This window comes from Lichenostomus cassidix, chromosome 2 (genome assembly GCF_008360975.1).
Source record: "Lichenostomus cassidix isolate B80296 chromosome 2, HeHo_3.0, whole genome shotgun sequence".
Classification (NCBI taxonomy): domain Eukaryota; kingdom Metazoa; phylum Chordata; class Aves; order Passeriformes; family Meliphagidae; genus Lichenostomus; species Lichenostomus cassidix.
The window spans coordinates 92,268,260-92,332,939 of record NC_139482.1 but is presented as its reverse complement, the minus strand read 5'-3'; the positions used below and the strand labels follow the sequence as shown (position 1 = coordinate 92,332,939).

Here is a 64,680-nt window from a genome sequence, read left to right as displayed (position 1 = left end):
AACCTTGAGTACTTTATCTGGCGTCTGCATGGGGTGGGATGGGGCAGGAGTGTAAATTTGAAACAGGTTTTCTAGTACTGAGTGCACTCAGCAGTTCTGTAAGGATGCCTTCTAAGGAGAGGTTTTAAAAATGGTGCTGTTGTGGTATCTTGGGAGGAGCTGAAAACTGAGTGGCTTTTGGGAGGCAGAAGTGATCAGAAGGATCCTGGTTCATGGATCTATCTGTCCTTGCCAAAGATGGTTGCTTCAGGGTATGTGTGACTGACTGTGGAGCTATCAGATTGGCACTTTGTCTTACTCCCTGTGGCTGTTGATAGGTTAACAGATGTTTAACAACTGATTTCAGTTGTGACATCCAGGAAATGTCAGGACTATTGTAGGAGGTAATACTTCTGGCTTCCATTTTACCTCAGGCATGGTAACTAGAAAATTAGGCATCACATTTTCTTGTGAACTTTGTAAACTAAAGATTACACCTTCCAGTTTGTGCTCCACAGGGTGCTTAGACATACTCCTTTCCATCACAGTGCTGAAAAGGTGATAAAGGTGTGTCCTTTATTCTGCACTGATGCTGTCTTGGAAAAACAAAGCTGGGATGATGGGCAGATGCTTTGTAGGGCAGCCTTGGTTTTCTGTTAAGGAGAAATGGATAATGCTTGTCAAGTGGCTTAGACCTCTCCTATTTCAGATTCTAAGCAACTTTCTTGGCAAAGTAGTTCAACAATAATAAGGAAACAGATTTCATTTTGATATAAGTAATTTTTGCAGTTTAGTTTGTTATTTGTTATTAACTGTATTTTTTTAAGAGATGGCTTTATTTTTAGACAGGCATATTGCATTTGCAGAGGGTTCAGAAGGGAAGAAAGCACTGTGGGATAACTAGCAGACTGAAATGAGACAGCAAGTGCAATTTTGCCACTATTTCACCTCCTGCCCTGTGAACTGCTGTAGTACAGGTGCTGTTGCTGGAACTCAGAACTCCCAGATACTGCACATGCATTCTGGATTTGCCTCTATCTGCATCTGTTGTTCTTCAGGTTGGTCGAGAAGAATCCTTACTATGTTTAAATCTTACGCTTTTTCTGGATTATTTTTTTACTTAAATAAAAGATGTGACAGTCCCTTGAGAAGCTGGATCCTTCTGTTGAAGCAGTCTGTGTCTAAATAATTTGTGTACAAATAAATCATGCAAGTTCTGCAAGTAGGCTGATGTATTGCAGCATTTGCCCCCCTGTAATAGAATAAATTTTTACATCAAAAAGGCACGTGCCACTCATCCTAATGCTTTAAACCAAAACTACTATGGTTTTATTGACTGCAAATTGTTACAGAGAGAATAGTTTGCTGTATAAACTGAAAAAAGCCTTGCTGTAGGAGAAGGCCAGGTGTGAGAGCCAAACTGTGCCATACTAATAAACCCTATATATAGGCTTTCTCTTTGTCACAGATGCATTGACCCTTGATCAAACACTCTGTGCCTATTGTATCAGACATATTAATGTATGAAAATGTTCCCAGCAGCTTTATGATGCTGCATTAATTGCTGTTTAAAAAATGTTCTAAAAGGGTTGAGTTTATTGCTTTGAAAATTCCCAAGTGCTTTTTTTGGAACATGTATGCAGTAGCACTGTGCAACATAGCAAGTCTAGGAACTTTGTGTTCATGTGCTAAAGGCTTGTAAAATTGTGTAGAAATTATAGAGAGATTTGTTTGTGATTAGTCCTCTTAAAACCATCTGACATCTTAAGTCTATACAGAAACTTATTTACCACTGAAACATAGCTATATAACAGCTGAAAATCAACATCACTAAAGTCAAACTTCACATCCAGCTAAATTCTGTCTAGCACAATAAAATTACCAGTTCTTGAACCTAATTACAGGATGTGATTCTTTTGTCAAATGCTTTTGTGCTACCCATGTGTTGACTCCTTTTCCCTGCAGAGGGTACAGATACACTCTTGTCTTTCATTGGAGCATGCTAAGACTGTGTGGAAGTGGGATGCATCTGCTGTCTCCTAGCACTTCTCCCATGAAATGTGCATGTCTGAACAGGGCTGAATTTCAGGGCGGTGGGTCATTTGCAGGTGTCAGATGTTCCAAAATGGAGCAGCTGTGCAGGGCCTAGCAAGGGCAAGCAAACCATGGGGCAGGGGGCTTGTTTGTGAGGAAGAATTCAACTGGTTTAGCAAAAATAACAATTTTTTGTTTATACACCCATTGTATTGAAGACAGTGTGGAGGGATTAATTAGAACATAATAGCTACTTGGTTGGGCAGCTGAAATTCACTTGGTGTTGGCATTGGATTGCTTACGTGAGGGCCTGCAGCACTGTCCTGTGTTGAAGCTCATGGTGCAGCCTCTGCATAAGTAATTAAATTAGTCATAGATTTTTTTTTTTTTTAAGAAAGTGTGTTGCATATTCACTTACTTTTCCTCAAGGGCCATTTCAGGTTGTTTTCAGAACTGTGGTTGAGAATTTGAGCAGAAGATGTGCAAAATTTGCCGAGGCTGTGCTTTTCCAGCACTCTGATGTTCTTAAGACTGTATTGCATTGTCATCAGTGTTTTTTCTTCAGCAGAAAATGTTTATGGTGTGTCAATGTCTCTTTCCATTCTTGTAATAACACAAAGCGGTTCAGCAAATGATAATGGAGTTCTGAGGAGCCTTCATTTGCTGCTGTTTGTTGATGTGCTGGCAGTGGCGTGTAATGAAATGTTTTGGAGATGTGTTCAAGGTCAAACCCTTGGATGTGAGGACACCTCTAGCAGTCATTTGAAGCTGTGGATCCTATCCTCAGGGTAATCCCACTGCAAAGCAGGGAGCCATACTTAAGATAGGCAGTGTGGCAGTTGTATTGACTCCTGATTTTGAAGTCAGCAATAATCTGTAGCTAAGGGAGTGCAGGATAGGGTGAAGCTATAGAGGATAAATTTCCTGAAGGTGTAATGGATACAAGACGCTTTGCCAGGAGCAGTGTGAAACTGGACAGCCTGACATGCTGCTGCTGTAGCTAGAGTTCTGTAGGGATACTACAGGTTTCTATTCACAGGGCCAAGTGCAGAGACAGTGACAGCAGGGCAGGGATGGTAAAAACCACCCTAGCATAAGGTAGGGTAAGTCACCACTGGATAATCACCTTTCCCAAGGTCACTTCTGGTGAGCTCCCCATCTCTTCCATCTGCACTGCTGCTGAGCTGCTTTGGTGTGGGAACTTCTTCCTAACATACTTTCCTGGGGTGGCCCTGACCTTTAATTTGTTCAAGTCAGCCTGCTGCAGCCCTAAGAGCTTTTGTAATTACTGCCTGCTGCTTCCTTCTTTTCTAGTCACTAAGCATGTGTCTTGTGATGCTCACCTCTGTGCATCTGGTTTTTCCCATTCCACAAAGGAGGAGTGCATGAACATGACAGGAAAAGGCAGTGTTGTCAGCTCTGCAAGCATAAAAATGTGTAAGCTATGAGACAAATACATGGTTTGTTCATTTTTATTTGCCTTCAGGATTTGGAAGCTTTAAGGTCTGTTCACTTTGTCACAGCTGTCGTGAATCCTGTTAGAAGATGGTTATTTGTGTATTTAGTTTTCTAAAACAGTATTAATGCTCAAAGTGGAACTTAGCCTCTATCCTTCTGTGTCCCAGGTTCAAGCTTGTCAGTCTCAGGCACCACACCAGGAACTAAGTTTGGTCTAACTTCATACTCAAATTCTTGCAAATTTCCTCAATGACTATTGAGAGCACAGTTTGCTCCTTCCTATCTGGATCTTTTGAGCTGTATGCATGATTCTTAATGGTTGTAATGGTGTTGCAGATCAGCTTTAGGCTAATAAACTTCTCAAGGGTGGCTTTAAACTCCAATGAAATGAGTTACACACTCCATTTGGTGCAGTACCTCTATATGTGAGCTGCCCCCTGCTCTCCGCAGCTTTGGCTCCCTGCTCCATAGGCAGTTCTACATTCCCCAAGGTGTGTGCTATAAGCCTGAATGTTTGAAAAGGGAAAATGAATGGAAAGAATGTCTTCTGTCTGGGGAGAGTCTGTCTTCCCAGCAGGGAGGAGTAATCACTGCAAGTTTGGTAACAATCCTGGAGCCTCTTCAGCATATTTTCCGGTAGTCCCTGTGGAGCCTTTCTTGGTAAGTATCTTGAATGATACACAAAACTGGCTTGCTCTGAACTTGAACTATGAGTCTCAGAGTGAAGAGGCTGCTGATGGAAAGAGTGACTATACATATGGACTGATGTGCTTAGTAATTAAAAAATAATCTTTATTATAACTTAAATGTGATAGGAAATATGGTGAGTACAAATGCCACAAAACTAAAAGAAAAAAATTAAAAAAAAAAAAAGTAGATACAAAAGGACACCTTGAAAGAATTCAACGGATGGGACAGGTGTGGTATAAAAACCATAACATGGCTGTTTCACCTTCTGCAAAAAGGGTTTATATTCCTCAGTAAACAAGAAAGCATTTTGCACTGTACAAAATGTACTTCTTTAATTAAAGGAAGAATATATATATTTATAAATATACAGATATGTACATTCTTGTAACATTCACAGTAAAAAAACCAAAACAAAATGACCCCTGCCTGCCAAAGTCTTTGGCTTACAAGGTTTCCTTTTGATGTGAACTGTTTGCAATATTTTCTATGTTGTCTATGCAAATTTGGATACTTCAATTGACATCTAAATAGCATTTCATGCATAATGAACACAGTACAGGAACACTCTTCTGTTAAATTCTATTCACCTCCTCTGTTAACTTAAGGCTCGTAATCAACAGTTTGAAGCACTCACTGTCTTTCATCCTTGCAGTGCAGGGAGGGGAGGTGCACTTCACTTCCCCCTCTGTTTATTACTGCCTCCGAGGTTCACTTTAGTTTGTTCTGTTCTTTATATTAAAATCATTCTATAGAAACTATGCTCCACTAATTAGAATGTATGAAATATAATCCTGCCTGCAGCTTGCAGGACAAAATGGTTTTGGGGACTCGTGCAATTAGCTGTATTCACTTCTCAGAATAAATAAATGCACTTTACCTTTTCATTTAGTTTTCAGAAAACTACGTGATTGTTTGATCCCCCTCACAAATCGTTGGATTAATGATGGTTTGTTGCTGGAGGGCAAGAGAAAGGGAATAAAAGACCAGTGGAGGCATTTCCAATGAGTCACCAAAGTGACGCCTCCCAGGGTTTATATCACGCTGTTTCTCGCTGCTTCTCGAGGCAAAACTTGCAGAACTTTCCCTGTATTTCATTACCAAGACTCAACTGAGAAAGCTGAGCAGCATTTCCTGCCACTGGAGTGTTGCTGGGGCACTGCATGGCAGCAGACTCTTCGCTCAGGGTACAAGGAAAAGCTTCTTTGCAGTCCTGCTCAGGTGGCCTCCTGATTGTCCTTGTTAGATATGGTATCGCACGTCTCAAGCATTCACAACAACTTCAAGGAAGTAAATATAATAGGAAAATATATGGAGATGCCAAATTCTAAAAACCTCACAGGAGTTCGTTGAGGCTGAATAACTGCAATTACATAATTTGTTTAGAACCAGTCAAGAAAGTATTGTTCCTCAGCATCCAACTGTTCCATCATGAGCTGCAATGAGGAGCCAATAGGAACCCTTAAGCTGGATTTTAAATTTTTGCTTTTCTTTTAAGAAGTCTGTAAATTGCTACATTTGGGAACATTCTCATAAAATTCTTCAAAGTCTTCCGCCTGCTCCCCACACTGAAGTGCAGCTCCATCCTACTTTAATGCCTGTTAAATATTAGCAGGTTCTTTTCCATCTAAAAAGCTGTGGCAGCTTCAGTTCCACGACGGCCTCCAACTTTAACAAATTCCCGAGGAAATTTGTCCAGCTGTTCATATGCCAGCCTCCCATCTTCACCTGAATGCAAAGTGATAAAGCATAGTAATTATGTCTATGCCCTACAATATTTAAAATACTGGATCCTCTGCTGTTAGAAAGTAATGATTGGCCAGTAATTTCTACCCTTTCTTAAAATTTACCTTGTTGGAAGCAATTTCAGAAATTACTTGGAAAAGTTAAACATGTTCTGAATGTTCAAACTATTATTTTTTTCTCATGTAATTTGCTTGGTTATCTAAAGCAAAACAGAAGCAGATGGGCTTGTATGACTAGATCACAGTCTCTGTGCACTTGTCTTACTGAATGACCTATGGTGCTTGTCAAGGTCTCAACTGCTGCTGTGATGTACTTGAGGCAGATGATGTTTAGCCACTTCAGCCTTGGACAATATAAAGTTTATCCACTTCTCACTTCCTGGCACTTTAAAGAAGTGCCTCTATCCACATCTTTATGTCTATACTGCTGAAAAAGAGGAAGCAGGGTATTTCCTAAATATAATTATTTGTGTCTCTCAAGTCCTTTTCCCTGAAGTGCTCCTATCTCTATGTATCTTCATGGAGATAGCATTGAGTTTAGTGTGTTGAATTGGCCATTAGGAACCAAACCAGTCCCTGTATGTTGTCTAGAAGAATGGCAGAACAATCTCTCAGATTTTTCAAAAGAAGTGTCCTTGTGCTAGCTGTTTTATAACCTAAGCAATAACATGTCCAACAGCAGACTGAATTCCTGGTGAAGTGGAGAACGAAATTCTGTTCAAATACGGAGAGCATATTTGAAGGGTTTGCATAACTAAAATCACACCAGGACACCCCCCATGGAGTAGAAATTAATGCCTAGCCAAAAGGCCAGAAAACCACACTTCTGTGACACTGAAATACTGATGCCCTGAAACTGTGCAGATTAATTATCTATTTTTTTTGTTTCTCAACTTCTCCTTTGCTATTCTTCCTTTTCTACTTCCCCCTCCAGACTCACATAATGCAATTTCTCTCTTTTTGGCTCATTTTCAAAATGAATGATTTTTAAGAATTTGTATTTTCTGGCCTGTTTGAGTCTCTATGTAAAGTTTTGTTTCAATCTGCAGTCTCACATTTGCGTAACTGAGGCATCTTACCTGCTGCTCTGTTAAAAACTGAAATTAAATACTGCTCTAAACCAGGCAACTCACCAAGGGAGAGCAGAGTTTCGGACGCCACTTTTCTGATCTCTTCATTGTCAGACTGGCAGAGCGTGACCAGCATTTTAATGCTCTCAGTAGCCTGAGAAGTGAAAAAAAGAACTGCATTAGCACCACACAGTACATTCTGGGGTTTTTCCACAAGCTTGTATGGAAATAGTAACCATCCTCTGCATTGCCCTTCCCACTCCAAGCGAAGGGCTTTGGTGGAGACAGGAGAAATGGGGTTCCCTTGAGGGGAAGCATTCGGAGGAGCTGTGTTTTCTGCTGCTGGTGTGGACCCTTTCTAATTTGCCTACCCTATGTCTGCTACTTCAGACTGTAGGATGGGTGACAGGCTGTGGGCCAAGGCCACAAAAGTGCCAGGGTAAGGGTACAGCAGGGAAATGAACAGGAGACACGGTCTAGGGAATGGGTTTTCTATAAAGCATGTCAAGCTTGTGCTCACCAATATTTTCATACTTCTGCCTTGCTGCTATTTTGGGAAGAAAGCAAGGAATAATCCTGTTCTCTGATACAAAAATGTCAGATCTTTGGGGAGAGCAGCTGTCACAGTGTCTACCTGGCTTTTTAATATTACAAGTGAGATGAGTGAAAGGCAAGGCAGGTACTGCCCCAGTGTGACACATGGAAGAGGCACTGAGCCACAGAGTCAGTATTTGTAAGAGCCTTGTCGATCCAAGGGGCACAGGTCTGGCCTACATGCTCTGAAGGAGGGCTTTGATACCAGAGCAATTAAATTTCACCACTTTGTCTTCAGTGTGGTAACTTGTGTGTGGCTGCAGGTGAGTCTGCACTGGGTGCACACTGGTGACTACAGCTGGAATACTTGTGAGTGATGGGGCCACAGCAACACAGAGCTTGCTGCAGGCTGGAAAACCCCTCAGACATTCAGTGGGAAGCTGTGCAACTGATTTGGATTAAACTGTCACTGGCTTACCCCATCCACAGCCACCTATCCATTGGAGCATTTCCATCTCTGAAGTAATAACTTCCAGCTTCAGCTTTTTCTTTGAAGATGTCAAATGATGATACTTTCCCTCAGTAGCTTTCCACTGCCATTCTCACATTCAAAACTCGTCAGAGCCACACTGCTCAAATTGAACTTGTCTAGCTCCAGCTCCCACTGCTGGTTCCTAGTCTGAATTTTCCTGAGCAATCAGAAACTCCACTGCACGCTGCATGCAGCAGAGATGTAATGTCCCTCACCATTGCCTCTCAGGGATGCCTGCTAGCTTCTTATTTAAGGGAAATTTTTTTTCATATTTAAACAATACTGGATTATGTATTGGATGGCATCAGTTGTGACTGGGATGAAGTTACATTTTAGAGCTGTCATCCAGGGGACAGATTAGAGGGAGAAACAGTCCGAAGTGAGTTTGTCTCATGAACACATTTTTTGCCCCAGTGTCCTGTGCCAGTCAGGCTTGGGTGGCTGCTGCCTCCCATGGCTCTATACAACCAAAGCAAAAGTGCATTTTCCCATCCTATCATAGGCTGGAGTGCAGAAATGGTACCAGATGCTAACTGTAGCTGTAATGCCCAGATGTAGCAGTCACTGGTCACAAAACAAGCTGTGATATCTCTTTTCTGCTACTGCAGCCCACATGCATTACTGCTAATTTTATCCTGGGAAAGCATTTTTTTATCCTTCTCAGTCAGTACTTTATGGATGAATATTTTTTCTTCTGTGATGTTGAACTAAGTCTCCTGAAGTCAGTAGGAGAGGGAGGAAAAGATGATATGCAAAAGATAAAACTTTGCCAAGGTCACAGAGCCCAGGTGTTTGTGGTTTAGAAGCTTCTAAACCATCTTTATCTGAAAAACAATGGAGCACAGTAACACAAAACAAAAACTCTACTGCTGCTATTACTGCAGTTTCTATTTTGTTGTTTGTACCTATCAGATGTCCTTTCTATAAAGTAAAGTGAAGCACCACAGTATATTCCTTGTCTCTTACCTTGAGGTATCTTAGAGCCAAGCAAGCTGCTTTCTGCAGCTGGAGGTTGGGCTGGGTTAATGCTTCACAGTAATAAATCAAGGCCTGAAAACAGATAAAGAAGAATAGCAATGAAAATTCCTGTGCTTCCATGGAGCAGAAGGGTGGAGCATGGAGGAATTGCTACCCTATTAAAGGGAAAGCAATTGCAGCCTGATTCCCAGACACTGAGCTTGTGGGATGGTGCAGTTAACAAGGAGGGATAATTCCCTACAGCAGAACCAGGCCAGACTACTAGTCATAGATTAGTAGTTTCAGGCCAGCTTTTGGTGAGGAAAAGTTCACATTAAAGGGAGATACACAATCTGGCATCTTTGAAGGCCTTTCACCATACATCACCAAAGAGCTTTGAATGGGCCTTGGAGTCTAAATATCCCAGGAGCTGACCCTTGGGATGGTCTCTTTAATGCAGGGATAATAATGAACTGGTTGGTATAGACCCCACAGGGACTTAAAATAATGATTACAAGGTTAACATGAGCTGCTAGACCAGTTTACTGCTTGGCCCTAGAAATTAGCAGCTACTGCTGAGCAGCAAGTCTCAGCATCACTCAGCTGTCCAGTGATCTCATCTGCAGCACAAGGCTGTGTAATACCCTCACAGAAGGCACACTGTCGTCCTTCCTGCAGGCAGCAGACCAGGTACCAGATACACAGGCCTGTTCCAGGAGAAAGTTGTGTTTTCCCTGAGATGCTGCCTCCAGGAAGATGGGGATGCAGAGGGATGGTATGAAATACCAAGAGGCTGCAAAAATGGAAGATGAAATGGGAGGGCAAGCAAAGAGGGGACTGGATTGATAGAGAAGCAGAGTGTGAGCTCCTTTTTCTCCTCCCTTTGCCTTCCTTCTACCACTCTTCTTCTTCCACCTGCCTTTTCTTTTCCTCTTTCCTGACAGAGAAGAAGGATAGTAGGGAAAGGTCTGCCATGAAAGGGTAGAAGGCAAACCCTAATTTCTTCTTACTCCTCCTTCTCCCCTCTATTTAACTTCTGTGTTTAACCTAGCCCTGCTTGTTGCTTTTGGTATCAGTGATAGACTCAAATCTTAGATCTCATATCTGAGCTGTGTTTGCCCAAGGCAGTCCATCCCTCTGAAAATGGTGGGAAGTTCCATAGATGGCAGACTCCTTTGGAAAAAAAAAAATCTGAGACCTACATCTTTTTGTGTTGGTGATGCTGGGGACTGTTACCTTGAAGCCTTGGACTGAAGCCAAGTCTGAGACAGGGCAACAGAAATGCTGAAGTGTGGAAGTTAGCTGGAGAGCACAGCACTCAGTAAGTATTTGCAGTTTTGGTTAGTACCTGTTTAGTGTAATGACAGGTAGAAGCAGACTGGCATAAAGACAAAAACAGACCTGCACATGTGCAGAAAAATTAGACAGGATATCCCTCTGGATCAGTTTAAATCAAGCTTGGAGCAGTTATTTTATATGCACAGATATTTGAGACATACAGGTAGAAAAAAGTCATGATGACACAGGTCAGTCATGCAACAGGTGATTTTCTGCCACTTACCTTCTCCCTGAAGTGCCTGTTTTCTGCAGTTGCTGTCAGAAGTGATGCCACAGTCTCACTGACTTCATTTTTATTTTCATTGAGAAGTAAAGCCAAAGCTCTCAAAACTTCTTGCTGTGGTGGAAGGTTATTGGAGTTTATTTTGGACACATTTTGCTGCAGTTTTCCATCTTTCACTGACTGCAGCACCTGAACCACAGATGCTAGAAGTGCAAGAAAAGGGTCTGTGTTACTTGCTTTGTCATCTCAGTATTTTGGATTGATCCTTTCCTTGCTAACAATCCTTGATTTATATTACACACACAAAGCATATGAAAAAATCTCCATCTGGGCAACTGCAGCATGGCAGTGTCTGCATGGGAATTGTCTTGGCTCTAAGCTGGGGCAGTTTCTCAGATGTTCTTCAAGGGAGGAGATAAGCAGATGGGCTGTGTGGGATACTGCAGCACTTAGGCCTACCCAGAGCTAAAGGCCTACCTGTCAAATCTCTAATTTCTGCTGGAAGATGTAAATTCTCGCTCTAACAATTGAAATGACATATCCTCATCAGTGTATTGACTTTCAGAGCATTTTTGTGAGAGTTTTTCCTGCACATATTGATGTCTGCCAACAAGAGCCAGGGCTAAGTTTCAGAGGTGAGTTGAAATGCCATTTTGCTTCCAGGCTTTTGAGCAAAAGCTTCCTAGTGTGCTCAAATAAAAAGGAAAACTAGGTAAGGTTCCTCAGACTTCCTCTCAAACAGAGAAGAGAACTTGGCTTGCCAGGAACTGCAGTCCAGCACACTTAGTGCAGCATCTGCTTCTCTCTTTAGCTCTTGGTGGCAGAGCCTTCAAAACTCTGAGGTGCTGTGATCCCTTGGTTCCTGAGAACTGATCAGCACTTCAGAGCATGTCTCTATAGCAGATGGTAAAAGACCAAGACATCCTCCAAGCTGTGGGCACAGAAAACTTCCCAGACCTTGGGCTCAGCCCACCACCATCAGCCATCTCCTAAAAAACAATGCTTTCAACGCAGTTTTTTACCATTTGAATACAGGAATAGAAATGACTGAGGGTCCATCTGCATCAGCTCCTTTCCCTTGACACATACAACAGTTCAGGTGCATTCACTTAGCAGCCAGGGCACTTCTAGGTCTCTTTTCTCTCCTCCTTTTGTAAAATCAGCCTCAGGGCTGAACTGCTCTGTGTTGAGCTCACAAGGACAGGGATGTACTCTCTAATTAGCCAGCAGAATTTATATACCCTACCTTCTTTTGCAAGCTGCAGCAAATAGCTTCCAAGGTCATTGACACTGTGGCTGGCAAAGTAGTTGTAATACTGAAAGACAGTAATGGTCTCGGAGGACATGCTGGAGTAGAGGACAGGCTCCGTCCGGTCCAGGATCTGAGACACCAGGATCCTGAACACTGCAGCAGCCATGGACAAAGGGACAGGTTAGTGAGAGCAAAAGCTGCTGGCAAAATTACACAGTCCACTTCAAAACCAGAAAGAAAGAATGGCACCTGCAAAGCCAGACACTTCCCAATGTTTCTAAACTCAACTGTGGTTAGATTAGAAGCTGGACAGGCCTTCTCCCTATATGGCTCTCATTACCAGAGTATCTTTGTAAGGATGCATCTCTGCCAGTTTACAGGTGGCTAGTGCAGCTTCCTATGCAATCCATACAGCATCATTTCTACCTAAACAATATCCTGAAATGTAATCTCCTCTCCATATGCCCTGCCTGTTACATCTCTGCAGTGCCACTGAGGCAGGGGAGATGTGCACAGAGGCAGGATTTGGCTTTGCTATTTTTTATATTCCTGCAGGAGTGTGTGGCATGCAGGATGCTAGTCTGAGGCTCAGACAAACTCACTTGAATGTGGATTACAGTGCACTGTAATGAGGTGTGGAAGTTGTATAGATACACAAAATTAAGTGCAAGGATTCCTGCTTCACTGAATCACTTAAAAATCTGTATTTGGGAACAGATTTACTTTCTGGTTAGCTCATAAGCCTTAAAATAGTATTTTCTTTTCTGTTAACCTCACCTTCTTCTCCTAGTATGATCTCATTATTTTGGGCCAAAACTGTTTCAAGAGTTGTAGCATTAGTATTTAAATGAGATCTTGGAGCTGTGGCCAAACAGATCTCCAAGGGGTTGGAAAACAAAGCCCAGTACACAACTATTCTCCATTTTGATGGCTGACACAATTTTTTTGCAGCAGTTTGTACCTGTTTCTGCAAGTCCTGGGCACTCCTCATTCACAGTGGTAGCAAAATTGACATCCAGCTGCTTCATCATCTTGTCTGCAGAGGTGTGATACACTCCTGAGGGGCCAGTACACTTCATCCAGAAAGCCAGCAGTGACAGCTTCTTGTGGAACTCTGGAATTGCTGGAGAAGACAAAATGAATGATGAAACAAAGCAATGCTGGAAGCAGCGACTTTGAGAAAAGATGGTAAGAGTGGAGGAAATCTCACCCTATCCCCACTCATGGACAGTTACTGTTTGCTTGGTCTCCCTGAGGATTACCTTCACAGAGAGTGGCCAAGTGCTCACCTCAGGTTTGAAACATGTTTTTTCTGTTTTCCATGGTAATGTGAGAAAATTTGCTCCTGATCCAAGTTCTTGGCACAGATGTCTCTTCCTTTTAAATTGCACAAAATACTTGGGGAACACCACAAAAGGTCTGCACAAGTTTGGTCCCTGTCCTAGCACTGCTCTGTGGTCTCAAGCAAGTCACTCAATTTTTGCCTCAATTTTCTGTTACAGTAAATACACCTTGTAGTATTTACCTATCCTGCCAGAGTGTACATGAGGGTAACTACGTGCTTGTCAAACTCTTCCAAGTATTAAAATAGATGCAAAAAGAAAAATAACTAAGTAATACTCCACAGAGATGACTGAAAACGAAAATGTTCATGGAGTTGTATTATGCCTCTGATATTGTAATGCAAAGCCTGCCTTTCCTCAAAAAAGAAAGGTGGAGGAAGAATTTGGGTCTTCAGAGATGGCAGTATCCCCACCCAATAACACCAGTGACATCTCTCCACCTGCTGCACATCAAGCTGGCTAAGACCTTTCTCTTCTCACTTGCATATTTCTGGATACTGGCGCTGAGGACAGATGTAGGTGACACCTGCCTGGCTGTGGTGACTGCTTCATCTCCTGGTGACCCTGAGCCAGCCCTTACTACAGTGGCATCTCCTGCACTGCTGGGCAGCTCTGCACAGCAATTATTTCAGCAGACACACATGCCCAAACAAACCCTTGTCAGAAGGAAACCCCCTAAGCTGTCTTTTACCATCAGTAAGAGAGGTGATGTTTCCCAAGTTCTCAGTGCTGATCTCCGCAATATTCTCCATCACGAGGATCTGTCTGGACAGCTTATCCAGGAGGTCTCTTGTCACGAAGGGTGTTTTACTGGAGAACACAATTTGCTGGTGAAGACAAATGGAAAGAGACAAAAAGGAGTCATTGAACCAATAAAAAACCAAAAACCCAGCCTCAGAAAAAACTAAAAAAAATTCCAAAACATCTGAAGTGTGATGAGGAATTCATTGCCTGGAACCACACGATCTCCTTAACTTAAAAAAGTTTTTTGTCTTTGGGATATTTTTTGGTCCTGGCTGATATGCATCACTGCTTGTACCTTCAATACCTTCAATTCCAGATCCACACACCGGAGTATCCAAGAAGCCATTTGCATAAGTGATTTCTACAAAGCTAAAGAAACCCATCACCATAAGACTTAAAGCCAGAAAAGAATATTAGTCTGACTTTCACACAACATAGGCTGTAGACTTTCAGGACATCCCTGTGCAGAGGAAGACCATAGGATGCTCTTTCTCCACTCCATTTCAGCTCTGATCTATTACTTAGGTGCTTCTATTAATTTTGTTAATTAATTAATCCTTGCTAATACTCCCTACTGCTGACATCCTCATGTTCTTTAGCAGTCTACGTAAATAACATTCCCACCAATTCTGCTCCGTGTGTGGATGCAGTTCAAGTTCACCTTACTCAGCTGCGTATTTACTGTGTGCTCTCATACTGAAACAAAAAAGCCTCCCTTTTTCTCACAGTTGTGAGTCAGCAGAGTTTCCAGATCAGCACTAAGGGTGCTGGAATCAGCCTCGCTCTGTTGCTTCAATAAGCATTTGGGAAAATAAAGCTAATTATATCTAAAATGGAATAGCAAAATAATTGTAAAGAGGAAATTGCAGCATGTTTTGTTTCATCAGGAAGATCCTGATGCCCTCACTTACTGGATATCTAAATTCACATTTACTGTGCATGGGCTCTGAAAAAAAAATACAGAAAAATCCCTCTAGTTGTGAGCATGAACTGACAATTTTGATGTCCCAGGGGGGCTGTCTCATGCCGCCTTCACTGTGTCTGTTGCAGACAGAATCTCTCTGCCTCATCAGCAAAAATTTCTGCTCTTGAACTCTGCAGCCTCATCTGGAGCTCAGTTAAACAGTGGGGACAGGGCTTCTGTTTTACCTGTTTTACCTCTGAAGACATGGGCTGCCTTAACTGGGGACCAACCTCACTGAGGACCTCCCAGGGGAGCCAGCAGGTGTCTGTAACCCAGAATTGGGGATGCTTTGTCCCCTACTGCCCCTCAGGGGACAGCTCGTGCCAAGTGCCCCATAGTTAACATGTCAGGTCTGCTCCAAAATGGGCCAGGATGGAAACAATGGAGGCACTTCTGGCTGGGGCTGAGGAGTCACCATCCTACCCCAGCATGGTGTCTATCCCAGCCCTGTGCTCCCACTGCCTTGCAGGAGCAGCACTGACATTGCCAGCCTGCTTGTTGCAGGAGGAATAATTTTAAAATACACGCCCCAAAGGAGGCAGGCCTGGTACCTGAATGAGCTGCGTGCAATACTGCAAGTGCTTAACTATGGTTAGGTCGAGGCTGTCGTTGCCTGTGGTCAGGGGCAGGGGGCTGCCAGCCACGCTGGTGCCCACGCCCGTGTCCTCGGTGAGAGCTTCGCTCAGGTGGCCTCTGGCTTCTGGGTGCTCTGTCCTGTAGCTGGGGAGGAGGGAGGGAGCAGGAGGTCAGTGCAGGGCTGGCTGCTGCCACAGCAGACACACACACACACCCCCACACCCACACTCACACACACAGTGATGAGCAAAGAGCACGGCAGAAGAGCTGAAAGCACCCAGAAACCCGGTGATGAGCACATCACATCACAAAGGAGCAGGGCTGCCCTGGCTGCGTGCAGGAGAGACATACCCATTTAGGGGACAAACCTGTCCCCTGACTGGATTGCCTTGAGTGATGTGATGCCCTCAACAGCAAGCTTTGTTAACCCGTGGTTAGTGTCCCTTGCTGGTGACAGCTTTCTCCCATCTGTGATGAATCACCTGCCCAGTTGCTCTGGATTAAGCACCATGACAATTTGTACCTTCCCAAGCACTGAGCTGCTAAGAACAGCTCTGTGCTTTCAGAGTCCTCCTGCTGCCAAATATAGGGCTCATTGCAGAAGGAATGAAAAACTACTGCTGAAGTAAGAGCCATGATGTTTTCATATGCTGTTTTAGACACAATGTGTACAGCTTACTTTGCCAATTGTTTCTGTAAGAGTGTACAGTTAGTCTTACTGTGTCTTCAACCATTATTTCCAATATTGTCTTGCAGTACAAATGATCCTCCCTGTGTTTAAATACAAAGCCTGAGGTCAGTCCCCAGATGGCAAGTGTGTTTGGCTGCAAGTTCAGAAGTTTCAACACTTGCAATCTTTACACTGAGTCACACACTTACACATCTAAAAATGGAAGTGGGAATCTGCACTGTCTGGGGATGAGCCAGAGGGGAAAAAAGGAATTTTAATTTCTATTTTAACTGGTTGAAGCTAGATCCTTAAATCAGCACAGACCGGACTGAGGTCAGAGTGCCACTTTAGCAAGCAACACAATTTCCCAAGTTTTTCTTCCCACCAAGTCTTATTCTGGAATGAGGACATGAGATGATGGGAACTGCATGGTGGTTGCTTGTTGCACTCAAATTGCTTTAAGCAAGCTGTGAGTAGTGCAGCTCCCTGGCTGGAAAGTGCAGGGTGTGAGGGAACAGTGTTCCGTTCTTTTTTTTCCAGCTCTAGTGCCGCTTACGTGCCTGCTGGGCATCGTGTCAGCTCAAAGGATGCAAACATGCTTTTAAGATCTAATGACTGAAGCACAGCATCTTAAAGTCACACAACAATGGCAGCCCACGGCACAACACCATAGCTTTTTTGATTTCTCTTGGTTTTTTTTCTCAGAAAGACCAAAAGTGATGAAAGAAGGGCAGGTAACACGCAGGGCCATGAACAGAGTACCAGTCATCACTCTTCCATTCCAAAGGAAACCTACATCATGCTGCTTAAATCTGGCCCTGTGTTACTGTTACTGACAAGCTTAATCCACTGCAAAGACTCATTCGGCTAGAGAGAAAAGACAAAGGGAGGGGGGAAAAACCACAGAGGAATTAGTAATTACATCCAAGGAAAGCCAGGTCCAAACCTATGTCAAGGAAGAGGCTCTGCCAGTATTGATGTCAGCTTAATTAAATTTACCCTTCTGCTTTGGAGGACAGATTGCATATATTTTAACAGGGAAAAAAAGTGGTCCTGGAAGCTAAAGATTTTGTATGCAGCAGCCACGGGGAGCCCTCTGACCCTAAAACTCATCAAGGATTAGTCAGTCTTCCTTGAATAAATTGTGCACCAGGATCCCCTGTTAGTGACAAAGAGCCAGGGTGTCAGTTTGGCGTAAGCACAGCTGGCAGGTACTACAAACTTACCTATTCTTCTCAATCTCAGTATCTGAAAATACTGAGTCTGCACCTCCTCCACCATTACAAACCTCCACACCACCACCATCCTCATCATCAAAGTCAGAGGTGTTCAGGAAATCAAAGCTTTCTAAAGCACTTTCAACTGTTAGACTTAAACTTGAGGACCTGCTTCGGCTTACTGCTGGCTTGCACTGCAAAGGCAGAACGAACCAATGAAAACCCCAGATATTAGCTACTACAGAAAGATAAGGAAAAAAAAAAGGATAAAGCTTAAAATTTCAAATTCTTAATTTTATTTTTAAAACTTCATTTTATTGGGTGTTTCATTTCAAGCCTTCATATTCATAGCATATACAATCAAAGCCTGAGAATTGGGAAAACTCTTCCATTCCTACTCCCCTTGTCATGCTACCCACTCTCTTCCCCAAAGGAAAACCCTCAAAGGCAAAATTCCATGTGTTTTATAGAAATGAGAAGTACTTTTTGAATCCAAGTTTCGCAGCTCTTGGCATTGTCCAAAAGGAATGATGGCAATTAATGCAATGGAAGTTGAAAGGGGAAGGCACATTCCTTAATTGCTGTTCTAGCTACAGAAGCCAATTTATACATATCCAATGGCACTATCTGATTTATTCCAGATGTAACTCCAACAGACCTTAGCCAGGAATGAATTTGGTCCCATATCTGCACATTTATTAATGGAATGAGAGGACTTTTGTGGCCTTTGAAGCCAAATGGCTTATCGAGGAAAAGCCAGTAAGGCATCAGATTCCTAGGTTACAGAGAAAGGCAATATTGTAACTCAGAAATTAACGGTGCTAGAGAGAGGGGGAAATCATTCCACCTCACTGCAGGGAAGAAATGCAAATGAAACATTGCTGTAGGAAGTATGAAAGGCCCTGGCACTACGTGGTGATCCATCCAGATATGCCCACAGAGCTGCTTCCAGGAACACCCTGAAGAATCAGATGTAACTCGAGGGATCCTCTCCACTGGTTGGTGCAATGATTTCAACATCTTTCACACTATGTGATTATTTGATCAGAAACAGACATGAGCCATTGGTGCCATTATACAAACCACATTCTCCAGTCCCAGGCAAGAGCCATGACTTTGTCTCAGCTCGCAGAAAGAAATGCATTGGCCTCTGAGGAGTTCAGATTCAGCACCAGCTGCTCTAGAGTTGAAGAGGGTTGGAGTTCTTCCAATTCATTTGCACACAATCCTCATGGTCATACACTTAAGCACTTAGGATGCTTGAGTCCTTAAACTGACTGTACAGTCATTAGCTGATCAAACACACTTCCCAACACATCTGTGACAAGGATGAGTGCTTTATCCTGTTTCTTGTGCAGCACCAATGGTTTCAGCTTCCATTTCCTTCAGGGCTGGTAGTGCAGCTTCTTCAGGCAAAAGCAAACAGCAACATGCAGGTCATTTTCTGCTCATCTAATATGGCCAAGAGAGGTGTCTTCAGCCACAGCTGAATTCCAGCTCAACCTTTTTGCATGAGGAGCCCAGCATGGTTGCTGGTGATGCTAAGTGCCAGTCTGTGAGCTGATCAATAGGTGACACCCAGATTTTAACAGATCTGCAAGAGGCATCCATCTCAAGGGTGCAGGAATCCTGTCTGCCCATGTCCATCCTCTCTGCCCCCATCCCATGTCTGTTTGCAAATTCCAATCAAAGCAGTCTAAATAGTCTCCATTGTTCTTCTGCCCTTTGGCTAGTTGACCTCTTTGTACCAAGTTAGAAAATAATAGTAATGGTACCTTTGTGTGCTTGAACCTCCCTAGGAATAAATAATACAAGAAACAGGGGCTGGAGACTGTCAGAAAAAGCACTTAATGTGGGAAAGTACCATGCAGCTGTAAAAACCAGTGGAAACACGGAGTTTAAAGTTTCTTTGTAAAAAGATAATGCAGAAGAATAAATTATTCCCTGCTTCCTCCTCAGCCATGTTTTTGAATGATGAGGTTTAAATGACTAGCAGACCAACTTGCATATGAATATGAAGCATTTGAAATGATTATTTCCCATATAATACTCTGCACAGTAATGTGTCATGAGTTGTTATTCATGGGGGAGATACAAGTCACAGTGATCCTCAGTAAACATATTAACAACACACATGCAAATCCCTTTTCTTCTGATTTTTAGCATTTTACTGTGCTTTTGGTGCAATGACAGGATGTCTCTCATTATGAAAATGAATGAGGGAAAAAGGAAAAGGCTTAGAAGAAGCCTAGGTGACACGGGGACAGCAACCTTCAGTGAGATTGTGCTTCTAAACCCCTTTGGCAATTTAGAAAATTCAGCTTCTATGGCTACAAGGCCTGATCCTCAGCTAGCATAGTTTTGCACAGCTCCACAGAGTTCAGGGGTAGTTTGCTAAAGTACACCCACTGAGGATGTGACTCATAGATTTCAAAGGCAGAAGTTCAGCTATATTTGATCTCCAGTGTGGCACAAGCAATGGGTTCACAAGTGGTGATTCACAATAGTTCACAAAGGGTTCAGAGAAGGGCATAATTTAATTACCCTTCTGTCATAGCACCTTTTTCTCTTTCCCCCAGGTTTTGATAAAAGATCTGTTGCTTGAGGATACAAGGCTACGATAAGCACATTGCTGACAAAAGTTAAAAAATTCAACATTGTGAAAGGATGCTCCAAGCAGGAGCAAATCTACTGCTACCAGGGAATTCTACTATTCTACAGAAAGCCTACTTTGATGTTTGCGAGGCAGGGGAAGAGATTCTACCCGCTCAGATTTTTTTTAGGGTAGTATTTTCTGAAAATGTACTCACTTTTAGGATGTCATCTAGATGCATCACCTCTTGATCCAGGTCCTGAAACTCTTTATACTGCTCTTTATGTGGCTCAAGAGCTAAGAGAAGCCCTTGCAAGGCTTCTTCAATGCTTCCATCGAGATAAGACTTATATCCTTCTGATTCCCCACTAATGGATCCCTCACATGGCAGCCTCTCTGGGGTCAGGGGTGTCTCTGCTGATGTAAGTCTTTTGACCAGCTGCTTTGTGATGTTGCCCTCATAGGTATCCAGCTCCACAGGCTTGAGTTCTGACCCTTCATCAGTCTCCTGCAGGAGAGACACCGGGACACTTGTTTCTACAAAGACACGGTCGCTCCCAGCATCAGAGATCTTTTGGCAGACTTCAGGAGCTGCCCTCGGGGTGTTCTTGCTCTCAGCCACCACTCCCTCTCCGTGGGACGGCAGGTCCTTTGGCTCGGCGACAGAGTCTCTGCGGGAGTCGCTGCTGCTACAGTCCAGGCTTGAGCTCTGGGAGGACTGGAGGGCTTGGTGCTGGCTGGAGGTCACAGTGATGTCAGGGCTGGAGCTGACGTGAGCAGAAGAGGACTCTGCTGAGTTGGCAGGGGGCACAGCATCTTCATAAGGCAGGTCACCAAAAGTGAAGGAAAGAGGCCGCTTCTCGGTGGCCGCTGTCCCGTTTTCGAAGACATCATCTGGCAAATTCGACTGAAAAGATAATAGGGAGAAAATGTTTTTCATGCAGCATTGGAAGGAGGAAAAAAATACAGCATGTGCCCAGGAAAGAAAAAGGCAAGGAGGAAGATTAAAGAAACATTCAAGACTTGAGAGATGGAAAAAATATTTCAAATCGAACTTCTGCTTTCATCTGACACGGCTCCTTAATTTCAGCAGGAAAACTGCTGGAAAACCTGGACTCAGCACCTCTTTGCTAAACAGAGAGCTCTAGCAAGTCATCTCCAGAAGAGAGACATGAATTCTGCTCACCCTGCTAGATTCTCTCAGCATTTCCAGTGCACTGCTCTAGGTCCTGCACAATGCCTCTTTTTGGTGGCATTGTATGTAAGCCACCTTGTCTGCATTTTCCTACCCATTACAGATTTCTGCTCTATTTATTTTCTGACTTCTAAAGTAGCAATCTGTAAAATGTAACACAGTTTGCTCCAAAAGTTTCTCTAGTGTCATGGTGGTTTAATCATGATTGTACTGTGCTATTTCTTTTTGTTCAATGTTCTGCATGTGGCATGGATGCCTGTAACAATTGTTGAACAAGAGTTATACAGAAGTCCCATCCAACATGAGCTTCTGCTTAAATGAGACAGCAAAATTGGAGGCATTTGATTATTTAAGAAGCAAAACCAGCCTACACAGGCCCCACAATTAGCAGGCATCTATCAGGGCATATATTTATGTTCATCTCTGACTGATGTATGGGGAAAAATCTCTACAGGAGTCACAACCTACCTACCTGACCTACAGATCTTGCTTTGTTAAGCGGCCAACTCACGGAAATGCATCGCACAGATGGAAGGCAACTACTATTTTGCTGACAATTTGCTGGAAAGAACTGTAGGCATTCATGTTGTTAAGCTGCATAAGGTCTAAGTTGCATTATTTTTCCAGTGCTATTAACAGTCTTTTTCCCTTAACAAAATCATAGTCAAAGATTTATTTGTTTTTTCCCTTGACATGGGTATGCTTTTAGCTTCTGAAGTCATGTTACTAGGCAAATGTAGAGCGTCAATCAGTGTAGCAGGTGATTTTTAAGAACACTGTTGGCTTGTGTTCCTGCCCTGCTCTCTGCCCACAGATAGTTGACTTCTGATCATTATCTCTGTAGAAACCAGGAGGAATTTTGATTTAATGCGAGCCACATGGGCTCATAGTTATGTCCTGCCCTCTAATCAGTCAGCAAAATGAGTGAGTTGCAACAGAGAGCAACACACGAAGCATGCGTGGGAACGGAGGTGCCACACAGGGATGGAAAAAATCCTTCACCAAGCGAAAACCAGGACTCACATATAGCTCTAGCCCTGCTTTTGGGCTTAGCCTGAGCGATGGCAGGTCACTAAAAGAGCGACTGCGACGAAGCTTGTCAAAGAAAGTGTCTTGAAGAGCATCTAAGATTGTCAACTTTGGCCTGTCTTGCAGGGGATGCAGCCATTTCTTCAACAGTTAAAGCAAAGAGGGTGTGAGGAAGTGCAAGTTAAATGAATGCTTTGTAGCAGAGTACTAAATTACAGGCATGGGATGCAGCACTTGTAAAATTAATCTCTGTACAGATGGCCTGATTAAGCATTCAGAATTAGATTCATGCAAAATGTAGGAACACCCTGTGAATATCTTTGGTACAGGGGCAAATTTTATCACAGGATACTTAAAAATACTTGTGCTATGATGGTTGTTTAACTACTGTTGCAAAATGAAAACACATTTTTTAAAGATTATTCAAGTGTTATAGCAGTCAGGCAAGAAGAAGAGGTATGCATTAATTGGCCACATAGTTTCAAAGACGCCAGCATCATAGTCACCTTCTTTTAGGATTAGCAGCTAGGAATGCACTTGCTTTATAAGTATTTGTAAGGGTAACCTGCTGGAACCAGGGAAAAAAAAGCTTAGACGTGCAAAGCAATGAAATGTTTGCAGTATTTGAGCTGCTCTAGGGTTTCTCATTACATAAACATGAAGCCAAACAGAGCTTACAAAGAACGAGTGGTCCTTGAAGGTTGGTGTTTCAGGAGTGCCTTGGCTGTACATGGACATTCTCCTCTGGAGAGCAGATGCCTTGCTCACATTTCCTGTGGATGGGGTCAAGTCTTCAACATCAAAGGGGCTACAGATACACAAGTAAGAGGGGAGAAAATAAAAGGTTGTTAGGCTGAGCAAGAGAGACTTTCAGGTCCATAGAAACGATTTTTGTAAAGGTGGTTTATTAGCACATCAAAACCCAGAGGTGGCAAGTTTTTAAACTGAAGTGTTTAAAAGAAAATGTTGTTAATTAGACAGCAGTCTCAGAAGTGTGGTTTTCGGTTCTGATAAAAGTGTTCACTCAGAAATCATTTATGTAGCATAGCCTGACGTTATTCTTCTCACATGAAAAGTATTCTTGGATTTGAGTTGCCAAGTGTCACACATACTAATGAGAAAGGTGCTCAGCTATTAATAGAGCTGTTGCATTATAAAGGAAACCAGGAGCTGTTATTGCTGGCTTCATGTTTATTGCATTACAAGAAACAGCATACATGATTGTAAAAGTTAAATGCGTCAGTGCTTCTTCAGAAATGACATTTACTTATTTCACAAAAATACAGTGAGAATTGGGTTGGTATCCTAAGGCTACCAGCTCACCTATGCTGATCAATGTGAATAGAGAAAATCAGGAGATTTCCCATCACTCTTGCAGTGTATGAAGCCCTTAAAATCCAGCTTTTAAAATGGGCCAACTCCTGAACTTCACTATGCTAGTGTAAATCCAGCACTAATTTTTACACTTCTTTTTTAATATTAAAGAAAAAAAGGCTATATGAGCACTCAGTTATGTGCCCTTTTTAAGCTCTGAAGAAGTATAAGCTTTAGGCAATTCTGAGATCTATCATCACTAAGCGCTTCCCATGACTTGTAATGTCAGTACTTACTAATTTAACAGCTGGAACTAGGCACAACCCTCTTTACCACGGGAAAAGCAGGCAAACTGTGGCTGACCATGAACTATTTCTCATATACCGAACTTGGGTCACAGTTCATTCCCAATCCTCCTCAGCAGGGAGGACCAATGGAGAGACCAACCCACACGGATGAACCATTTTTATTTTGGTTGAAGTTTTACAGCTGATTGATTGATTGACCAACTGACCAACCAGTTCTACTTACTACCAGGTGATCTCAAGGTTCAGCTTTACTGTGCCAAGGTCATTAATATCTACTGCAACCACCTGAGGCCGAGCTGCAAACAGGTCCTTTGTCTCACAGGTTACACTTCCCACAAGGATATGAGTAGCCAGTCCTTTAACTTCTGTGACCTGTAAGAGACAAGAAAAGGATATCTAGGACTATTCAAGGCATTGCAATCCTTAATTCCAAGATAACAGTTTTGAATGTCTGGCCTGGCCCTCTTGCTAAAAGGCTTCTAAAATATGATTATGTTTATTGCATTACTTGAGGAAAAAATCTGGGGTTTGGTGGTGGTTGTGTTTTAGTTTATTTAAGAAATGCACAGTCGTGTATGATCATGCTTCTATGTTTTCTTTATGTTTGTTATGGGTGTGAGAACAACCACACTGGCTCAGACCGAGGGGCTGTCTAGTCTTGCATTTGATCTTTTGCACTAACAATAACCAGAGCCCAAGGGAAGAGTGAGAACAGGGAGAGCGTAGAGTCTCTCAGCGGTTGACAAATTCCTGACTGGCAATCTCCTGATGTAACTGGCATAATTAATAATTCCAAAGGGAGCTCTCATCCAGGTATTTTTCTCTTGTAACTCTGAATCATGTGATTGTTTGCACCAATTATGGCCTTTGGTGAGGACTTCCACAGATCTCCTGTTAAGGAATCATCTCCGCGTATGTTGTTACAGTAAGAGTAGAGCACTATTCATGTTTAGAGATATATTTGCCTGGAAATTCAGAGTGACAGTTCTATATGCAGCTCCTACACAAACCAGCCTTTGGCTGTCTGCTTGAAAGTCAGTTCTTGAACCTTTTCTGTGGAAGTGTTTGGAGAGAGTCCAAAAAGGGTAGAGAATATATACATTAACCTTAATAATACTGAGATTCTTGTCTACTATAAAAATGTGTTCTCTCCTAACTTTCCAACTTAAACCTGTGTTGTTAGACTGGGGAGAGTGACTCACTCTGTGTCACAACTTGCCTTTCATTGAAAACCTACTGTCTCATGCATTTGGGAATATTTTGGTGGTGTGTTTTCTAATCACCTGCATTTTTTTTCACAAAGTCTTTGCGGTGTCTAAGTGGGCCATTTCCCCTAAAAGTTTCAAGATATTCTTCTCTTAAAGCTCCTAACCAGGGACATCTGGAATGGTTTCTAGCAGCAATTTCTAGACAGGGGTCAGAGAATGGGTATCTCTAGGTTGGAAGCTTGTTGGAAGGAAAGCCAGGGCAAAACTATGTTGGGAGGGTGGGGGCAATGAAGGGATGAACTGTGAAAGAAAGATTCTGTTTTGGGAAGAAAATCACATCTCACACAAACAAATTAGTCTTGTAGTATCTAAACTGGACAACACTACAGCACTTTAGTAGGTGTGTCAGAAATATTAATTATGGCTCATTTCTAAAGAGTTTAATGATCTGCTTCTGTGTTTTTGCTGATGGTGCATGAGAAGGCAGGTTCTTGACTCCTACCTTGCTTGCAGGCAAAGGAGTCAGCAAGCATACCTTAATGGAGATCAGTCCAACAATGAGAGGCAGGAAAACCATCTCTTCTCCATCCCAGCTTTGCTTGCCATTCACTTCTATTTTGCCTTTCAGTTTCCATCGCTGGCGACCGTAACGCATGAAAATCTAAAAATGAAAATTCGTTTTATTTTCTAGAGAAATCTGGTCTCATGATGCACAGATATCAGAAACAGAACTGGGGGAAAGGTCTGAGAAAGGCTGGAAGAATTAGTGGCGTGGGTGCTGCCCTTCTGCTTCCCATTGGGTCAGAAGGAAAAATCTGTCCTGGAGGATCTGTCTCTCTCTCAGCTCTCCTAATTGCTCCTTTTGGTAGTGCACCCCTCACCCAAGCATTTAACTTCATGGAACTTGATGACTCATAACAAAGCTGTGAGGCATTTAATTCTATGTACAGGGAAAGTGGCAGGGCAAAGGAGATTTATTTGGAAGGGCAGGATGAGAGCACCTGTGGTGTTTCCTAACATCTATGACTTGCTGGATCGGCTGCCTTCCCAAGCAGGTGAGCTTTCGGCCATTCCCCATCAGAGACTTGCCCAGCTGTGAGGTTTTGGCTGTCTGATGATGGAAATGAATGACATCCATATGCAGTAACCCAATGTGAAGCATCAAGAGCAGGAAGACCACTTTGGGCTGGCTAGGAGACACCTGCACCAACTAACTGGCCCCACAGAGGAAGCAGGAATGAGAGCAGCAGGAGTCATTCATCACAGGGAATGAGAGTGGGAACAAATGAATATATGATTGAGTCATCTAGGAAGTACTGGTTGGAGGGATCCACTATCAATCCACTGCAAATTTCTTGCAGGGCTAGTTCTGTTCTGGTAGAGCTGGAGGCTTTTATTTTAATCCATCTCTAATTAACACACTCCTGATGTTCTCTACTGAAACATTCCAATGACCAGAGATCCTGAAGCCTCGCAGCAGGTAACACCTGGGTCTCAAGAAATGGTTATTCAGTGTCTTTCTGCTACTCTGCCTGTGGTAAAGTAGAGCCTATGCATTCAGTAAAGGGTGCTTGCAAGGATGTGTTCCTTTTGCCCTACGTGCATGGGATGGGGCGTGTGCTCTTTTCCATGGGAATTAGAAATGATTGTCACAAATAGGACTTTTAAAAGCTAAAAGAGAAAGCTCATAGTTCTCTGAACAGCCATCACCCCGTTCTCTGATTGTAAAATCCAGGTCTTCTGACGTGGGCCCTGACAAAGGCAGACATACAGAGAACTGCAAGGTTTTTCAGAGTACATACAGGAAAAATAACAGCTGTTTATTGAGCTGCTGATGTGAAAAGGTTTTTTTTCATCATGATGTAAAAAGCAGCAGAAATCTGCCTTCCTTTTCATCCTTTTGCTATTAAATAAACAATAAACCCATGCAGACATACCTCATATTGATCTCCTGGGCAGAGCCGAGCGAAGCCAGCCAGACCTGAGAAGGAAAGACACAGAGGGGCTGTGGGAGGGCCTGGGCAACCCAGCACAGCTGAGCCCAGGAGTGGGGTGCAGTGGGGTGCCCAGGGACACTGCCACACTTGGACAGAAGAGAGCAACAGCCTCCTGCAGCCCCCCAGCTGCTGTTTATATCAACCCTCTTAGTGCTGCCTGTGTACCCTTCAAACCAAGATAGTCCCCCATCTTAATTTTCTATTTGCTTCCTTATTTTCTTTATTTCGTATAAAATTCACTGGGCTGTGGTTTCTTGCACATGAAAGACTTATACCTTCCACCTTTTTTCCCTACATGAGCTTAAAGTTTCCTTTTATATAATAATTATAGAAAAAGGAGAAACAGCTTCCTGATGTCATCTGGCTTCAGACACTGAGCTGAGAGCCCTGACTGTGGTGAGGTGTAGGCGAGCTGCTGATCACCACGTAGTGCTGCTCAACGCTACCCCGACCCAGCTCCACACTTTAACACAGATTCCTTTTTAGTACATCTTCACAGAGACACAGCAAGCGACATGGGCTCCTTCTGCTTGGTGTTTCCATAACATTATCATTCCCATAATAGCTGAGTGTCTTTCAATAGTAAGTGCTGCACAAAACATGACTGACATCTGTAACATGAGATTAATCCCATTTTTCCCCAGAGTGGGAGAAGTAGTACAGCAAAGCACTTGTGATATATGTTTGGTTTCAGAGTTTTTGGGTTTTTTAAGGTAGGACATAACAATGCTACTTTTACATCAGCACTGTGCATATGAAATGAAAATTTCCTGAGGGACCACGTTGAAATCCTAGGGAAATTATCACCCCTCTCCTGGCCTGCTGACCTGCTTTTCTCCAGGATTGAACTGGCTGTTTTTCCCACAGAGGTAGCCTCACCTTCCTCACAGATCCCCTCAGTATGTAGCTATTGCATTTGTTTTGGTATAAAAATTTAGGCTTTGCCTGTGTGAGTGTAAATCTATGCCTCTAGCATTGCAGTTCCCAGAGAAACCATCTTGAGGCCCCATACAAAGCCTGTGGCAGAGAAATGAATACCACAAGGGAACATACAGGGGTGTGTTAAAATCAAGGCAGGTATGCGGAACCCTAGTGCACTGGTTTTATTTGTAGGGATGAATTAGTCCTGCTAGCTGGACTGTAGGAGCAACTCAATCCCTGCATGGAGTCGTGGACTGTCCCTGTGATCTGCTTGTCCACCTCTTCCATTTCTTTGACCAGAAAAGAGTTCTTTGCTCATCTTAGTGTTTAGCAGAACAGAGAGGCCCTTGCACAGAGCTCATATTACCAATTCCTTTCTAATTTATTTACTATTTATAAATAATTTAAGATTACTAGCACTCCACCACTGCTTTTCTCTCCCCAGGCATTCTTTTGTAAGTGAATTTGATCTCTGCTAGGACACATCACCAAAAGCATCTGAGAAAAATAAAAGGTCCTTGCTTTGCCCACTACATGGGGTGGGAGGGTGAGGAAACTCCAGCTTAAAATTCCATATGGATGCCTAGGTCTGTGAGCTGTCACTGGTCTAACCAGGCTGGTCAAGTCTTTTCAGCATGATGAAGAGGAGGGCTTAGGGCTGACTTGACAATAGGGCATAAGTTCTTTCACAGGAAGCAAATTTTTGGTGACTGAATAGCTTTTGGGGACTAAAAAAATGGCAGGAACCAATGGCTCTACTGTACAATTTCAAACATCACACCTTTGTGAAAGCACTGGACTTGTAATGCAGACACGACAGGAGATTGCTGCTGGGGGGTCAGTGTACGTAATTAGGGGACAGGGTCATCATGTGGCAGGGGTAAGGACACAGGGCTACCTGCACCTCATGCAGCACGTGTGGCTCTGCTGGTGTGCTGGACCATGGCTGATGGTGGTGGGCTCCGTCCTGCAGAGCCACCAGTGTGTCAGGCCAGGGTATTGGTGTCCCTTGAGTGAAAAATCTGGGCTTTTCACCTCCTGCTGTCCTGGCACTGCAAACAGCTACAAGGGCACTTTACATCGTAACAGGACATGCGAATTCCATACAGGAATTTCCACACTGGGTTGGTTACCCTGGTAAACAACAACTGATTAATCCTGACCAGTTATCTAAGCCTGCCGGCACATTTGTTATCCTGATTTTGAAAAATGATTAGGCTTTTTTCCCCCATTAAATACTAGTCATAAAAGCGCTGTGCAGCTCCCCTACTTCCTGACAGCATTGTGTAGGTTGGCTTGCTTTCAGTGTAAGTGACAGAGGGCACAAAATAAAAATAACTTTCACTGGAATGGCTAGGAACAGATAAGCTTTGGGGAGAGGAATGCTTTGATTTTAAATTAGATCCTAAAGTTAGCTGGATATGCTGCAGTATAACTTAAGGGGGAAACTTGCTGTGCGATCTGCAAGCTTTTGTGCCAGAGCTGTTGCAAGCCTTAGCAATAGCAATGGCTGGCTTGTCCTACAGGATTCCTATTCCTAGGGAAAACTATCTAGATAGAAATCTCAGATGCCCTAATTAGAGAATACTTAATATGGCATTGCTCTTCGCTCTTTTCTAATTTGGGCTTCTTTATGTGATGCAAACTGTGTTCATAAGCAGCTGCTGTTGGTGGTTTGTGCTCTACATGTGAGTGCAGTACCTGCCTTCCCCAGAGCCCTTGAGTTCTGCCAGAGGATTCGGCATACGAAAGAGGCTACACCTCTTCAGCCCAGCCATTTGTGACACTGTGACACCTTCTGCAACAGGTCCCACTGTCAGGAACTGTGCATTGCATTTACAGCAAGTAAAGAATGCTCCAAAGGAGCTGGCAAATCCCTTTATATACTCTGTGGCATTATTTCATTCAGCATGTCCATGCCGTGGTTCTGCTGCAGATTTCTGTACAGAAATATCCAGCTCAGTCACTGTGTGTTCATCTAAAACCTGAGGGATGGAGCTAGGAGAACTCCAACAGCTGCTGCAATTGTTTAATATAAGAGCACAGAGTAGCTATTTTAATTTAATCTAAGATTAATCTTAATCTTATGCAATGCAATCATAGGAAACAACTGTGACAAGGCAGGCAGAATCAAAACCCTGTGTGAGATTTGTGAGCTCTCAAAACTCCACCAGCAATACTGTGGATGCTTTAAATGGCAGGATTTCAAGTGAAGAATTAAGAGTTCATGAATATTTAGATGCTGATTTTGTTTTATAGAACTATTTTCATGCTAGTGATTGAAGATCTGAAAAAGATATCCCCTCCCAATCTCTTCTTTTAAGACATTGAGTCTTAAAGAGATAACAGCATTAGCAATACCTGATGATCCACTGAGGCTTCAGGTAAAACTGATTCCATTGTGTTCAAACCCATAAATTGCCCTGTCATAAAGACAAGGAATAAAATGGAAATGTGAATGCCATCATGGAGCTATCTAGTAAAACTATCCCCATATTTTTTCTTTTTTTTTATGTTTGGTCAAAAATAGCAGTAGTCACAATTAGCAAAAGTAAAGGACTTAGAAATAGCTGATGTCAAATTAAGAAGGTATTTTGAATTTCAAGTTCAGCTCCCTGGAAATTCACATAATTTCCCAGTCATCTTCTCAAAAAATTACTGAAATAGAGGCAAAAAGTACAGCAGCCCTCGAAATTGAATTGCTTTGGCTGTTGGGAGGAGTCTTTGTGGGAGGTAATTAGTTTCAAAAGCAAGCAGCAGAATCTCAGAAAGTCTCTCTGTAAGCTTTGCTGTTGCTGTTTCTGTGATCCTTTCCAGTGGGCAGGGGTGTCAGCTGGGGGTTTGAAGGCTCAGCAATGGGTGTGGGAAACCCCACTTGTCATAAATACATGTCACACAGCACGTCTTGATTCCCTCACCCATGGGCGCAGCAACTGCTACTGCTTCAGAGAAAGAAGGGAAAAGTGAAAAAGCAATTACCTTTCATCTTGATGCAAAACTCCCCCAATAGGTTTTCCAGCTCTGCTTCTATGGTACACATGTTCTGTGTTGGAAAAGAAAACAGTGATGTCAGACAAACCCTCCTTGGGCTTTTTTTCCCCCCTTTTTTATTTTTAAAGGTCTGTTTATAAGGACAGATTCTGTTATGCAAATGAAAGATAGTTTGCAATAAAATCAATCTCAGAGCCATCCTTGCTGTTTTGCTAGGTCTGGCCCCAAAAATGGCAGCTGGGTGACGCCTGCTTTTGCTGACAGTGAGATGCCACCCCATGCTCCTCTGCTGCTGCTCACTGATGCTGCTGCTCCTGATGGCAAAAGGGAAGCTGTGGCCCTTGGAGCATAACCTGGGCACTGTTCTGGTCCTCTTCAGCCAAGACGTGTGCCAGCAGCAGCAGTTCTGAGCCCAAGTGGCTCTCAGCATGATTTAATCTCTCAAGAAACACGGACTACATTAAGAAAAAAGACAGTGGGAGATGGGTATCAGACCCTCTCCAGGTCTTCCTTCAGATTTTGGAAGATTGTCAGAGGTTGTGTGCTGGGATGTTTGCAACATTATTAGACTGTTGTTCATCATCTACTGCCTGTTTGCTAAAACAGATTTTGATCACAGCAAGTGCAACAGGTAGGATGCAGCACATGTCTGTATACACGATTTCCAGACAACCTGCCATCCCTAAATCTGCAGGTGGGAAGGAGATAGTTGGAGTTTAAGTAGGTTTGGAGCAGATTTATGCTTTTGCTCTTGTGCTGCAGTTCCTGGGTATCACCTGCTCTCACAGAGTCTAAACTGTCATTTCAAGTAACTCTTTGGGCCCATGTAACCTGTCTTTGTAAGTCATCAGGCATTCACCTGAAGAAAAACAAATACTAATTCTTCTTTGCTGAGCTTGCTTTTATTTCCTCTATCTGGATGAAACTCTTCCTGAAGTTAGTGGCAAAGTTACTATGGCTTTCAAGCAGTGTGAGAATGAAAATAATGAACTGATGAGGATGTACCTCTGTGTACTCTTTGTAGCTCTTGTTGATTTCAGTCAAACTCTCCCGAGCTGCTTTGCTGGCAGGAGACATTGCAAAGGCTTGCTTCATTTTGCTGGCACCATCACAGAGTCGTCTTTGGATACAATAGGCTTCGTAAAGCTCATCCACCTAGTGGGAACAAGGAAAGTGTACTGAAGAAAAACCCAGAAAACCCAGCAAAATAAAACCAACACAATGAAGTCATTTGCATTAAAAGAAAACTCAGCCAAACCATTATATGCCATTGAGGGGCTGAGGAAATGAAGCTGTGATACTGTTAACAGTCTACGAAAAAGAAACACAAGATAAAAGTAACTTCCATTGTAAAAATCTCAATAGAGCAACAATAGATGCCAGCAATTCACCTGTTTGCCCTGCATGCCTTCAAGCATTGCTACTCCTGTTCTCCCTGTCTGGTAGAGCACAGTCATACTCTCCATATGATCGTAATGGTGAGGCAGGAATGCAGCCAGCTTCTCAAACATCTCAGTGTGGAAGAGCTCTTTAAAAGGCAACTGCAATGCCCACACTGCCAAATCAGACTGGAAGTGGTAAATGGCACATTTAACAGGGCCAGCAGCGGCTTTGGTTCCCTAATGTCAGCCATGGATCAAGGCTGTTGCAATGATTGACTAGTAGGTAGTATTGGAAGCTGGGGTGATATTTTGAATTCTTACTGTCCATCCTCTAGGTACTGGGAGTCATACTCAAAATCAGCATAAGTAAAGGGCTGATGTCAAATTAAAAAACTGTTTTGAATTTCAACCCCCCTCCAGGCATTTACATAATTCCCTAGTTATGTTCTTACATTCCTCTGACATAACTTAGAGACTCAACATTCTGTGAGCACTCTGGAAGTCTTGCAAAATGTAGTCACACACTGTTTGAAGTCTCACCTGGATCTAGCTTCAGAGGACAATGGATTTACAGGTCTCATGCTTTAGTCTCCCTTTTCCGTCTAATCCCTGCACTGAATTTACTCCATCTGAGTTGCTCATTAAGAGTCTACAGTGGTATAGGCTGGTGTACGTATACATGTGTGTGTGTGTGTCTATATATATATATATGTATACACAAACCAGCTATATATAGTGGTTTATACTTTTATTAACTAAATCTGTCAGAGAAGATGTGGGTTTTCTAACCTGACTATCAGGGTGAGGAGGAGGACAGGAGTGGAAGAAGCAGTCTCTTCTTTCTGCTTCTAATGTCCCTCTTAAAACAGAATATTTGGGTTTTGCCTAAAATAACTCTTTCCACTGTTATCTCTGAAATCAAGTGATCACCCTGTGTCCCACAGTGCTCCTGCTCAGTAATGGATTTTCATCACAGAATTTCTCTCTATGAAAGCATCAGCACCTTGGCTTCATCAGTCTATGACTTTGCATTGCTGCATTAGTCATGAGCCTGATGTGACAAACCAGGCATGTTTTAAATCCCATTTTACAAGCCTGCTTAACCTCTAACAAAAAGTGCTGTTGCTAATTTGTTTGGAATGGGACTTGTCTTCCTGATGGCTTCAAAGCCTTATGTTGATTTTTACAAGGCTATTGTGGATACCTGGTGGCTGAAACCTCTGACTTGAGGGCACCCTACCCTAAATAGGGAATGCTTTGTAAAGTGAAAGACTTCAGCAAAAGGTAATGAAGACACAGGTAGCATTTTGCCATTATGAAGTTAGAAAAAAAGCTTTCTGCAGTCATACTCACTCCTGTTTCTCCTGCAAGCCAGCAAGCTAAAGACAGCTACTATAAATAGCTGTCACTTGGTATTTACTTCTGACATCAGGGTGGAGCCTTGGTCCAGGACTGACATCTTGCTCCTGCCCATGTGAGTGTGGCTAGGACATGCTCATCTGCTCCCCAAGTACTGGGATCTGCTGTTGTGCATCCCGTTTTCCTTGCCTTGCTTCCTTTACAGAGCAGGGGCAGGTAGAGGACAGAAGGCACCTCTGTGGCCCTGATTAAGTACTGCTGAAAAAACCTTCTCTATCATTAGAAACAAAGATGTTTCTCCACCTGCCCAAGCCCGTGGGCTGTAATGCCCCACACTCGGTTCCTTTTGTCTCTGTTGCCGTGGGTTACAGAAAGTTAACTCAAGTGCTTGGCAAGCGTGAGTTACACTGACCAGCAGTACCTCTTGCGTTTGGTGCTTTTCACTCTTATTATAAACCCAGAAACTATTAGCTCTGAGCAGGATGAAGTGGGAAGGATTTGAATGGAAATGTTCTTCAAGTACCAATTTTTGCCATTCATGTTGCCAGCAAGAGAGTAGGTGGCTTGGGGAACAAAATCTCAGTCTATCGCCTCATGAATTATGTTTTTATTTTTGTCTCCAAGAGTAAGGGAAGACTGAAATGAAAAGGTTTGGATAGGTTGTCATAATTAGAGGACTTGAGGCTGCACAAATGCTTTTCAAATGACTCTCAAAAGACATTTCATCTGTCAAAAATAATTCATTCCTTTGTCAGGCTCAAAAAAGAAACTAATCACTAGCAGATATGTTTGTAAGTGGGGAGAATACATGCCATGGATTTTGTCCAGCTCTAAAATGTACTAGTGTAAATCACAAGTACCTCCACCGAATATTCTCACCAATGTATTCAAGTGGATGTGGGCCCCAAACCATGCAGCAAAAGTATTAGCAGTGAAATCCAGGAATAATTCCAAACTAGCTGCTGTGTGTGCTGGAGATAACTGCTGAATTAAATTGCTTTCAGATGCAACTCTCTTTCTACCTAGAGTCTGACAGTGAGCATGCTGTGACATAGATTTTCCCCAGCAAGTCTCCAGCCCTATGTTCTCCCTCTACCAAAATGCACATGGAAGTGTCTTGGGGCACGGCTGGCCCTTGAGGTCTACATGGAAACCCTTTCTTTGGCTCTGACAACCAGCCTATTGTGGAAAAAATACAGTATCTGGGAGCGGCCACCCTAACACAAAGGGGTAGCAGGAGGCCAAGGGTTTGTTTCCTCAATAATATAGCAACAGATGCAGAAGAAAGATGATAGGAGAGCTCATTACCTTGCTAATGTGGAACTCCAGCCTTCTCATGTATCTCTCAACTGCTTTGATTTGCTGAAAGAAAGGAGAAGGCAGAGGGTGAGGCACCTTTAAATAAATCAGTAAGACATTGCCACACTAGCTCTGCTAGTCCCTGTGGATCTGAGATACTCCTTAACACACACAGGGTTTCCTTGACCATGAATCTGGAATCAGTTGTGCCACCCTACCACTGTCAAGATGCTGCTGACAATGGAGCTCCTTCACTTCTGTACCTCATATATAATTTTAAATAAAAAAGTTTTTATTTGATGGGATTTCTCTACATTTTTCTAATTACTATTAAAAACAAACAAAGAAAAGAAATCAGAGCTTTTTTTTAGGTTAAAAAAATAGTATTTTCAGCATTTTGAAATCCTGTATTAGTATTGATCAGGTTTTGCATTTCAAGATGCCTTCTCTTCCTCAGCAAGCTGGTTTTGAGAGTAAACCCAAGCATGGCATTTTGATGGAAAAAAAAGTGTCAGACTTGTTCAGGAAATATTTTTGAAAGCTTTTCTTTCACCCAAATTTTCCTGCAGGGAAAATATACTTTCAATTTTTCCTTCTTCAGAACTGGCAGGAGCAAGAATGAACTGGGGCTTGACCTAGTTCCTCCCCAGCCCCCTGGTGTGTCCCTGTCAGCCCCCATCTGACTGGAGCTGGCTGGGAGAAGTTGCACAAGGGAATGGATTTAATGGCTGTCAGCTGACAGAAAAAGGAAGTCTCTCCTCTGCTTCCTTCCTTCCCTGGCAGGGGTCTGTTTCTCTGCCTGTGCCCATCCCAGAGACAGTTTAACCTGGCAAACCTTAGAAAAAGGGTTTATGGGGTACATTTGATGCCAGATTAGTGAGCACAGTGTTTGGGGCTGCACTAGTGAGCAATACCAGAGCCCCTGGGAAGAGGAGGGGAGTGGGACATCTTCCTTTGAAAATACAGGTGTTGGCATGGCTAATAAATCCCTCTGAGAGAGGCTTCCATGTACACTGTATGGATATTAATGCTTCCTTGCAAAGTCAGTGTCAAAGGGAGTAACATACCTTATCTAAATCGTACAGGACTCCCTGCAAAAGAAAACACAAAACTGTGATTAATTTTACAACACAACAGCACCGTGAGAAAGTAATGTTTGACAGTCAACAGAAATCACAAACAAGACCATGGCTAGAAGGGAAGGAGAGCATCTGTGCAAATTCCCTGTATCCCAGTCCCATCCCCTGGCTGCACCAGCACCTCAAGGAGGTCACTGTGCATCTACACAATGAAAAAGGGTGGCACGTACCAGGCGTGAGTTTCTTTTCATGTCTTTTAACTGAGTAGTCAGCTTATCCAGCTCTGTCTGGTGAACTTCCAGATACTCACTGCAAACACAAACCAGAGGACGATGCATGAGCTCTGCAGCACATACCAAGCTGGCTGATGACCATCCTAAGAGAAAATCTGCCTGACAAATGGCTTTCCTCACTGCATGTGTTTACAGACAAAAACTCATTTACGTTGACCTGTCCTAAAAGCAGCTCCCTGCTGCCTTTATGGGAATAGACAGGAGCCCACTTATTTAACTGTGTGTAAGAGCTCCATATTCTCTTCACACTGAACAACCAGTTTCAAGTAAGCTAATCTGCTGCTTAGTGTATGGGCTGGTGCCTTTCAGTCGCTGCCTCTGTATCTGGCTGATAAAAGCCCTGTTATCATCTGGGATGTTATCTGAAAAGCAATACAAGCCTTTGATAGGACTCTAGGAAACTCAGAGGGAAAAAAAATCTAATGCTGAAATACCAGACTTTGGGAGCTTTTCTCAAAATGGGAATAGAAATGCGATTCTGCCTCCTGTACTCCTATTTCCCATACAAATATTTTAGATCCTAAGTGTTACAATCAAGACTTCAAGAGGTGTATGTTCATCTCTTACAAGGAAGGATCCCTGTTCTTGTTTCTTTAGGCTCTAAAATGTCACAGAGAGCTTCAATCAACAATAAGGATAAAGGCTCTTACTCCAGGCCACTCTTCAGGGCTCGGTAGACCTCTTCCATCCTTTTAGGCTGAGGTTCTTTGGGCGTGGTGCTGTTCTTATGGCCCAAATTATGCATTTTCTTCACCTTTGCTTGGGGCTTCTTGAGCGCAGAGGAATTTTCAATAAATGAGTTACACCTGCAAAATGAACATCAAAGAGGAAGAAATCCCTATAAATCACAGAAATCTCAAAGGAGTGTAGCTTGAAGAAATCTTCTGATATTATCTCTGCTAGCAAAAATGAATCTGCTTCTGTGCCTGCCAGTTAAAGGACTGCATTTGTTCACAGGTTAAGAGTCTGAGCAGCCTGGGACATGCACTGTCAGCTTTTGATGTGTCCACTGCCTTCCCAAGACACAAATGCTCATCTGGAAATGCCAGGCTGAGTCCAACACTCATCAGACATTTCTCTGTCTTGTACCATGCCTGTCCTACCTCACATCAGAGAGCCCACGAGAGGCCTGAGCTACATTCAGGTGCTAAAAGGAAAGAGGAGCCCACATAATCTCAGGTGTTAGCCTGTGGGCTTCTAAGAAAGACTGGGATTTGGTTAAGAGTGTTTCTGGAGGATAGCCTCACACCACTGGTCCTGACTATGGACTGTATGGCAAAGTGAGGACAGCTGTGCTGCATACAGGTGTCTCTTTGGTGACTTTTCTGGGAGTAGCTCAGCATCAAACAACTATCACTGACGTGGGCTGACAGTGGGAGGCAACCCTTTGCCTGCTGCTCCTCCTCAATTGCTAACTGGTGGTCTGGCACTGGGAGATAACACAAGTTAAAATCAATTGTAAAGTAGCCTCTGGGAGCATCAGGGACTGGATGACTTGGGTATGCCTGACTCAAAGCCCTAAGTCCTGTCTAGCTAAAGGGCAGTGCACAGAAAGGCTCTGCAGCCAAGCTCAGGGAAATGGCTTTGTTTTGAATTTGTAGTGGTGCAGCAATGAGAAAACTATCTTTTAAGCAGCTGTGGTCGTAAACTGGGGGTGCTGGGAAGTGTATCATGTTCCTGCACATTTCACATGTTGAAAAGATCCCTGCATAAGTTAAAATGATTCTCTGAAACTCTCTCACAGGTCTGAGGCACATGAGGAAGCCCTGCATTAATGGGGGAGAGGCAAACAGGCAGAGGGTAACAGCTTAGTTATACAAATGATCTATAGAGACATTTTAGCCTAGGACACTTAATTTGGCAAGTCAGAGAGAAAGAAGTCTTCTCTCATCTCCTTCCCCCCTTCCTCCCCTACAGCCCAGAGCTCTCTTACAGCCTGACTTCAAAATTCCCCTTAGAGAGCAAAGGCACTTGCCTGGACCGCCTTTCCTGAAGCCCGCTGAAGCCAGCGAAGGACTGGCTTCTAATAATCCCATTAGGACCTCCTGGGGAGAATGAATGTGATCCTATTGACATGATTTCAGGGAGCCTCGGAGATATTCCTGAAAAACAACAGAAAGCATGTCAGTGACGATGGAGTTACGGTAAAAGGCAGGCGGTGAGGCCGGACAGCCTGGTGTCCATCAGCAACATTCAGGGGTACCTGAACCCCAAGAGGGGCTGCAAGCCAGAGCACAAATCTGTTTGCATTGCTAAATCATCCCCACTCAGAGACAAAATGGTCCTATTTTAACTTCTGACTTACAACCCAGTGTCTACTGAAAATGTACCAGAGACACAAAGAGGGTCTGGATGTGGGACTAGAAATTGGATCCTTCAGTGTGATTATCCCACACCATCCCCAATTTCTGCCACACCTGGCATGCTTCACCCCCAGCCCCAGTGTCCCCATCTGTCCTGGAAATTATTATGGGAGCGTGCAGAGCGCTTAGGAGGCGCTCACCGTCACTGTGAAGTGTGATCACATATAATAATAATTTTTTAAAAGGGTTGATACAGCTTGAACGCCCTGCAGCTCCCCTTTGATCCTTGCTCCCATGGCTGCTCAGCCCAGGGGCTGCTCACAAGGAAGACGTGGTGGGTGAACGCGCAGCCATGACATGCCGTGATAAGAGAGGGATGCTCTCCACTGTGAAGAGAGAGGAGTAAACAAGCTCCAGGCACTGTATGCTCTGCATTTCACATGTCCAGGGGGGCTCAGCAGGGAGGAATCCCTTGCCCTCTGTGTGCTCATTTCCAATGCCCAGCTTGGCATCTGCACCAAACTAGGATGATTTCAATCCATCCACAAATTAATAGCAAAGAAGTGCTACAGTTCACAGCAGCTCTATCTGCTGCCACAAGGGAAAAGGGGGATGCCTCTATCTTCCTTTCCTCCTTAATCCACTGTTTTTCTTGTCTCTGCCCTTGGCAGACAATTAAATTGATTTTTCTGCTGCCTTGCTTTTGTGCTGCTCTGGCAAGAGCAAAGGCCTCACTGATCTGTGAGGAGCACCATGGCCAACACAGGCCAGGCAACAAGGCAGGGAGCAGGAAGGAAAGGGGGATGCTGGAGAAGAGGGCACTGGTCAGCAGATGCTGCCAGACAGTGGCTCCCCCATCCTGCAGAACCATCCTTCCTGGGTTGTCAGCTCTGCTGATGACACCATTGTGCTGTGAAATGGACTGAGAAACTAGGCCAGCTTAAAAATAACCTGACAGAACATGAAAAAGAGGGGTTTTAATAGTTTTTTTCCATCTATTTTAAAAGCTGGACCCAGCCTGCCCCATGCCCCCAGTTAATTTCACCCCAAAGCTGGGCTGAGGGATGAGCTTGGTAAGGAAGCAGGATAGTCTGGCAGGGGCTGGAGCTGCCTGCAGGCAATGGAGCTGATGTTCTGTGAAACTGTGCCCTACAGAGCTGAGGGGGTGACACCAAGTCTAAACTGCCCTCTCATCCCCACAGATGAGGAATGATTGCAAATGCCCAAAAAAGCAGCCATTTGTGAAAGCCAGAGAGATCTACACTGTGAGCCTTCACAACTGAACATATTTATTAATGATAAGCACCAGAGCTACGTGGTGCTTGCATGGCAAACATTCACTGCAGAAAGCAAATAAGTGGGGAGGCATTGTGCACTGCTCAGTTATATTTAATTTGTCGTGTTAAGCTGGGCAAATACTCTTTGAGTTGGCAGTAGGTGCCATGGCGAGCTACTGCTTCTCTGTTGAGGGGACTGCATTGCCCAAGAAGCTGCTTTGTCAGGAATATTTCTGCAAGGCCTCTGCCAGAAACACTTCTCCCAGTCCCAGCATTGCCAGCACTACTGCTAATGAGATATTTTCTCTATTGCACAAGCAAACCAGAGTACATCTTTCTGTTTCGGAAGCGAGGGCTGCTCCCCTGACTGAACAGCCTCAGAGATACCACATGGGGTGCAGTCAAGGACAGTTTTCTCCTCCACTGTGGTCAGCAGTTGATGGGACTTCATTCATGTCCCTGGCCTAACCCAGGTGCAGCCCATCCAGCTCAGGGCTCAGAGAGTTTAACTACAGCAAGCATAAACCCCGGGGACAGAGAAGTTGCTCTCAGGCAGGCCAGGACCATGAGCACCTGTACTGGGCAGATATCCATGGTCAGGAGAGAGAGAGGAGAGGGTGAGAGGCGCAGAGAGGCTCAGGAGCAGCTGCACCTCACAAGCTCAGAGGAAACCACAGTGAGGATGCAGTTTGGCTAACTCACACAGGGATAAACATGCTCCAGCCACAGCTGGAGGTACTTGAGTCTTTGGACAGTGAGAGCCCAAATTTAGCCCTGTACTCACCTGTAGCTCCATAAGGCTCTCTGCACACCTCTGCAGGGCCGAGCTCTGCTTAGGCTTGCTGATATCTGGCAGAGCACTTGCCAGAAGGCATTTTGCAGCTCCCAGGGTCAAACCTCACATATCTGTAGATGGTACAGTTTCCCTATGCCAGCTCATGCCTAACAGTTCAAACTCCACAGAGAGCCACCTCCTGAGAGACAGAGCGGAAACCACTGACCACAGTACTCTGGGGGTCTGTGCAGCAAGTTCCCTTTGGGTTTGTAAACAACCTTGAGACAATTAGGCTGCAATCTGCATGCTCCCATACAAGGATTTGCATTAAAAATTGGGTTCAGAGTGCCAAGGAGCAGAAAATCCCTTGCAAGTGTTCAGCACTTGCATCGCTTGACAGGATGATTAACACATACACCCTGGCAACATCTGGAGACCTAGGACAGTAGAAGCTAAACAACACTGACAGACAGAGGAGATTTAGCTGTATAAACATCAACCATTCCTTAAAAAATAAGTGACATAAAACAAAACTTGAAGTTGAGTGCTAATCACGACCACATTGGCTATGAAAAGATAAGGACTTTAGATACAAAACTGTTATGAAAATGCCAGCAATCTTCTGCATGATGAGTTTCTTCTCTATTATTGTGAACAGAACATGAATGACTTCCACTCTGAACAGAATCTTAGTGTCCATGTGTGACTGTGCAGAAACATTGGAACTGTTTTGGTTTTCTTTTCCTTTGGGCAAACTTAAAAAATAAATAATCTTGGAAAAGGAATGTACTTATTTATTTTCTTTATTTTGCTCAAGCACTCAGATGGCTTTGAAAGGCTTTAGTAGCTAAGACTTGTCCTCAAGATACCAGAAAAAATGTGCAAGAAGTGCAATTGAAATGCAAATTGAAGACCTGCCTGGAGCTACTTTTGCTTTGCTTTTGCATAAAATGGTCAGAACTCAGAGCCCAGATAGGCTTGTGGCCTCTCCCTATATATTATATATAACCTTGGTGAATAATGTATGTTTAATTTCTGTACAGAAGAAAACTGAGATAAAAGGAGGTAACTAATCGGAACTGGTGAAATCTCCCAGTTCTGTTCAGTTATTTTCCATTGGTCAGGTTAGAGATTGACTCTGTGGTACAAACACAATCTGTTCTTAAGATTTAAACTAATATTACTGACATCTCAGATCCTTCCAACCAACCTCAGAAAACTGCAGACTCTGCATGAGCCCCTTGGCCCAGATTCACAGAGACAATGGCTGCACATGGGCACTGCATTGATGGATTATTTATGATACCCACATCTTGCAAACGCACTTTGAGTGATGAGTATCTGTCACATTGTTGTGAGATCCTTTGTTGAGAGGGGTTTATTTTCCTGCCTCTTAAACCATTCACAGGCCTCGATGCTATCAACTAATAAACCTACCTGTGAATTTAACAATACAGTTGTATCCTGATGGTATGCATGGATGTAGTTACAAGTATAATTTCAGTAAGGCTCAGCCCACAAGGACTCACCCAGATCTCTTACTGACCTGATGGGTATCCCCACAGCTGAACAGTACTAAGGGGATTCTGGTGCTATGCCAAGGTAGTGATCAAATTTCTAAGTCTACATTTAGCAGTTATGTGATATAATGCTACTGCCTTCTACATGCAGTATAAATTTTGCTCTCAATATAATGCAAGTGGCACATCTAAAATTATATTAAATGCTTTTCTGATCTCAGAGATCCACTTCAGCAGTGGTTATAATGAGTATGCTTACACTTTTAAATCTACGTAAGTTAATGAACCAGGGATGTTTCCTTTTAAAAATACACCAGTCTCCTTACTGCTAATATAAGCACACCCTGTACAGAAGTGTAATTAATATAATTAGTACTGCCCATGCTAAGTGCACAGCAGTTGAATGATGAGCCCATCAGTGAGTCAAGGGATAAGGTGAAATCCTATCAGTGCTCCTCTGCCCTATTCGCTGACAGCTTGCAGCAGGGAATGGCAGATAATTGATGATGTCTCTGTCCCCAGGGAAATTAAAGTCCCCTCGCTCAGCTCTCCTTTCAGTCTGGAAACCGGCAAACAGCTGAGCCTGAGCTAATGAAAGGGGAAGGGACCATCACTTCCACAGGGCTGCCCTCTCTTCATCACCCTCAGCACAGACCTCTACCTCCCACAATGCCAAAATATTTGATGAACAGTGTGAACTTTGATCCAAGAAAAGAGGGGAAACTCAGGCAGAAACATATTTGCTAAATCTAGTCTGACTTTTGCACGGTCCTTTTTTCTTTGTTGCTTCCCCACGACCAGTTTGGAGATGTTATTTTTTGCACACCACATGATGAGGGGAAATTGGTTTTGCTAGACATGTGCTAGCAACCATGTAAAGCTGCAATATACAGTGGTGACAGTGCCCTTGATTCCTCCTGTTCTCTCCTTGTAGCACTTACAGTTATGGTTCCAGGTCTAGAATTTGCTGTAAGGTGTTAGGGAACTGTCTGCAGCTGAGGCTTCGAGGACACTTCAGCATTATGTATAATCACTGATTAAATGGGAATGTGGGGTAGGACTGAATGACTGAAAACATCCTTGATAATCCTTTTTTCCTATATTATTTTCTGGTGTGACACATGGTTCAAGGTCCATTCTGGATCTAAGGAGCTGTAATCCCTGCAGTGAGATCATCTGTATGTTGATCCTTCTGCTGATCTATGGTCTGCAGGCTGTCTGTTAAAAATTAGTAATAATTATATACTAATTTTTAGGTTAATTAACCTAAGTAATTATTTAGGTTAAGATGAGCTGAGGGGGTCCACTAACTATTGTGAGTGGATGGCTATAAAAGCCAACTGATTGTGTTCTGCATGGCAGGAACATTTCTGACCTGCAGGCCTGGGGTATGTCTGACAAATGAGCTGATATCTTGTTGACTAATGAAAGAAAAGAACATGCTCCTCTCTCATCTATGTCAAGGCCCATGCTCTGCTTATTGGGCTGGCTGGTCTACAAAGGTAAAAACTTTTAAATGCAGTGAGATGACATTTAGGACTATGCATCTCTCCAAAAGAAAATCACAATAAGGGAAGGAATTGATTATACCCCAGAAGTCATGATCTCCTCCCAAACAGCCAATTCTGGATTGTACTCATAAGCCCAAAGAGCACAATGCAATTCTAAATTTACACAGGCTCAGTTCAATGCTGAGCCCATTCAGTGCACCTTTAGCTCATGTTACTTGCTTTTGTAGCTTGAAGTCTAATAATTTTTAATATCAATTTTCCAACTCACTCCTTCTCATTTAGTTGGATCACCTTGGCAATACAAGGCCAGCATGGCCAGTAGCCCAAATAACCACCTGGAATTTATGATTTCTATGTTCCCTAGGTTCCAAAAAGGTACAGAGGTGTACATCTTGGATTAGAATGTAGACATCCTTGTGGGGTTTTCAATATAAAAATTTGACAATGATATGTGGGTAAGAGTGCTCAGGAGCATTATAAAAACTTTCACAAGAAATTTAATTCCTGCACAAGAGTTTTTTCACTTTCAGGACAAAAACTCTCAGGCATGAGTGAGCAGGCTCATAATTTCTGTATGTGTCAGGAACATTGCTGTGAGATGGAGTCTCCTGGAAGCAGCTGCAGAAAGGTGTCTTCTGTTGGTCATTCAATTACACAAATTGCAACCTTCATGGCATACTTTATGCTCCTGGTGATTGGGCTGCTACTTCCTTGTGCAGGGCAGCATTTGCTAGAGTTGCACAGAGCTCCATCTGAAGAACTATTCTTGGTTGCCAGAATAAAATTATGTGCATTTGTTCCACTGAAGTCCGAGGCTTAGAGATATTCCTAAATAGTAGCATATGGCTACACTGACAAGCACACTTCCCAAGCCTACATCAGCCGGTGAAAGGCCAGCAGATCCGTGAGCTTTAGACGTTAATTTTAGCGTACAGAAAGAGCCACGTGGGCTTAACCTGCATGGCTGCAGAGAGCAGTGCTGCACAGAGAAGGAGCTATAGCTGAGATGGAGCTCTCGCCTTCAAATGGGAAATGTGGGAGCACATGAGACATGCTTGGGTGGGCATCAAAGCCACTGGTAGCCATGTACCCCAGCCCCAGCACAAGTAGGGAAACTTCTGCCCCATCTCTTGCAGCAAAAAGAATCTTAGTTTAGCCCACTGCAGCACATCCTGCTCTTGCTGAGGTATGTCTCTTCCCCCATCATGGACATCTAAGCCTCAGCACTGACTATCCAGCAGGATCTCTCTGAAGGCTTGTGTCACTTTTCACTGATGACTTTATGTCCAGTGACACCTACAGGGATTCTTTTATTAGCTGTATTCCAATACCTTCCATTTGGGTGGATTCAGTTTTTATAATGCACAAAGAAATGTTTATGCAACTCATACATCTTTTATAGCTCTTATGCCCATAGCTCGGAGCTCTGTCATGCAGAAATCCCCACAAATGAGCACAAGGTGCCATTACCTGTTTCTAGTAAATGAAAATGTAGTATTTGAGTACCAAATTTCAGCTTTTGTTTCAAATAGTAAGAAGCCCTGGGAAAAAGATTAATAGCAAGGCTTGTACTTTATGGTCTCATTTCTGTAAGAACATTTTAAATGTTGCATGTAAGGGCATTTTCAATTCAAATGCTACAGTATTTGCTAGCTCATCACTAGACACCCTGAGCAGAAATACAAATTGTCTACCATCTGGAACAGCTCGTGTTGTTTGTTCTGCTCCTCCTACCCAAACTAGATGATGTTCATAAACCAAAAAATAATAGTAACTGTAAGGAAAAAGCTAACAATCCAGGTCAAGCGCAAAATGGTAAAGTATATATGGCTGTAAATGCATGGGACCTGATACTTGATGCTCCCACTGCAATATAGCTCCATAAATTCAGTAAGTCATCTTTCATGCCAGTCTAGGTACCAAAGTGAGGACTTTCAATTTCATCTTTTATTTTTACTGTAAAACATGCCTATGGCTCTAATTCTCATCACCTCACTAGAGCACAGAAATAAGGATTGGCAGTGACTAAGGTGAAAGCAGCACCCTTTTTGCCTTGTACCACAGTTAGCTTTCTTCCTCCCCTTTTTGTATCTACTCCTTCACCACAGCTCTCTCTCTGTTTCCCTATTTTTGTTGCCAGGGAGCTTCTGCTTAATCTCCCCTCAGAGAAAGGCCTACAGCTCCTTCCCCTTGGTATAGCTGAAAGCCCAAGAGAAGGGAAATGCAAATGAGTTATTTCAGTGTAATAAACCCAAGGAAAATAAATTTGATCCTAAATGGCTCTGCACACAACAGATGGGTTCGTGGCAGCTGACCTCCTTTTTTTTCCTTCACTTCCAGCATTTATTTCACACTGGTGGCTGGGGTGAGCATGCGCAGGAGCCCTCGAGGAGCCCTCCCTAATCTTGCTCCCTATAGCACTAGAGACACAGGGCAATCATATTCAGCTGGCATTAGTGTAAATAAGCAAAATTTGGTCTGTAACTGTACTTATGAGCATGGCTGAGGGATCAGAATCCGACTGTTTAATTACATTTGACATTCATTCATTTCAAACCCGCCCCAGTATGCAGAATTATCTTTGATTAGAAGTCAACTCCAATTCTACTCATCACTGATAATTCTTTATGTCAATGTAAGATTTAATTAAAAACGAAGTCCCACTGCCATTCAAACACTGGCAAATAATCTCAAGAAAAAGCACTTCTGAAACCCAACTGAGAACAATGCTCTCATGCTTTAAATCCACCTTACACAAAATTCCTAACAAACAGGTCAGCAAGAGTGACCTGCACACACAATTAATCACACTGTCATTTTGACAGTGCTGCACAGTAATAAAGGTGCAAGACTTGGGGCTGCTCTGATAACTAGATAACTACCCCTCTATTAGGAGATAAACTACTAGGAGCAATCTCGTGAGCAGTAGTAAGACTAGTAGGATGCAAAACAGGCTGTGGGAACTCCTTCATCTAGCAGCAGCCTGGCTACCTCTCTACCTCTTCCGGCAAATGCCTGGTTGACCACACACATTGGGTGGAATTTTATTTCCTCAGCTCAGACCACAAAAAGTGACCAACCTATTGCCCGCTTTGGCAAGCGCTGCCATTAGGGGAAGCCCAGCAACCCATGAGTGCTGCAGGTGGTCTCCCCTGACCCTTACTGACCAACAGTAACATCTGGGCAAGCCCAGGAATAACATCTGAGCACAAGTGGGGTAAGACAGCCCTGATGTCAACTGATGCAACTCCGGTGGGAATCCTGTGGCAAAATCCATGATGAATCTGAGCAGTGACCTAAATCTGCACGTCAAGTGTAAGCAGCAGAGTGGCTTCACTTTCTCAGACTGTGCAAGGAACAAATATAAATATCTTCTCTGTGACGGGAGAAGAAAAGCAATGGCCAGCAAAATTGTCCTTGAGTGTTGATTTCTTTAATTACTTAGCACCAATATTTTTGCTGCTTAGAACCCTCATATAATGCAGATGGTAGCAGCATGGGCAAGGACAGCAAGCTGAGGATACCATCTCTTTGCATCAGCAGGAAAGTAAATGCATCAAGTAAACACATGCAGGATGGTTTGGGTAGCCAGTGGGCTGCTCTAGAGATTATTTGTTTTGCCTCAGTCAAGACAGCCAAACTAGCTGTTCTCAGTATCCACTCCAGGTACACTCTAATATAAGCATGAGTGAGCTAAATTAAACAAGTAAGACAGGCTTTTCATCCCTGAAAGGAAAGTAAAACATCATTGTTGTCAAATCCTTTCAGCCACTAATGAGATACAAACGCTTTGCTGCTGCTCTTTAAATACATGGGATTAGGGTGACTTAAAACTCCGTGGATGTTTATATGATTGTTCTATTTCCAGGAGTGCTGTAATGGCACAGTGCTCACTAAAACACTGTTGAGGATACACCGTTACATGTCTTAGGATAGAAGATCTTTAAAGCTGGATGTTCTTCTTCCAGACATGAGCATTGCAGAAACAGATTTATTTAATCTTTTTGACACCTTAGAAGTGTGGCCACTTCAAGAGCATTGCCATAAAAGTCCTGTGTTGCTTCACTTACATTTGGCTATAGCATCTGTCTGAAGCTCTCTTCCAGCACATCAAGTAGTTGAACACTGTCCATGCACAACAAAGAGAGGCTGTGTGCTCTGATGCAACTCGCTTGTCTCTTGGCTTCAGTTCATTTTCAAATTCAACTCTTCAATCTTCTTACATATACGACTTCTATGAATTTTATTTAAAGTTACGGCAGAGGTTATTATCCTCTTGGCTGCAGTATTTTAAGCTTTAAAAAACTCCTGAAGGAACTGGGGAGAAGAGTATGTATCTAATACCACCAAACAGCCCAAACTTCTCCCAAAACACCATCATCTTCTCTGGCCAGGACCATTAAAGGATCTGTAAGAAGCATCTAAAAGAGGATAAAGGGGTGAGAGGAGTGTCTGCTACAGTCCCTCTTGGAAAAAGCTTGTGTTAGTGACACTGGTGCTGGAAAAAGAGGTCTGATTGACAATGGGGCAGGTGAGCAAAACAAAAAAGGTGATTGCTATGTGCAGACTGCCAGAAGATACAGCTATCCTAGCCCCATCCCACACTGTTATCTTATAACAGGCATTCACAAAAAAAAGCAGGACAGCTTTACAGACACACAAGTGTTTAAAGGAGCCACTTGAAAAAATATCCAGAATTTTATGGAGACCTGCTCTCCTTGCCACCACTTCCCAAAACCACATTTCATTTCAACACCTATTGAGATGACTCCACCATGTGCACTTGGAGCCCAGAAAGACAACAATATTCTGGGCTGTATCAAAAGCAACATGGCTAGCAGGTTAAGGGACACAGTGCTGCCCATCTGCTCTGCTCTGGTGAGACCCCACGCAGTTGAGTACTGTGTCCATGTCTGGGGCCCTCAGCACAGGAAAAACATGGACCTGTTGGAGTGAGTCCTGAGGAGGGCCACAAAGATGAGCACAGGGATGGAACTCCTGTCCAGTGAAGACAGGCTGAGAGAGCTGGAGCTGTTCAGCTGGAGAAGGCTCCAGAGAGACCTGATTGTAGCCTTTCAGTATTTGAAGGGGGGTTTTAAGAAAGATGAGATCAAACTTCCTAGCAGACCCTGTAGTGATACGACAAGGGACAATCTTTTTAAACTAAAAGAGAGGGTAGATTTAGATATAAGGAAGAAATTCTTTACCGTGAGGGTGTTGAAACACTGGAACATCTACAACAGAGAGGTTACAGATGTTCCATTCCTGGAAACATCTGAGGTTGACTTGGATTGATCTTTGAGCAAATCTGGTCTAGTGGAAGGTGCCCGTGATGGGAGTGGGATTGGAACTATATGGCCCTCAAAGGTCCCTTCCAACCCAAACCATTCTACAACTCTAATTTTCTCAGTACAGAAAAGCTATTCTCTCTTGACTCTGTGTGGGCTTTCTGCTCCTTGGGGCAAAGGAGGTTATGCTGAACTGTCACTGGCACAGTTCTGGCTTGGGCCAGTTAGGGCTTTCTTACACAACTACTGTGCATATTTTAGGAAGCATGGACCAAGGACCATTCCCAAAGCAGTCTTGTACTTTCCTCCTTTGAAGGGCAGGGGAGTTAAATGCCACAGATACAGGCTGGTCTGTGCCTGTTGCAGCTCCTGCCCAAAACCATTCCCAAATGCCTGTAGTTTACTGTCACAGAGAAAGCCAGTGCAAGCCTGATGAAACCCTTAAATCCACGGCACACAGACCTAGTCAGGGTTAATTGGTAAATTTAATTTGTAGTGGACATTTAAAAACCCCAAAACCCGAGTTTAAAATGTCATATGCTACAGCTCTGCTACAGGATTAGTTACCATTTGGGTCTCCTAGAAACAGAGACATTACGGACAAACCAAGCATGAATTGGGAAGATCTGACAGCATTTATTGTTGCCGAACTACAAGGTAATTATCTTGTGTAACTTTTCATTGCACAAATTAAGGCAGTGCATCTTGGCACATCCCTGCTATTCCACAGTCTGCCATTTAAAAGAGATTTACTGGGGCCATCGCAGGCTAATGACAAGCTTTTAGGAATGACCCCATAGCTTATCCTCTGCTGCCCTTCCTTTCTCCTTTCCTTCTCTCTTGAGATTTCTGCACTTTCCAATTCACATCATACTAATGGGACATCGTTCAGAGTATAGGAAAGGAGGATATAATGGTTTTTCATCAGGATGGAAAACTATATTGCCCTTTTGCCAATAGAGGCAATTGTCTTCCTCACCTGGTGGCAGCACAACATGCCCAAAAGGTACACAGTGTCTGGGGCAACCCTGCACACAGCACTCAGTTTGACATAGGAGCTATTGCTCTGGATCCACCGGTGCTACCTTCTCTACCAGGAAGATTATTTCCTTTTTAAGGGTAGAGCTAGGAAAGAATGGGGGAAAAGCAACCTTTTGCTGGATAACTGCAAATGAAAAGCCATCTAACCTTCAGGGAACTTCTGTTTTCAGTGTAGGGCATGGAAATCAAATGTATTGAAAGCACTTCCAGACCAGGACCTGCATGATGGAACAAGGCTTTGTGGTCCAGCTGCCATCTGGGGAGATGATGACAACATCCCCCACTGATTTCAAAGAAAGCAAAACCTTAGTATATACAGGCAGAGTTTTAAGCTGATTATTCTCTGGCCTCAGCTGACTCTTAGCATTTTTAATATAGCTTTGGTTTGGTTTCGCGTAGCACAGATGACTTAGTGAGCAATTCCAGCTCTTAGCTTTATTAATCTGAACATCTAATAAATGAAACATTCATCTCTGTTTACTTTAGCAGACATCTATTCTTATACATAAGATTTTCTGTGTATCTAAGTAGATGTGGCCTGCAAGTGTGACACTGAATTCAGGAAAAGGCCTTATGGATCAAAGAGCACCTCACAGCCAATTGCTTCCTATCCCACCAGCACCTCTTTCTGAAAACCCAAGCCCTTCTTTGAACTAGCAGAACACTATTTTGTGGATGGACTGAATGAGACAAGGAAAGGGCAGTCAGTCATGCAGGACAACACATTATACACTTAATTGAGCATTGGCATTTCTTCAACAGCATCGTCACCCACTGATGTGCCTGCATGGTTGAGAAAGCTTACAGGGATAGCTGTTGCTGCCATGATTCAGGGATGCTTCCAGGGGTGACCAGAGAAAAAGGTGTCTCCATATGCAAGGAGACTCACTGGCCAAGGACTATTTGCAGGGATATTATCGCACAAAGCTGTGACAAACGCCACTACTTCTGTACCACAGAAAGTTTTAAAACCAAACATTTTTAAATTCTAACATAGGATGTCAAGCTGCTTAATTATGAAAAAGGCCTTTTCCTTCATGTTATACAAGAAAATGCCTATCAGACTTTGAATACAGAACTACACTGTCTGCCCTACCTCCTCCAGCAGTATAACAAACCAGTGTCACCATGTCAATCCCAAACACAAGTCCTGATCCTCAAGGCTTCTAGGGCATCTTCAAGGGGTGTGTTCATTACAAGTAAAATTTATTTTCCTCTGTTTAGATTCAGTCTTCTAGCAGATGCAAGATAAATTTGACAATGAAGACACCTCACTGAAGGACCAATCAAGCAGTTTTGGCTGGTCATACAGCAAGATGTTAATTTGGGGAAAGAGAAAGGAAGCTGTGGTGTTCAACCTTGCATGGTCTGTTGAAACATGAACCTCCTGCTACTATTTACAGATGCTTATTTGCCTGTCTCCTACAGATTTCACTGTAAAGGAGTTCCTTCCTTTGGTCAGCTCAGATAGAAAGGCCTAAATAGTAAAATATAGGGTCTAGACTGGTGTTTTGTAGAGGTAAAGGCACAGGCTAAAACCAGAACCTCAGTGATGACCAGATAGATTTTTCTCTGCTGTAACTACTTTTCAGAGTTAATGGAGGACTTAAAGTTTTCCTGTTGATGAGGTTTATCAGGACAAAATCATCTATGACAAATTTCTGGGTGTTGCAGCTAGATGGGGCTTTTGAATTTAAAAAAAAAAAAAAAAAAAAAGGTTGATTTCAGAAGGGATTATTTGAAACAGTTCTGGTGTTACTGAAGGGTTACCAGCATGCTGCACAACCTGGAAAGCAATAGCTGCTGCTGCAGCTAATCAGGCTGTTTGAGGGCCAGGAGAGAGGGCAGGCTGTGAGCAGTGGGACAGCAGTAATGAGGTGGCTGGCTCTGCCAGCCAAGGTCAGCTTACTGGAGGCATCAGAGACCAGAGAGTTTCTGATGCTCTAAAAGGGCTGGAAGATAAAATGTATTATTGTGACTACTTCATGTGTTGTGCTGGTTCCAGGGAACTGTCAGATTCAATTTGTTCCTCCCATTGAAAAGAAGAAAGATGCTCGCATACTTCTGTGCTAATCCTTCGTTTCTTTTGTGCTGCTTGGGAAGTAAAAATTATAGGATACCCTTGCAACATAAAAAGATATAAGAAAAAGATAACTTTAGGAAAAAAAGGCCAGTTAGTTCTTGTGTCATGCTTACAGGACTCGCTTCTTGAGGCCACTGGGTGCAGAGCCTGGATGCAAAGACTAAGGCAAGGTTGTGGCTGTCAGAAAGCAATTCAAGTACACCAAGGAACCTGCCCTTCTCCACACCTACCAAATCCCGCGGGGCAGCATGTATTGGGACTGTCTTTTTTGATCATGGCTGAGTTCCTGGAGCCTCGCTGCAGCTCCCTAATTAACCTGGATGGGATTGGGAGGGGGAATCCTCTTTTTTCCCCAACAGCATCAGACCCAGCAGCAAAAATATTTCAAAGCTAGAGCTGAAGAGCAAAAACTCAAGGGATTGAATCCAAATCCCCTGGATGCAGACCTGTAGTGATAGGAGAAGGGGTAATGGTTTTAAACTGTGAGAAGGCAGATTAAAGTTAGACATAAGAATAATTTTTTTTTTTACAATGAGGGTGGTGAAACACTGGCACAGGTTGCCCAGAGAGGTGGTAGATGCCCCATCCCTGGAAACATTCAAGGTCAGGTTGGACAGGTCTCTGAGAAACCTGATCTATTTGAAGATGTCCTTGCTTATTGCAGGGGGCTGAGACTAGATGGCCTTTAAAGGTCAACCTAAGCCATTCCATGATTCTGTGAAGGCTGAGATAAAACTGGTGCCCACTTGCTGTAAAACAAAAGCTGAAGGTGTCTGTCCCTAGGCTGTCAAATGGGGGTAATGCCAGCTCCCAGAGAACATTACCTGGTACCCACTGTTTCCTTTCCCCTTGAAATACCTGCCTGGAGCAGGTGCCAGAGCACCAGCTTTATGGGATGGGACAGGACAGTATTAAGCCAGCCCTAGGCCAGCCACACAGCCCACATGGGTGCAGATAATCGAGGGCATGAGCAGCATATGCCCTGAGGAGCAGAAATAAAGCTGTGGAACAGCTGTGGACAAGAAAATGCACAGTTTCTGCTTTGATTTAGGGTATGTAGGGAAGGACAGTCATGGAGTTCAAAGTGAGCTGACTGCCCAGCCTTAGCTAAGCCATTCCTGACATTAGGCAGAGAGATATAATATGATCCAGTGTGTTGCATCCAGGGCTGGCTTCTGCTGCTGATCTCCTTCCAGCTCTCTCATGGGGTGCTGGCAAAGCCCATCCTGCCATTCCTCCTCCAGCTGCCTGGCTCCTCTGCTCACAGACTGCCCTTCTGCCTTTGCTCTGGTGTCACTAAACTGTCTGAAGGACAACATAGGAAACAAATATGTTGGCAACCTAAATTCTCATTGACTCTGTTATGTGTCCAAAGTGCAGCCACCATGGTTTGAAAAGTCTCCCAGAGTAAAATTGCATCTGCTGTCAGAAGCCTTTACATTTGACTTTAAATTCAGAGTGGGCCTAGTTCTTTCTTTCTGCCTTCTAAAAGGGCAAGCACATCTTGGAGTCAGTGCCACAATCTGTGCAAAACTAGTGTGGGGGGGGGGAGCGTGGAAATTCAGTGTGTGCTCTTCCTGATTAATTTTGAAAATCTCTTACTAAGAAACTTCTTTAGCAACCTCCCTGCTAGAAAAGCAGCAGGCACTGTAAGCTGAATGAACAAAACAATGACCTCCAAGCTCCTGCTAAGTGAGAAAATAACCATTTCCCCCCCTCCCTTTTCATTAATAGAGTCATCCAGGAACCACACAGCTTGAAAGTGATGTGACAGGCCCCTATCTGATACCAATTCACATCCCAGTCCTCTCTAGCAAGCCCGTGCCAGGGTGCCAGGAGCGTGTGTTCAGGCATTGCTCTCCTCACTTCCTTCCCAGTCTGCTTTCAGCTGGTGCTCTGTGCTGGCTGAATGGCCACAGACACAAGCTGTCTACCTCCCTGCTGCTCGCAGCCTAGCTTGCCTGATGAAAACTACCCCAGTTAAGTGGGTTGTCTGGGAGCAGCTTGTCACTGCCACATGTATAGCATGAGGGGGAAAAAAAAGTCAAACCAGCCATCCCTTTTTTGGAAAAAGCCAATGTTGCCTTTAGTTCTCACTCCCACTTCTTCCCAGCAGGAAAGCAAGGCAGCTTCCCCCCGAGCTGTACCTTTTCCAGCAGCGTGCTTTGTGTGGAAGTTACCTTTCTGCCTGTTCAGGCTTAGAAATATCAAAGAGCAAAAGGTAACGCTGCATGGCATGTAAACATACTGCTGTGAGCTTTGAGGCTGTGCTTTGTACCACTCTTAGCCCAAATGTTTGTTCTGTGATACAGGTGAATAAAATGGTCATGTGCCTTGAAAGCACGAAGGAAGCAAAGCACCTTTTTCACTTACAGATGCTCCCTCACCAACCACACACATCTCCCCTTACCCATTCCCAAGCAATAAAGGGATATTAATTCTGCTGCAGGCAAACCTCTGAGCTATAACTGTACTGTCATTCTAGAGAGGAGTAGCAACATGAAAAAGCTAAGTGCTCTGTTTCTTAGGCAGGATCCTGGAAAAAATTTCAACACGTTGCTTCTTAAAAACAAAGAAAACCCCCAAAGCCCACACTTTGTCAAGGAAATGCTACTTGGATGCCAAAAGTTGAACCAGCATCAGGTTATGGATGCTGGGATTGTAAAAGTTCACAGTGCACAAGTGCTTATCTGCACTTGCAAGCAGCACAGACACCATCTTAAGAGGCTGTCCTAGTGCTTCAGTTACTAGCTTAGAAAACGCAGGATTTATGGGAAAAAATATAAACTTTGCTTCCTTTAAACTCCCACTGCACAACATATATACCCACCCACACTAACTTAAAAGTGGAACAATCTGTCGTATTTGCCCATTATGGTTATAAAGCAGGGCTCCGAGCCCATCCCCGTGGATACCTTTCAGAGTCTGGCCACAAAAACCGGATCACGCTGTATCTCTTCCCAGTGTGTGAATATCTTGCAGACAGCTGTGCAACCAGCACAGGAATCTTTCAGGAAAGACACCTTCCTCTTGTCTCCTTCCTTAAGCTCTCTGGATAAGCTCCGCTTTTGTTTATGCAGGAGAGGGATACTTGTGAAACCTAATTAACCACTGGAGAAGATGATGTTTCTGTTTGGGAGCGTGTTCCCTGCCCCGGGCTCCAGCTGCGTGACAGCAGCTCAAACACGGTAATTAAGATGAGCGTGGCTGAATGCACGGCCAGATTAATGAATGCTGAAATTACACTGGGAATACATTCAGCTCTTCCCAGAGAGATGGATGAAAGGGTGCAAAGGCAGCATGGCCACAAGCACACAGTTTCCAGAAAGCTTTTTGAAACTTTGAATGAGAGACAGCAAAATGCTCGGCTAACACAGCAATAGAAAGACCAGTCATAGGATTAGGGTGACCTTTTGTAACCAGGGCATTCAAAGGTAAACTGAAGAGCAATGCCACTGTGTAATGTGTTTGCAGCAGTCCTTGGGAACGAGCCAGGGACTGAAAAGGGAACTTAAGAGGGTCTAAGCTCTCCTCCAACCAGTAATGCCATAAAAGCCCACTGGAAATAGAAAGACAAGACCTAAGGAAACGCCGAGAGCTTTTTACGGAAACAAGGCTAAGCACTTCCACGCTCTCTGAGAAAACATTAAACCAGTTTCACATCCCTCAGCGAACACCCACGTCCAAAATTTTCTTCACAACCACAGCTTACAACCATGCCCAGGACGCCCCAAAAGAGCACCTCTGCCCTCCTCAAAACCTCGCCGCCGCCGGCAGACGAGCGAGGTCGGGACCCGCGGCTCTTGAGCCCCGCAGCCCCGGAGCTGGGCTCGGCCACGTCCCCGCTCGGCAGCGCCCCTTCCTTCCTTCCTTCTTTCCCACGAGGCTCCCGGCCCCGCACCCTCCGGAGCCCGGCCGGGTACCTGTTGCTGCCGGCGGTGCTGCCGCGGCTCACAGCCCGCTCCGGGACGCCGCTCGCCCGCCGCCGCCCAGCGCTCCTCGGGCACCGCGGTGCCCCATCCCGGGCGGCAGCGCCCGCAGCTGGAAAACTAGCAACACCGGATAATAACGTAAAAAGAAAAATAAATAAAATTGAAGTTTTCAAGCGAGGTAGAAGGTTAAAAACGAGGAGAAGCGAGGACAGCTCGTCTCCTCTCGCCTCGCACCGCCGCTCTGGCAGCGAGCGAAGCGGCTGCCGGCTTTTCCTTGGGGAGCTGCGGGAGGGAGGAGGAGGAGGCGGAGGAGGGGGCGGAGGCGGTGCTGCTGCGCGGCGCTGCGGGGCAAGACCCTCCCGCCCCCGGGCAGCGCGGAGCCCAGCGCTCGGACCCGCGGCGTGCGGCGCTGCCGGTGCCTCCGTACCTTTCTGGGAGCGGCGGCCGTGCGGCTCTGCCGATTTTTCATTCGACGCGTCTGGCCCCTCAGGCCGTTTGTCCCAAAGACGGAACATCCGCAAAATGCCTCTGACCCTTCCCGCGTGGAATGGGGCAGGGAATGGGCTGCCGCCGCTTGCCTTCCCCGCGGCCGGTGGGCCACTCGCTGCAGCTCCGTTGCCTTCAGTAGTGTGCGTGAAAGCTCTAAATTTGGATATTGGGCGGGCTGAATATAGCAGTTACAGGCGAACATAAATGAAAGAACAGTGCAATGAATGGACCTTGCGTTTCTTCCCTTGAGCATCTTTCCTGTTACCACGAGAAAAAAAGGCAGGAATACCGTATTTTCCCAAAGATTGTGAGGTATTTTCCTCAAATTTAGTCTTCCTTCCAAAATATAGAACCATATTTACTATCATTTTATCACTCTAGAGAGATACGGATTTTGCATATATTTACTGCTACCCTTAGGACTTCTTAATTTCTTTTCTGTGACTTTTTTTTAATACCGGACTTTACATCAACCAAGCACCAATGTTGCACTTTCTATACGATTTGCTGTTCCTCTGCCAGCATTTAAAGCTATTGTAGGGTCCTTCAACAAGCTCTCCCTTGTGACTCTTAAACAGCTGCAAGAGCTTCTTTTTATATTTTTTGGTGGGGGGTGGGGAAGGAAGAGGGAGTGAGGAGTAGAGGGAATCCCTGGCAAATCTATGCAGTTGGCAGATAGACACAATTTGGAAGGTGGCTTGAAAAATCAATACTGATACCCTCGCTATATTCCTGTATCTTTCCCCATTTGGGTCAGGATAGGTAGATTCACCATTTTGAATGCAAATGGTTTTCATTGAGTACACTGACCTGTCACACAGAGGATGATACTGTATGAAGAAGTTAAGCAAATGAAAAGGAAGACCAAGTTAGGTTTTTACAGAGCATTGTGATGTAAAACAACTCCTAAAACTGTCCCTGAATAAAAAACCCAAGCTGCCAATTCCAGATGACCTATCATCTTAAGTAATTTTCAGCAAGAATAATGAACATGAGTTATTTATATTGTATGCTGAAAATAAACCCTGTAGCCTTAGAAAGGAGAAATGAGAGAAAATTACTCCAGATTCAGTAAAAGCAGAAAAGGATGCTCTCCATGCTAGTGTGCAGACCTCTGGGGCCTACAGGCTGTTTCCAAGGTTTCTGAGTTCAGATGGGCTCAGCAGCAATCACAGCTGTGGCATTTCCAGAGGTACCCATTACTCCACTAGAAAAAGCATAGGGGCTGTTGCCAGCACAGTGTCACCACTGTAGCTCCAAGGCAAAATTTTAAGGGTGACCTTTCTACATCTCTGACTGAATCAACTATTCCTCCATTTCATGTGTGTCACATAGGATGTGAACTCTGAGGCAAAGGCAGAGAAGTTGCTTTCTGGAAAAAGCAGCTGCCTGCTTTGGGCTATGGAATGCCAGGGAAAGAGGAGAGGAAATATTTGTGGCAATGCTGAAAGCTATAAATGTCTCATCATGCATACTTAATATGTGTTTGAGTCCATTTCAGCCTTTTAGGGGGTGACAGCTCTCACTGTGGAAGCCTGGTTAATCTGTTAAAGGTTTTCAGTGCCATAGACTAATTGCAGCATCTTACTTCAACCTGGAGCCTCCTACAGTTCTGGTCAATTGTTACAAATTCCCTCTGGCCTTTTTGATCTTATCTTGCAGAAGATTTTTTGAACTTAAGGTTGCAGATGCAAATTAGCTCATTCATATTGCAGCCTCCTCTTTCAAGGAAATATCCTCTATCCTATGCAAATACGTGTGATGGGGATGTATGAGCTGTTTCTCTTGGTTTCTCAATATAGTTTAGCATAGCAAATGCAGAAAGCTGCTCTCCTCCTCTCCATCACCCCAAGCCATACACACAATCCCACTTCTCTACTTCCAGTGCTTGTTGAAACAACTGGAAGACTGAGCAGGTTTACTGGATGCTCTAGATAAAATCTTTGCCCCACTTAGTCCTTCTGGACATGTATTCATCCTGACACACATGCTTTTGAAAGGCTCGGGACAGTCATTCCACGTGTGTCTTGTTTTGCTAATTCAGTGGAAATTGCCAGAGAGCTCTGTCTCCCTCCATCATCAGGCAGGAACTGAAGCTGCCATTGTATTGTGGCTGTGATCATGCTACTACGCTATAAATTATTCACGGTATTGCAGCATAATCTTCTGTTATGTTTAAAATAGGTCATCATGAGTGTCCCCAGTGAAATTTCTAAGTGACAACAGCTGATTTTAGCTTTGTCTCCAGAAAACAGTGACCTTTTCAAAGCAGTAATTGACAATTGCTGTGTACTTCCACCTCCCTGACAGCTCCAGTGCACCTTCACAAACACTAATTCTCAGCAATGGTAACTCCACATTATACTTGAGACAACTAAACCAGAGCTACTAAATTACCCGCTGAGCTTTGCCGAAGCACTTTGCTTTCTATTAGCCTTTGCTTCCAGGCCAAAGAGTAAATCAGGATTATCACAGAAGAGATTATAGCCTGAGAATACCTAAATGCTCTGCTCCACCCAGGCACTCCGAAAGCTTCTTGAAAGGGCTGAGCAGGATTTTCTGGCTGATATACATCAGTTACACATCGCTCTGGGGGGTTGGATATATTGAGAAGTACCTCATTTTTCCATTGCCACACAGGCTGCAGCCCACTGAATCCCCTGAATCAAGAGTGCAGGAGGATTTCAGGTCTGTTGCAAATGTAGAGAAACCTGGAAAGGGGGAGCATGACCCAGTAGTCTGGACAGAGGTCCAGGTGACCTCTCTTTCCCTCATAAGATACTGTGTGGGATGACTCTATGTGGACACCCCCCCAAAAAAAAAAAAAAAAAAAGTGGGATATTGTTGAGATTTCCCTCCTTGCTGTGGGGATGTATGTCTGTTACACAGACTTAGCCCAATCCTGGGTGACTTCATTCACCTGAAAGCAAGGGCTGGTGGGGGTGGCAATGCCCAGCAGACCATGGAGACAGCAATTTGCATGGAAGTCTCTTGTTAGCATGTTCAGACCAGCAAGAGGCCAGAGGAAGTGGGGGGATGGTTGGGCAGACCACAGCGTTGAGTTCTGTGTGTCTGAAGTAGATCAGACCTGCCCTAGCCTTAAGGAATACAGTTTATACATGGGGCTTTTTTTCTATTGTAACCCGTCTTTGCTGTGTTTCTGAGTAACTCCTATGCTCAGAAGGGATGCACAAGGCATCTTCATATTGCTGATGGACATCCCACCAGGTATCTCCAGCAGGTATCACACCCAGGCAAGTCTTTTGTGGGAACACTGGGAGCATACCTGACTGCCCTTACCTGGAAATCTTGGTCCAAAAATATAGGTGAATGATCATATTTAAGAGCAGGGAACATGGCAGGTGCTGGAATCATCACTTGGGAAAGCTTTTAGGGAAGAGGAAAAAGAGAAAAGCCTGACCCATGCCATGAGCCATCTGGGCAAGAAGGGAGCTTTAACCTTCTGACCATATGCAAGTTTGCCATTACTCTTTCCAACTAAACATATTAAAGTGTTGCCACAATTCTACTATACCCTGCCCAAGCTGCTCTTTGGATTGACTCCATTCTCATATTTACACCTTCTCTGTCCAGCTTGCATTCATTGTCATCCTGTAACACTTCTTGCTCTCTCTCTCTCTCTAGAAGAGTTTGATACCCGCTTGTTTTTCTCTGCTGACATCCTCTAACCACTGTGCAATCATTTCCTCCCTTTTACTTCCCATCACTGTGTTGCTGCTCCACCCTCAAGTTCCTCATTTCTCATGATGGTGCTTTTGCAAGTCTTTCCACTTGCTTCTCTGGGGCACTTTGTGGGGAAAAGTGCTGATCTTCTGCAGTGATCCAGGAACAAACTCCATTTGAGACTTCTGGCCAGATGCTCAGCACAGCTGGATCTTTGGGAATGACTGAAGTATAATGCAGTGGTTGTGTTCTGTAGCACGGTGGTCAGGACACACTTGGTATACCAAGGAACAGCTATGGATGGATACAGAGGGAGAGGGCTAGGGACAGCAAGGGGAGTCACCTTTAGCTTTTGATGTACTGCAAGAGATAACACTTTCCATAGGTAATCCTTTTATCTGTCCTTTGTCCCACCTTGCTGCATTTGTGGTGGTCTGAGATAGCTGCCTTCAGATCAAGAACACTTCCCACAATGGCCTTTGCCTCTGGCAGTATTTGGTGTTTGGGAAGTGCATGCACAAGCATACACCCTACCTTTCCTCACATATATAACCTGAGGGAGCAGGACGAAGGAGCCACCAATTGCATTTTTTTCCCCCAGAACACATTTCAAAATCAGCACTGATGCCTCTTCCGGGCAGGTTTTGGGTGGCAATGTTCATGCAGGGTTGGAGGGAGCAACACATTCCAGTTTCTCAGACTGCTTAGCAACCAGGGCTGGCTGAGCTGCTCTTAAGTGCACGCCAAGTGTGTGGATGGCATGTCTAGTACTGCAGCTCTAGCCTTATTTTTTTCCTCTCGTTTTTGAAAAGCATTCCTTGTTTTCTAGTTAAGGCACCTGAAAAACATCTGGAAACTAATTTTTGCTATCCCACACAGCAGGAAGTCAGCTACACTATGAGATGATCAAAGCTACTATAGGAGGGATCGGAGACTTGGAGAGACAGGTATGGCTCTGTCAGTCTGCTTTTTGGGAGCATGACTGCAGGACTGTGTAATCCATGGTGCTGTTAATGGGTTTGACTGAAGTCCTGCTGCTGGGCAGTCATGAAACCAACTTGCCCAGAGGAGTGCAGGGAGTGGAGCACATTGCTTTCCATGGGTCTGCAGCACAGGAGATTCCTGCTCAGGGCTGCCTGTCCCAGTACAACCAACACATCTAAGATCAAGAAGGCCCTGTTAGACCATCTCCAGGAACAGAGTCAGCTTTGTAGCAGAAAGTCAGTATGTTCCTAGCTTCCTCACTGAGATCCTCTGGAATTATTAGGTAATTCTTGGCTCTCTCCTCTTTCCTGTTTCTTGGCTCTCAAGTGCCCAGACCTGTCTCCCTGCCACAACCTTCATCTTCCATCATGACAGCAGGCTGAGATCCTGACTGTGTTTGGAGTTCTCTTAGGGATTGCAGCAATCTCTTCCCATGTTATCAGGCAGTAATGCCTGCTGCTGAAATTTGCTGCTTACGTCAGGACTAAGTAAAAATGTGGCCCCAGCCCATATTCAGCTCCATAGTCCCCTTACATCCTCAGCTGCACTTGAGAGCCAAGTTTTAGGCAAGCTCCGACTCACAGATCAGGAGAAAACCTTTCTTTGTACCTTTTCTGGTTCTTGTCCACCCCATGCTGTGAAGCAGACAACTGGCCTGGATCATGACAGATCTAAGGCTCGAGCTGCAGTACTAGACATGCCATCCACACACTTGGCATGGACTTAAGAGCGGCTCAGTCATGGACAACCAAGGATCATGAAAGACTGTATTATATGGGGCAAGACACAATGGGACATGTCAACAAACACCAAAGGTATCATAAGTCCATGACTGAAAGAGCAAGTCAGGAGCACCCAGGACTTTGGCCTGCCTTGCTGTCACCTCCAGCAGCAGTGTAGAGATGGGCCCTGCCTTCCTCCTGCTCAGTGAGTCCCACAGGTCATAGCAAGAAGGGTGATGCAGGGGTGATGAGCATGGTCTGGCAAAAATGATGGTCAGGTAGAAGAAGGCCACAAAGGCTGGGGTGGAGGAAAAGGAGCAAACAATGCCAGAAAAATTTTAAAATCTAGTTCCATGATTCAGCTCTATTTCCACGAGATACAGTTCTACTATATGAATCTGCAGTGCTGCACACCTGTCTTCCTGCATGCCCCTAACATGGCAGTTTCATAACAGAAACCCAGAAGGAGTCCTCAGGTGCAAAGGCTCCAAGCAATTTCCATCCTTAGTTACCTTAGTGTAACACCAAAGTTGCCCTGTAATCATTCCCAGATAAACACCCACCTTGTGGGTGACCCAGCAAGTCCTTGGTGCAGAGATTATGCTCCTCTTTCCTTCTTGTGGGCCATGATTCTGCACAGAGGATTGCAGCTTTGAGAAATGATTTTCATTCCCTTCCTGCCTCCAAGATACCACCACTTCCCTCTTTTCCTCACCAGCGCATATTTCTGTGGCTTAAATATAGCAAATACAAAACAAGTGCAGCACACACAAAATGCCATTCGGGGGAGCGCAATGAACATGCTGCCTCTGTAATGTAATGAGCCCCAAGTGCATCTGCCAAATATTTGGACTGAGATTCCAAGGAGAGGGGGTGGTCTGCAGCACAGAGAAGCTTGGAGCAAACCCTCAGACCAGTACCCCCAGGCATGTCTTGGGGGGACACAGGTTCCTTGTTGGTCCAGCCTGCCCTCACCTGGAGCTGATTGACCATTCACAGCAGTTATTTCCTTTAGGAAAGGTGAAGAGCAGCTTTGTGTGAGTGGATTTAAAATTCACAAATAATACGTAAAGCAAATAAGAAGTGTTTCTTTAGGGGTGTGGTCTGGCTTTGTGGCTGAGGTTAAATGACACCAGTGAAACCATGCCAGTTTTTGAACATCTGACCCTGTGTACTATTTTCAGTGCAGTGATTTTTGAAGTGATTAATGACAACAACTTGGCACTACTCAGAGGCTGGTGTTGCTGATTAAGCTAACTCTTCCTTGGCTCACAACAGGCATCAGGAATAGAGTGGGCAGGAAGCTCCCCAGAGCGACAGAAGAGGCAGAGCACATCAGGACCTCCCGAGCTGCCTGCGTTTCAATGGGGAAATTAGAAAAAAAAAAAGCTACCGGCGTCCAACTCCAGAGCTGAGCTCAGCAGTGCTGGAGTGCTCTGCTCCTCCTGTGGCTTTCTTTTTCTTTGAGAATATTTTTGTATGGATTCTTTTCAACATTCCCACCCCTCTCAATGAAAAAAAAAAAATCCTCTCTTGTTAAGTGTATGCTGGGATTGCTAGTGTGGCACTCCTGGCATGTGTTTGTAGGAGGATCTCAGAGATACTATCTAGTTTCAAATCTATCTACATCTATAAACTATCTCTTTTCTCCAAGACCCTCAAAAAAAAAAAAAAAAGAAATCTCTTAGTTCAGCGTAAAGGCAACTTAAGCAACTTACAGGAACTCTCAGTTGGCAAACTGCACTACACAGTCACAGCCAACCTGCTAAAAAGATCATGGTGCCTTGTAGACAATGTCCACGTTCACAACAGAGCTCTTCCATTGCTCTGAGCCACCATGAAGTGAGAAGGATGTGAACAGAGCTCCATTTATGCCACAGAGCCTGAATGCTGGCCAGCCTTGTTAGCCACTGGCATCTTAATCACAAACTTCAGAAAGCCATAGGGCTCATGTGTGAAATTTTATAAGCTCATCTCCCCGAGGTCCTGCAGGAGTCCTTGAAAACTTAACGTCTGCATTAATGACAATATATTCACAGAGCTTTTAGCCATCCTGCCAAGCTCCTCAGAGAGGCTGTTCCTGTCTCTTCTACCACAGGTGGCTGTGACACCCTCCAGGGAACCTCCTGGATACTGCTCAGCTGCTGCTGTACCTGAATCACAGGCGCACTCCTCTGGGAGTGAGGAGGGTTGGGGGAGCATGAAGAGAGGATCACTTGCACAAAAGCCCTCATTGCAGGTCACTTCCCCAAGGGCTGGGCACAGGGAGGGCAGGAAGGCAGGGCTGGCCCAGGGAACAGCCTGGTGTGATGAAAGGGGAGCTCTTGCAAGCCCTTGTGTGCACTGTTATAGGCACCTCAGACAGCTCTGTCTGAGTTTTTGGGGTACTTTTATGTTTTGCTTCCCAGGGTGGTCATTTCACCTGATATTTTGGGCTTGAGTATTTATTTTGCTGGACTATTGTGAGTGTATTTTCTTCTCTGTGGAATGGGTTGTGGTTAACTGTAGGCAGGCTCACACAGTGCCATGACATGGGCAGTAAATCCAGGGGTTGCCATGGCAGGGGTCTGGTTAGTGATCCTGCAGGACCAACCTGGATGCCTAGCTCCCCCACTGCAGTGCAACAGAGTAGCACCAAGTGCAGGCAGTTTTCCCAGTGGGGCATAACTAAAAGCATCACTGTGCACTGGGGGAACCTAAGCCAGACCCATGTGGGCATTACCTTAGCTACTGGGTCGTGGTTAGAGGCAAAGCTCAAGTAAATATCCCTTTAATGGTAA

The 64,680-nt window shown here is 44.1% G+C and overlaps 1 protein-coding gene across 2 annotated transcripts; it reads right to left on the bottom strand.

Annotated features, from left to right (window-relative positions):
* Window positions 1–4,239: 4,239 nt before the first annotated feature.
* RIPOR2 (RHO family interacting cell polarization regulator 2) lies at window positions 4,240–56,639 on the bottom strand. Of its 2 annotated transcripts, XM_085052399.1 has the most exons (23): window positions 56,449–56,639; window positions 38,267–38,393; window positions 36,942–37,097; window positions 36,229–36,307; window positions 35,987–36,010; window positions 34,929–34,982; window positions 31,885–32,034; window positions 30,868–30,931; window positions 26,908–26,951; window positions 25,506–25,631; window positions 23,986–24,134; window positions 22,819–22,948; window positions 22,135–22,281; window positions 20,134–20,823; window positions 17,333–17,517; window positions 15,412–15,580; window positions 13,844–13,979; window positions 12,771–12,932; window positions 11,804–11,962; window positions 10,558–10,760; window positions 9,006–9,089; window positions 7,037–7,127; window positions 4,240–5,886 (listed from the first exon to the last, which is right to left on the bottom strand). In XM_085052399.1, exons 1-23 carry the CDS (start codon window positions 56,534–56,536, stop codon window positions 5,786–5,788), a joined length of 3,318 nt encoding a protein of 1,105 aa, XP_084908525.1. In that variant the 5' UTR covers window positions 56,537–56,639; the 3' UTR covers window positions 4,240–5,785. The 2 variants fall into 2 exon arrangements, with proteins under 2 accessions (XP_084908525.1, XP_084908526.1); XM_085052400.1 differs by lacking the exon at window positions 22,135–22,281 and having other exon boundaries at window positions 56,449–56,636.
* Window positions 56,640–64,680: the final 8,041 nt, after the last annotated feature.

Coding starts and splice junctions, on each gene's coding strand:
- RIPOR2 (XM_085052399.1), bottom strand. CDS start 56,536: ATGTTCCGTCTTTGGGACAAACGGCCTGAGGGGCCAGACGCGTCGAAT. Junction 26,952..30,867: donor GTTTTGCATCAAGATGAAAG/GTAATTGCTTTT, acceptor TTTCCTTCTCAG/GTCTGGCTGGCTTCGCTCGG. Junction 13,980..15,411: donor ATTGCACGCAGCTCATTCAG/GTACCAGGCCTG, acceptor TGTCTTCACCAG/CAAATTGTGTTCTCCAGTAA.